This window comes from Benincasa hispida, chromosome 6, assembly GCF_027475165.1.
Source record: "Benincasa hispida cultivar pf3 chromosome 6, pf3_genome.v1.1, whole genome shotgun sequence".
Classification (NCBI taxonomy): Eukaryota; Viridiplantae; Streptophyta; class Magnoliopsida; order Cucurbitales; family Cucurbitaceae; genus Benincasa; species Benincasa hispida.
Window position 1 is genome coordinate 8,074,855 of NC_143483.1, and position 60,722 is coordinate 8,135,576.

The following is a 60,722-nucleotide window of genomic DNA, read 5'->3' on the forward strand; positions in this document are numbered from 1 at the left end:
AGAATAGGATCAAAATCATCGAATATTTAGTAAATAACTTGCATTAAGATCGAAACAATATTTACCATCGCATATATAAAACGCAATCCCTGAGTTCGACCTTGGACTCACTAGGACTCTAATTAGACTTATACTTTGGTTTAACTAGGTAAAGCGATGTGTTAATAAGACATCACATAGCACTTACTTCATCACATATTTAAAACGCATCAAAAGTCTAAGGTGGTTCTTGGACATGACGAGACAATGCTAGTTGAAGCCAAAGGTATTGTTGTCATGAATACTAAGCAAGGTAAATATAAAATATCCTATGTTTTATATATTCCAATGTTATCTCAAAACTTGCTTAATATTGCTCAATTGTTACATAATCAAATTCTCATGTTTTTCAAAAACCAAGTTTATGTCATGTATGACCCTTAAGGAGCAAAGTTTGAATAGTTAAAATGGTCGAAAATGCATTTGTTTTATGTGTTGACTCACAGTATCATCATACTTTTAATGCCAAAGTGGAAGAAAGCAAAAGATGACATCAATGCTTTGGACACGAAGACAACGAAACTTTGAAAATCTTGCATTCTTCTAATATGATTGATGATTTTTCAAATTTTACCTCTATTGATCAGATTTGCAACAGTTTTCAAGAAGGAAAGATACGCAGTCTGTCTTATCTAAAGACTTGATTTGGTTGCTAGTATTTCAATTTGGTACAAGACGGTAGAACAAGGTACATCAAAGTCAAGATTTTATTTAATGAAAGAAGCAAAGGAAGAAAGTGAAATCATGGAACAATTTTTCAGCACATAGGCAATTCATATTTCTCCATCAAAAGTTGGGTGTGACAAAGAAAAACCTCAAGAAGGATGGTTGAGATTTGAGGTTTTTCTATTTTAAATTTAAATTTTTAAGTTTTTTAAATTTATTGTTATATTTAATTTTCAGTTTGATGTTTATGTTAGATCTAAGATTTAAGTTTGTTATCTTTAAGCTTTTAATGTTTTGTGAGTTTCTCTTTTTAATATTGTTTTAAATTGTAAGTTAGTAGTATTAATTAGGTTCATATCGTTGTCCTATATAAGAGTGAGTTACATGTATTGAGTGTATCACAAATCTCAATTTTATATACCACATTTTGATTATCACATTTTGTGTATCACCAATTTTTTTCCTATAGAAGTTTGAATTTCACTCTCATTTTCATTTTTATTTTCTTTGTTTAACAAACATTGAGATATTGATTTGCTTCCGTAACATTTATTTTTTCTATCAATTTCATTTTCTCAAAGTAGCATCAAGCAACTTTAATTTTTCAACGGTGATATCAGAGCTAATTTTATTTTTTCAACCGATAGCAACAATTTGATTTACTCTCATACTCTCTTCTCAAACTATCTCTATATTTATACATGTTACATGGAAGAATTGAAGGAGCAGATGGTTGCAATCTAACATTTCTGAAGGAGCAGATGGTTGCAGTCATGTGACTTGGTTGTGTATTGTATTGTCAGTTTGCTCGTGTAATAATAATCATTTCTGAAATTTTTTTAGGGGATTTGGTTGTTTTGATAATTGTCTTTGAAATTTTAGAACCGTTCACACATAAGAGACCTTTCCAAGCTTGGAAAACCTTTTACATGTGAAAGATTGTTGATTGTAGGTTTGGACTAATTCAGATGATATACTGTTTATTATATTTATGTATTTTGTTCAATGTATTCGGTTTTATTAGTCTTTTCTCTTCCTTTCATAAGTCATTTTCGGTAGGTTTTATGTGTTAAAACTTTGTTTAGATCAATAAATTAAGGCCCAACATATTAGTTTACAAACTTTGGAAAATCTCTAACTTGTGAAAGGTTGTTGATTGTAGGTTTGAAGTAATTCGAATGATCAGTTAAGGTTTATGGTGGATTGTGGACTAATTAGGACCCACAAAAGTAGACAACCAGCTCTCTCAATCTTTAGACTTTAGAGCTCTATGTATATATTGATCAATGTAACTTATTGATAAGTTATTTAGTTAAACATTTTTTCACTTTCTTTGTTGTAAATTAATTAATTTTTGTGTTTGTTGAAAGTTGAGTTATATATACAAAAACAATTAAGATTTTATTTGTACGTATACAGGTGAAAGAAAAATATTGTTGATTTGCACTTGTAACCATTTTTATAATTTTTCAATAATAAAACCATGACAATAATTTATTGTTGGAGAACCAATGTTGAAGAAGGTGTCATTAAAAGTGTTTAATGTCGGTTGTACTTAATGTCTTTAATGTCAGTTGAAAACCGACATTAAAGACAACTGACACTGAAGACCTTTAGTAACATCTTCAATGTTGGTTGTCAATCGATATTGTACCCCTATAATGTCAGTTTTTAATTAACATTAAAACCCAAAATATAATGTAGTTTAGTTTTTTAAATTAAAATGATACTATTTAAATTTTAAAAACCTTTCTCACACTTACTAACTAAAAACTACTAATAAGCACTTTTTGTATTCTTAAATACAGTTATGATCATTGATAGAAGAAAAAAAGTAAAATGATAGAATATGAACCTTTTTTTTTTTTTTTTACATTTACTAAATTGTCTTTGTTGTTTAAAGTAATTGCATAACAATAAAAAAAAAAAATTCAAATATCTTATTTTTTAAAAAAACATACAAATTAAAAAAAGAAGTTCTTAACACACTAACAGCATTAATTAAAAATTATTTATGAGCATTTTTTAGGCTTAAATACATTTATAATCATGGATGAATAAATAAAAAATAAAATGGTACAATATGAACTATCTTTTATTCTATTTATTTTAAAGAAACTAATGATACTTTATAAAATTTAATATATAGGGCTTGACATAAAAGTTTTGTAACTCCTAATTTCCTACTACTATTAGAAAATATTTAATTTTCATATATTGGATCATATGTACATAGATTTTCTACAATTTTAAAGTCTTTCTCTTTGCAATTATTATTTTTTAGTTATTTTATAACTAATGTTTTTTTAAAAAAACAATAGCAAAGGAGACCCTCTTCACATGAAGAGACTCACCACTCAAAAAATAATGTGGCTTTCTCCATTACAAATGCATCAACAAGAAAAATCATATGCAACGCACGTGTAGAAAACTAGTTGTTATAAACAAGAAAATAGTACTACAAAATTTAGTTATAAATTCAATTGAATTAAAATCCAAAATGTCATTTTAAAAAAATGAGAGGGGAAAAAGAAAATTTGATACCACTACTAAAAAAGAGTTAAAAATAAAATAATAAAATAAAATAGGAAAAAATAGCCCCAGCTTTTTTTTTTGTCTAATTTCTATTTGGTCATAAGTTTCAAAATATTACATATTTAGTCCTTAAGTTTTGAATTTGGTTTTAATTTAGTCCCTAGATTTCAAAATGTTACAATTTTACTCTTTGAATTTTGTTTCAAGTTGGTCCCTAGATTTTTCATTAATATTTTATTTCTTGTCTTTAGTGCTAATGTATGTTAATAAATTTAAAATAATTAAATGAGTTATAATTAATTAAGTTTAATTATTTTTTATTTTTAAAATTTCACTTCATAATTATTTTAAATTAATTAGTAGACACCGACGTTGATGATTGAAAGTCAATATTTAATAAAAAAAAATCGAAGTTAAAAATGTAGAATCTTAAAACTCAGAAACCAAATTGAAACAAAACTCAAATCTTAAGGGTAAAATTGTAACATTTTGAAATTTAGAGATTAAATTGAAACAAAAAAACAAAAATTAAGAACTAAATGTGTAATATCTAGAAACTTAGCAATCAAATAAAAACTAAATCTAGAACTTAAGAATTAAAATGGTAATTTTCCCAATAAAAAAAACTGAATTAAGACATATACTTTAGAATTTCCACTTCAAATCTTATCAAACTAAAAAAATCATCAAAATGAACTTGTATTATGTCAAAGTTCAAATCTACCCTACATGTAATTAAAAAAAACTAAAAATAATCCAAATTCTCTTGACGTATAACTTATAAATATAAAAGAAGAAAACACAAAGAATAACAAATTTGGAGACTAAAGGGGGCGTTTGGGCCCCCTATTTAGAGTTGGGCGGGTAGGTTAGTTGGGGCTCCAACTATCTTACTTAAGCAGAGATAATGTGGGTCGATTATTTTTCTCTCCCTCGTTTTCCTTACTCTGATTATCGCTCGATTATTTGCTTTATTTCCTTCCATCTCTTCTCCTTAGGGTTTCGTCATTGTTCCCGATCAGAGTCGTTCCTGGTGGGTTTTGGAGATTCCTCTTCTTTGTTCCTACCGATCGAATGCCATTGTGGTTCTCTTTGGTCGAATTTGAAGAAATCCTTCACAGATCTAAACTATGGTATGTTTGGTAGTCTAGATCTGTGTTTTTCTCTAGATATATAACCCTTCCTCTTTCATCTTGCCATTCCGAATGCCACTCCCGTTCCTCTTTTATCTTGTCGCTTCTTTCGGTTATCTTTGCTCTATTTTCTCCAAACAAGGGTTTCCCCTTGCCTCTTCTTTCGGTTCTCCAATCTTCTGTGTTATCCCTTCTATCTATCTGAGTTTGAAATCGTATAACCATGTTGGAGCACAGATCTTACTTGGTAGGGGATGGAGATCCTCGTTTAGAGCATGGTAGGGGATAGAGGATGGTGTTCAAATCTTGATAGGATTACCAGATCCAATGGTAAGTTTTCTTTCTTTTCATCAGCCGATGATGAGCCACTGTATATTTTTTTCCTTCTTTCTTTTTTTTTTGACAAATGTAAGCTCATTTTTTACATATCTTTTGAGCTTACTCCGATTATTTTGCTCTATGTTTGATTTCAATGTTCTATTCTTGGTCTTTGATTATCGGTATCTGATGATCAATGTATCTATTCTGTTCAATGATTGTTTTTGTCTGATTATCAGTCTCTATGCTTGATTTCAGTGTTTTGTTATGTTCTGTCTTTGATTGTTGATTATTTTGCTACTATTTCAAAGACTTTTTTTTTTTTTTGCTTTGCTACTGTTCTTGGTATTTGATTATTGGTCTTTGATTACTTTCCCCCTATTTTGATGACTCTTTTTGCGTTGCTATTGTTCTTGGTCTTGATTATTGGTCTTTGATTATTTTGCTACTGTTCAATGACTCTTTTTGCATTGCTTCTATTCTTGGTCTTTGATTATTTTGCTACTATTTCAATTACTCTTTTTGCATTGCCTTTGTTTTTTTTATCTTTGATTATTTGCTACTATTTCAATGACTCTTTTTGCATTGCTCCTGTTCTTAGTCTTTGATTATTGGTCTTTGATTATTTTGCCCTTATTTCAATGACTCTTTTTGCATTGCTACTGTTCTTGGTCTTTGATTATTGGTTTTTTTATTATCGGTCTTTGATTATTTTGCTATTATTTCAATGACTCTTTTTGCATTGCTTCTATTCTTGATCTTCGATTATTGGTCTTTGATTATTTTGCTCCTATTTCAATGACTCTTTTTGCATTGCTTTTGTTCTTGGTCTTTGATTATTTTGCTACTATTTCAATGACTCGTTTTGCATTGACTCTAATGATCAATGCATCTAATTTAACATGGTACATCATATTAGCCAAAATACAAAACGACTTAAGAAACAATTTCGTTGCTTTGAGGTTGGTTCTTATTGTCTAAACATAATACTAGGATAGTTGATTGTTTGTTGGCATCCTTTTTTTTTTTTTTTCAATCTCATTGCAACTATATCATAATTCTTGTTTGGTTCTCAAGTTGTTCTTGTTTGGTTTACTCTAGTTTGATTGCAAGTAGTGGTTCTTAAAGTAGTGGTTCTTAAAGTAGTGGTTTGCAAGTACCCTATTGATGTGATTGACAGTAGTGAAATTGATGTGTACTTTAGTTCTCTTCTCTATAAATGAGACTTCTTTTCCTTATAATTATGAGGACAACCCCATCTTCACCACACCATTATTGGTAAGTTTCTTCCCCCTTCACTCTTTTGTGTTGCTTATCACATCTTCTGTTAAGTCATTTTCACTTTTTTCTTTATATTATTACTAAAACATCTGTTTATTGATTGTCATAGTGTTCAACTTATTATTGAACAAGCGAAACTTCATATTTCCTCCTTCTATTGTATGTAAGGTGGTACTCTTCTTTATCTCAATTTTCTTTTCTTTTGTGTCTTGTTTATTTCTATGGTTGGTAAATTTAAAATCTTCTTTCATGTGTTGTAGGTCGGGTGGAAACTAATCCGTATTTCTTATTTTCTCAAATTTCATCTTGTACATTTGAAGTGTTTGTTGATACGAAACTTTCATTCTTCATTTAAATTTTTCATCCTGTATATTTATAAACTTAAAATAATTTAGTTATATCTTAATTATGCTTTTGCAGTTGATTTTCTTTCAATTATATATTAATCTTTTCTTTTAGTTGTTTGTTGATTTTCTTCCTAAATACTTGTTAGACTTCATCACATTTTTCTTTTTATTGATTTATTTTTCATTTAAAACTCAAGATTTGATCATGAGCCTAAAACGAAACCTACTAAATCAAGACTATTTTATCAATGAGAATTTTATTTTTCGTATTCATATTCAAAAATGAAATTATTTGACGACATTGCGTGAAATTGAATATGGATATTGTTGTTGATTAAAAAAAAAGTTGAACATATTTGATAAAAATGCAAACAAAATTTTATAGCTTCTTTTAGTAGGGTTGAATATATTTGATATTTGATAAAAAAAAATGTAAACAAAATTTTATAGCTTCATTTAGTAGGGTTGAAATATTTGATAAAATGAAAATAAAATTTGTTATTGATAAACTAAAAGTAAAGTAACAGCTACGAATAAATGTCTTTAAAGATTAAGGTGAACAAACTTAAAAGTTCGTAGATAACGATTTAAACTTATTTGTTAAAGAATTAGAAAAGAGAGAAAAGGAAAAATATGCATTTTTACTTCAAACTTTCAATTCATCCAATTGCAATCTAAATTTAGATAAAAGTTTCAATCTTAACGTTAAACATTAAAAGGTATTGCAAGTTACTATTACTAAGCTTCATATGATTTTGCATGCATTTAAAATTTAATGATAAGTATATTCTTGTTTAGATTAAAAGTACATTAGTTTGAAACTATGATTAAATTTTGCGTAAATTTAAAAAATCACTCATGAATAAATATTTCAGGGGCCAATTTTCTTAATCTATGGTAAACCCTCAAGAAGTAGTAACCATACTAACGGTGTTCACAACTACCCAATGTCAATTACTACTAATACTAGAGTTGTTACTCAATGACCATAGGAGGATAGAATACCTGCCACATCACATTAGACATTATATTAGGAAATTAGCATACTTTCGGCTAATCCATGAGTTTGATTTAAGTTTTCGTGAAAGTATACGAATGGATAGAAAATGTTTTGCCATTTTATGTACTTCATTAAGGACAATTGGTGAATTAGTGGGAACAGAAGTTGTAGATGTTGAGGAGATGGTTGCCATGTTCTTGCATATCTTAGCCCATAATGTTAAGAATAGAGTAGTTCGTAGACAATTCGTTAGGTCTGGTGAAACATTTTATAGGCATTTCAACTCCGTTCTCAATGTCGTTTTATGACTACATGAAGTACTGTTGAAAAAACTTTTGCCAATCACAACCTCATGTACAAATCCGAGATAGAGATGGTTTGAGGTATAGTGAAATTAAACAAATGTTGATGCGTTGTCCGTGTCTAGTTTAGATAACTTATGTATATGAATATTTCATACATTGTGTTCGCACAAGATTGTCTAAGTGTGTTAGATGGTACGTACATAAAGGTCAACGTGAGTGCCACTGATCGACCAAGGTACAGAACGAGGAAGGGTGAAATCGCCACGAATGTTCTTGATGTATGCGACACGAATGATAATTTCGTGTTTGTCTTCTGGGTGGGAAGGTTCTACTGCTGATTCTTGTGTGCTTAGAGATGCAACATCACAATCTAATAGATTGAACGTTCTGAAGAGTAGCAACTTATACACACAACTTCTTGTCGTACATCGTAATACTCAACTATTATGATTTCATACAATTGGATATTGTATAAGGTATTATTATCTATATGATGTTGGATACCCAAATGTGGAGCGCTTCTTGGCACCATATAGAGGAGAACGATATCATCTTTCGGAATGGCGTAGGGGAAGGAATGCACAAACAACTGTAAGAGAATTTTTTAACATGAAACACTCTTCTACGAGGAATGTCATCGAGAGGGCATTCGGACTGTTGAAAGGGAGATGGGAAATACTCAGCGGAAAATCATACTACCCCGTGCAAGTCCAAACTCAGACGATCACGGCGTGTTGCCTTCTTCATAATCTTATTAATAAGGAGATGAATACTGTCGAAATGCCCAAGGATCTAGATGAGGTGGACTCACGTTCTGCTACCATTGGTAGTGACGAGATCAATTATATTGAAAGTTCAAACAAATGGACACAATGGAGAGATGAACTGACACATAATATGTTTTCTGACTGGGAGTTACGTAACAATCAGTAGCTTCATACTTAGTTTGTGACTTTTACAATGTATTTTTTAATTTCATGTATGCGATTTTGGAAATCAATTCCAAATGTCTTACTATAATTAGATTTACTACCTTATATATTGTAAATAACACATCACATGGCATTTTCTTTCTTTACTACTTAAATTGTACTACGGTGTACATGTAGCAGAATGACAAGTTCTTCTAGAGCTCCAAAGCACACTTGGATGAGGGAGGAAGAGTCGAAGCTGGTGGAATGTTTGGTGACTTTGGTTGAATATGGTGGATGGAGATTAGACAACAAGACCTTTCGCCCTGGGTATTTGGCACAGTTACAGTATATAATGGCTGATAAAATACTTGGCTATAGAATATAAGGGACCGACACCATAGATTATAGGGTAAGGAGCCTTAAAAGAACGTACCAAGCTATAGCAGAAATGCAAGGATCGGCATGCAGTGGGTTCAGTTGGAATGAAGAATTCCAATGTATTACTACAGAGAAAGAGAAGTTCGATGGTTGGGTGAAGGTAAAATTTCATAAACATTTTTCCATTCATCGTCACCCATTATATTGACCAACCATACTCTCCATGTAGAGCCATCCTACAGTAAAAGGACTCCTGAACAATTCATTCCCATATTTTGATGATTTAGCCTACGTCTTCAGCAAGGACCAGGCAACTGGAGAAGGGGCAGAGACACCTGGTGACATAGCCTCAAATGTTGTCAGGACGTATGCATGAAGGTGCTCTTATTGGCGATTCACAGAAACATGAACTGTCAAAGGATTAGTTTGATGGAATCCTGACTGGTTTTGGTTCCAAAGGAGGCAATTCATCAAGGGGTAGTAAGAGAAAGTGTTATGGATATCAGTCTGAGTTGGTTGAGGTTTTTAAAAATGCAATAGACTTTACAAATGACCAACTGAAGTCCATTGCTGAGTGGCCGAAAGAGCAGCGTGCAATAGAGGTTAAGCTACGTGCCAAGGTTGTGAATGAACTTAACGATATTCCAAAACTGTAAACCCAACAGAAGTTGAAGCTTATGAATATCATATTCCACAATGTGCATAATACATAAAGTTTTTTGTCTGTTCCAGCGGATATGAAATTGGAGTATTGCGAGCCTTTTCTTCTAAACAACGTCTAACCAACTATTTTCATCACCTGCTTTTCCATGTTTAATTTGGACATATCTAAATTATGGCTTGTACTTTATAATATTTTCTATGTCTCACTCCGTACTATTTCATGGACATGAATGTGATTTGGTTTTCTTTTTTGCTGTTTGTGAAATTTTTCTATCTCTACATACATTAATGTGTTGGGTAATGATTAATATCCTTTGAAGAGAATGGAATTGTATTTGTTGCATGCTCACAAAGTTTGATACGTCAAACAGGGTTAAAATTGGCGGAATGAGGACAATGCAACGTTCAACACATTTTATACAAATTGGTGTAACAAACAATTTTATTTAGCTTCGTGAAAATATGATATTTCATAGAATAAATTGTGATATATACTAAGATAACATGCATTTAATTTATATAATGTTATAACCGACTATTATAATAATATGCACCCCAAACACATATTATTATAACCCAGACTATAATAATCTGCACAAGACTATAATAACTTGCACACCAAATACAAACTAGTATACCACATACTACATAAACACTTACTATTATAATCCACACAGCACCGCAAACGTCCCATAAGTTATTTTTAATCTAGGTATTAAAACTAAAATAATATGAAGAAACAAATAAATCAAACTTATAATATTACAAAAATAATACAGAAATTAAAATCTCCGTTTACCAGAAAATTTATTCCTTCACTTGCATTTCACCAAACCTAGCTCTTTCATTACAGATTCTTACTTTATCTCATTCACGAGAAGATGAATTTTAGATCGAACTGATGCGCCTACAAAAGGCTCTTCGAGAGTGATGGAATTGGAAAAAAGAAGAATAGTTGACCCACCAATGAAGAAAAACTCAGAAATCTCTTCAACATTTCTGACTATTGGGTGAAATGAGAATCATTCACCAATTCTGGCCTAAACCCAATTGGAATCCCTTTGTTCTTGCTCATTGCGCCATTTAAGAAGAACCCACAAAATAAGATTCAATTTGGAGCAATCCCAGAAGAACAGATTTAGGGTCTGAATGTGGGTTTTTGCGTCAATGGGTTGTCGGTTGATCAATTGATGGGCAGTAGTTTAAGACTGCTGGAGGTGGTTTCTCGAGGGAGGAGATTCGATGGCGCTGTTTGGGTTGTGATTATTTCAGGTAATAGCGGCGACCTGAAGAAGAAGAAGAAGAAGAAGGTGTAGAGAAGACGATGCGGCTTCATTTTTCGCCTAGCATGAGAAGCATCACGGTCTCGACCAGTAATGGGTTTATTGACTTTATGAAGATTAAAGTTGCAGCTCGTCACATTTCTTATCGAACCCTTTTCCACACTATTCTCGTACTTGCTTTCTTGTTGCCTTTCGTCTTCATTCTTACTGCTGTCATTACGCTTGAAGGTGTCAATGACTGCTCCTCTCTGGGTACTGTCAATGAACTTATTACTGTTTCTGTTTCAAATTTTGTCTTTCTGGTTAACGTTTATGTGTTAGTGATATCTTTTTAATTTGATTGCGATGGATCTTATCTGCTTTTTGGGCGTGCAATTATGAAAGTTTTATGTCATGATATTGGTTGTTTTAGAGTGCATTGCAGAAGCTGATTGATTGATTTTTTTTTTTAATTTTATCATTAGACGACCATAGATGACGAATTCAATTTATATTCTGATAAAGTATTGTTATATATTTTGTATTTTTTGGGGACAAATTCTTATCTAGGCTGTAATTGAGGCAAAGTTTTCTTTGGGATCCTCCCACGCTACTTGATTTTCTAGTGTACATCAATCTGCATTACTGATTTCAATGAAGTTTCTCAGTGATGTAAATGACCTTTAAACTCTGATAATTATTAGCTAGCAAAATAAGGAAATTAGGTCTGTCTTGTTTGAGCCAGTGCAGTGCAAACACAGTGGACAAGGAGAAGACAGTTGAGAGCAAAGTGCAAAAAAATTAGCTTAAATACTATACGAACTTAAGTAACTCCTTTAATTAACCCTTAATCTCATTTGAGAACAAGGTGTTGTATTTATATAAGCTACATAATCTCTTATTCTAAAAATATGAGGGCTTTTTTAAAAAATATATATATAAAAAGAAGCCTAAATGATTAGATGAAAATATGAAGCTTTTAATTAAAACAGGAAATGACATTTTGGGAATAGAAATACGGCCATTTTGGACAAAATTTAAAAGTTTTTAAATGACATTTCATTACTCATTTCTATTAATTATATTAATTTGTGTCCTTAGTTCCCTTCTCTTTTGTTGCTAGATTGTTTGGGCAGGACATGGGGACCTCGCCTTCTTGGTAGGGCTGATGCTTCAAAGGTGATCACCTGATTCTTCTTATTTTGCTTTTCATGGCCTTTTGTTTTGCAGTATTTATTTTTTGGACTGTTTCGAATCCTGTTTTTGTTAGAAACAAAGCTTTATTGTTGTAATTGGTGATCATGTGCAGCAGAGGTTGGTGAGTGACTTTTACAAGATATTCAACCAAGTTAGCACTGAGGAAATACCAGATGGTCTAAAGCTGCCAGATTCCTTTAGTCAGTTAGTTTCAGAAATGAAAGACAACCATCATGATGCAAAAACATTCGCTTTCATCCTAAAGGCCATGGTATGTTAAGTTTATTAATTTATTTCACTCTTTGGTAAAGAGAACAAAGTCAATAGGGGCCCAAGGTTATTCATATTTTTATACCCTGCAAAATCTCATAAGGTGAAAATTGTAATGGAATGATTGGATTAAATTCAACCGAACCTGCCAAAATTTGGAGTTTTTGTTAACGATAATCTCATCTCCTAAAAGTTGATTATGGCCTATAGTCTATGGATAGGTATGCGTTTGAGTAATCTAGGAAAGATCGGTTTCCTCACTTCTTTATCTAATATATGTATAGGAAACGAAAAGTAGTTCTATTTTTTATATGGAACAGTACATTAACTTTCAACGAAGATGCCCTTCTTGAAAGGTGAACCCTCATTGTTCATTGTGTCTATATGAGCATGTATGCATGCTCAATATTTTCTTTGTGATCTTTTAGCTGGAGGATGCCAAACTTTGGGTTTTCTTGGGTTTTTATATTCCTTTTATAAGAAAATGTGAAGCATTCATTCATGGAAATCTGTCAATTTAGATTGGCCTTTTTATAACTCTCTCCCCTATTTCCTGGAAGGAGATGCCGTATTCACCACACCACACCTCACCCCCCCCCCCCCCCCCCCCCCCAAAAAAGAAAAAAAGGGAAAGAAAGAAATGAAAAGAGATTGTTGGAGAATCTCCAATAGTTATTTACTTAAAGAACGAGTTTCGTTTCATGAGAAACTAAGCTTTCATCGAGAAATGGGAAATAATATACAAGGGCATACAGAAAAACCAACCTTATAAAAACAAGTCCCAAAAATAACAGATAAACATGCTCCAATCTAAAAGAATAAGACCTAATTGATAATTACAAAATGCGGAGAGATCAAATCCCACACTGAGGCATCAAATCTCACAATATCCCACACCTATATGGATTTTGAACTTATTCTGAATTCCGATCAACCAAATGTTTCCCCATCCCCCCCCCCCCCCACTTTCTGCAAAGAGAATAAGAAAAATACTTTTTAAGTAAGAATGCATTATCAAGAGATGTTTGAGGATAGAGAGAATCAGGAAAGCTTAAAAAGCTGAGGAAATACACAAGCCTACCACATATGGACTATGGTGGAACTTCCTTTTTTCCAACCGTACCACACTCTAGAGTGAATTTTGTCAATTACTAGCTTTCAGAAACCGAATGTGTTTAGAACTGTCCAAGAGGAAGTTCAAAGTATTTTAATGGTTACTCACCCTAAAAGTACCCAAAAAGATGCTATCTTGTTTATCTTTTTGTATGGACATTTATTCCATCCATAGCTGGAGCATTTTGAAAGATTTATCTTCAACTCATCCATAATTCAAAGAGACTAATTTTGACAGTTGGATATGTATTGCCAATACATATCACTCAACTTTTTTTAGATGAGAAACAGTTAATAAGAATTTCATATCTACATCTATTTCTATATATATATATATATATACATATATATCTTCTTCTTTGATGGAAAACAGTGAATATGAAATTCTATATATATATATCTTCATCCAAAAAGAAAAGAAAAACTTCTATTCATACATGATCCTAAAGAGATTACTTTGATAGGATTTGGAACTTTGTATTAGAAAAGCAAATTGTATAGAAACGGGAGGAAGATTTGGCGTGTCCTCAGCCAATAGTTATGTTAAGGCTCCCCAGTGTCTGTCTTCTTTGTTTCTTATGAAAAAAAAAAAAAGAGAAGAAAGAAAGAAAAGAAAATGAAGAAGAAGAATAAAAAGAAAGAAACAAAGAAGGATAATGAAATTTCATGGAGGTTACAGAGTTAATAAACCAGAAAACTCTATTTTGTACGGATTTATTTCATTATTGAAATTTTTGCCCTTCATAAAAAATTGTGTACTTTGGTTAGTGGGATCTTCTTTTATTTTTTTAATTTATTTTCACAGATGGAGAGATTTGAAAAGGAGATAAGGGAGTCCAAGTATGCAGAGCTCATGAATAAACACTTCGCAGCTAGTTCCATTCCTAAAGGCATTCATTGTTTGTCTCTGCGTTTAACTGATGAATACTCATCAAATGTTCATGCTCGCAATCAACTGCCTCCTCCAGAGTTATTACCATTGCTCTCTGATAATACATACCAACACTTTGTTTTGTCAACTGATAACATTTTGGCAGCTTCAGTTGTTGTCAATTCTGCCGTCCAATCATCTCTCAATCCTGAAAAGATAGTTTTCCATGTCATCACCGACAAAAAAACTTATGCAGGGATGCACTCATGGTTTGCCTTAAATCCAATCTACCCAGCTACCGTCGAAGTTAAGGGTACTCACCACTTCGACTACTTAACGAGGGACAACATTCCAGTGCTTGAGGCTGTTGAAAACCAGGAAGGAATCAGAAATTACTACCATGGCAATCATATTGTAGGGACCAACCACAGCAATACAACTCCTCGAGTATTTGCCTCAAAATTGCTGGTTCGAAGTCCCAAATACATATCCTTACTCAATCATCTCCGCATGTACATACCTCAGGTAATTTGGATGCAGTAGGGGAGTAAAATTCTCTCTCTGGTAATCTATTCATCATGGAAACAAGTTATAAATACCATCTGCCCACCACCCACCAGTTTTGGTATCGAGCAGACAATTTTATATCTGAAATGAAATTATAAGTGAAAACTATCCATGACTCTGATTATCATGAACCCCAAAGATGTATTTGTAACATTACTCCATATCGAGAAAGGCTTTCCTTGAGTTTTCATTAAGGGGCGCATTAGCGTGGCTGTTTTCTTGCATGGTCAATTTTATAGGTTTCGTTTTATTAGATCAAGTCTACTTGGAAATATTGTTCTAATATCATGGCTAACCCCAAGCACTTTGAAGAAGTTCATGGATAATAAACATTATGTTGCATGAATATCTAGTAAGTCATTATTCCGTTCTTTTGACATTTTGGATTTAAGCATGAACTTGCACAATTTGGTTCTCTTTTTCTGCTCCTAAATTGTTCCTGTCATTATCACTGCACTTGAGAATTGAGATTGAGAATTATCATTCTTCATATGATGTACAGCTCTTCCCCAAACTGGACAAGGTGGTCTTTTTAGATGATGATGTTGTAATTCAACGTGATCTGTCGCCACTTTGGGATGTTGACCTCGAGGGAAAGGTTAATGGAGCTGTTGAAACTTGTAAAGGTGATGATGAGTGGGTTATGTCAAAGCGATTCAAGATCTACTTCAATTTTTCCCATCCCCTTGTAGCAGCACATTTAGATCCCAATGAATGTGCTTGGGCATACGGCATGAACATATTTAATCTTCGTGCCTGGAGAGAGTCAAATATAACAGAAACCTACCACTGGTGGCTGAGAGAGGTATGCTACAATTCCATTAGTTCTGGATTAATTTAATTTCTTGAGTTTGCTTATTGTAGGCATTGTCATTTACCATATGACATTCTATTCATTCTGTTTGGTGATTGCATAATTGTCCCTAGTCACTAAAGAGTAAAGATGCAATTATTTGATAATCTTGGACAATGGCTTCTTTTCTATGTGGCAGAATCTAAAGTCTACACTGACATTGTGGAGACTGGGTACACTACCACCTGCTTTAATTGCATTTAGAGGTCACATTCATCCAATTGACCCCTCATGGCACATGCTTGGCTTGGGCTATCAAAACAAAACAAACATTGAGAATGTGAAGAAAGCGGCAGTAATACACTACAATGGCCAATCTAAACCATGGCTGCAGATTGGCTTTGAGCATCTCCGGCCATTTTGGACCAAGTATGTCAACTATTCTAATGATTTCATCAGGAATTGCCACATTCTAGAGTCATAATTCACAAAGTCTAGGAGGTAAAAGGTAGAGAGATGATTCGATAACGAAGTGAACTATATAGGAGGTAAAAGGTAGAGAGATGATGCGATAATGAAGCGACCTATGTTACTCTGGAACTGTTAGGTTCTCAGCTTAAGAAATTCGGAGTTTTGCATACCTGACACAGTTTTAGGTCAAGTTATGGCACGGTATGCCCTGTGTCCTGACTGAGACCATTGTGTTTGCACAAGCATGGGATTCTCTCATTAATGTGTAATGTAGCAATTCACTTGGTCTTAGTTGCTGAGCAGTCTGGTATTATTAGTTCTTCATGCAGGGATACAGCCTCGGTTCTCAAGAGTATATTTTGGAATATAGCAGAACACATACAATACCGAACGTCTCGTCACATAGCTGTTATCTATCGAGGCACGAATGAGGCTAGGACAGGTCCATCAGTGAGTGCTTCTCCATATGGTTGGTCACCAAACAATAATCATCTGCCCTTCATCTTTTATATTTCATAGTACCACATTTTCTGCTTTGTATTTGATAATATATGATGACTTTGAGGACAAGGCCTGGCAGCTATTGGTTCATTGGATTGAAGAATTCTTTATCGATGGTTCTGTTTTATTTAGATTCGTTCTGTACTAGATATATTTTTAACAATGTGAAGAAAAATTTTTCCATTCAGTCACATCTACCATTATCATCATTTGGAAAAGTTGAAACCAAAGGATGGCATTGTTTTTTTTTTTTTTTTTGGTACCTAATGTAATCAAGTTCTCATTGTCAAAATTAATGTGGATTCTCTTAATTGGCTAGGTTAATATTTTTATTCTGTAAAGCTGTAAACAGAGTTATTCGAATCTCCATTAGTTTTTAGATGCTTCAGACACAACACTACAAGATAAGATTAAACGATGCACATAAGATGCTCATCATAGAACTTGCTAAGTTGGTGATGACAAGAAACCCACCAAACTTTTATGCCACTCAAAATGTTCACTTTTTCCCTCCTTTCCCTTTTCCCTTTTTAGTTCCTCATATTTCTATTTCAAGAGTTAATAATGTAGTTTATAGTCCTTGTTATCTATTGAAAGATAACTAAAATTTCGCTAATTAATTTCTCTGAATCTGTGAAGTGGGATCATGAGCATAATGCAAGAAAGGAAGTCTTCAATAAGAATTGACATTATATCATACCTAAAATGTGCATTGCAGCTAACATATAATGGGTATTAGTCAATAGTTTGAAGTCTCTAACTCTGGTCCCGTATATCCTAAATTTTAGGAGTTGTTTCAATTTAATCTCCGAACTGATAGTTATATATCCTCCATTACGTTCTATTTGGAAAAACCTTGTGCGAAACTTATAATTATATCAATTAAACCTTTAAACTTTCATAAATAAAACATTTTAGACACTTTGTCAAAGTTTATTTGAGAATCGTCTATGTATTTACTCTAGTATTGTCCATTTTGTAATACTGACATTTGAAGAAGTCTATACACGTTGAGAATTAATGCATAGATGATTTTCAAAGGCAATTGTGGTGATAGATCTAAATTCGTTGGCTTGTGAAAATTTAGGAGTTTGATTGACTCAAATTATAAGTTTCACAAGATATTGGTCGAACGAGATGTGAAAGAATGTGTAAATTGATATATTTATTAAAATCAGTTCAAATTGATACAATTATTAGTTTTAGATTTTAACTTATACAACTCTAAAATTTGGAGGTATAAATAGATATTTGCCACTATTAGATCATAAAGGAAAAGAAAATTCAAATAAACTTCTCTTCCACAAAACTGATTGAAGAGGAATAGGCCACATTGAGATTGATTTGGACCCTCTTGGCATTTTTCTTTTCTTTAACATTATCTTGTTGTAATTAAAATGATGGAATTGATGGATTAATTGCACTTAATCACATTAAATAAGCAATTGATTGATTCTACCAAGGCCTAACGGAGGAATCTAATAGGCTCCCAAATTATTAATGGCCAAAGCAAACTAAGCTAAGCATCCAACAACGTTAAAAAAACACATAGTTTTATTCATCATTTTATGGAACCCTTCTTGTTAATCAATCCATTAGCTGTATGCCACGTCTATTCTTGAATCATTTGGTACCCTCCACTTTTTTTCATCTCTGAAATTCTCTTTTTCTGTTACCCACATGGATGATTTGGGTTTGTATTTTTGAGCTTCTGATGTGAGTTTGTGGGGGAAAATTAGTTAATTTAGAAGTAAAGTCAAAATCTTGCAATGTTTTTAGGTAATGCGTAATGTGTATTTTTTTGTAAGAAAGTTGAATTTGTGGGCTTTTCTACTTCCTCGGAGCTGCTTAAAATATGCGTAAATATTACGATTGGGTAGTCGATTTTAATTTTTGGGAATATCAAGAAATCAACTTTTAAGAAATGGAGTCATTGACCCCAGATTTAGAAGACTTTGAAAACTCCGGAGGAGCCTCGTCTCTGAGTTCTTCTTTGATCTCTTCAACTGGTTTTTGTATTATTATTCATAGAGCTTTGGTTTTTTCTTCACTTTCAATCTCTGATTCAAGGTTTGTGGAAAAAAAGACAAGTACCCAGATCAATTTTTCAGCCGAGTTCATAGCGGTTAAGGTTAATCAATTTCTACCGGGTGTTTCTTCTATTGGGTTTCCTATTGATTTTTCTTTTAGGCTTGAGGATCGATTTCATTTTGCGATTCTGAAACTACCCATCTCTTAAAATCAGAAAGTGTTTTAGCCGAGCCTTTAGTTTACAGTGTTCGTAATTTTTTTTTTTCCCTTGCTTCTTTATGTGTTTTAGAATTAGAAAGGAATTCTTTGAGTGAATTTGTTTGTTGGAATATATTTCTAGTCTTTTGGAAGACGCAACTGATTGATTGCTTTTGTCGCTATTTTTCTTTTTCTTCCAGATATAAGATTGAAATCTGAAGTTTGTTTTGTTTTTTCATATGCAGCTGCCTTCATACTTCTGATTGTTGCATCTTCTTTTATGATTTACGACTTACGATGAAATTTATTTTTGTTTTCTGGGTTTCTCTCTTTTTTGCAGAATCTCCCTTGTGAGAATCTGAGCAAAAACTTCTGTGCCAACTAACCGCATTCGAATTCTCGGGTGGGATTTTTTTAATTTCTTTTATTGGGAAATCCAATTTTTTTGTGATTGATTGAAGACGTAAGTCAATATGGCCGGAGTGGGAGATCAATTGGAGATCAAGTTTCGATTGAATGATGGATCTGATATTGGCCCCAAAACTTTCCCTGCTGCCACAAGCATAGCAACCTTGAAAGAAAGCATTCTTGCACAATGGCCAAGAGGTGTGTGAAATTTGAACTTCTTTCTCTTAGTTTTGGCTTTTGGGGGTGGTTGATTTTGCTTGAAATCCTATCCTATGCTGATCTTGTAGCTTTGTTTGTAATTGAACTATTTAAGTTTAAACATTTTCAGCATATTGGCATCTGTTTCGTCATTTACACAACACAAGTAAAGCTCTGATCTGATGTAGAACTCTGCATTTTCTTCATTCTTGCTGTTGCCATTTCAGAAGAGACACTACACCCTGATCGGGGGGAAAACGTTTAACGGCCCGTTACTGGTGCATAAAGTTCCATGATATTCGTTTTATGTTGGATCTTCTATAAGCATCTTGAACTTATTGATTGGATTTTATGCCTCTTTGAAAGAGAATCTATTAGAGACTGTAGGATTCTTTTTCTGGTTTCATCTGATCATATTATTAACAGAAGAATGCTCTTTGATTTCCATTTATTTTGGATCTTCTGGTTTCTTTCTTTTGTCATTTTGTCTCAAGTTGCAATATGTTTCTGAAATCATTCATTCTCAAATTATGTGCAGTGGAAAACTCTTGGATTTCAACTAGATTTGGTTGCCTTTCTTGGCCTTTTACACTTGCCAATGCCTTCATTCGTTTGATTGCTTTTGTACCCCTTGTACCCATCATATTCCTTTGTCTATGCCCTCAGACCCTGACCAACATGGTGTCTTGTTCGCTATAGCTTGAATCTGTGTTTGACATTATATAGACTCCTTATTGTTTTTTCATGAGGCAGTAAATCTTCTAGTGTCATTATACAGAAGCATTTATGATACGATTTAGTGTCATCTGCATTGTCCTCCCAACACTGTCACCAGATCCTAGATTAATGAGAATTTTGATATTAGACAATGGCAATGAGGATGATATTTCTCCTGCAGTAACACTGGCTAGCTAGATTTTAAAATGTTTCTTTTTTGGTACCATCCTATTGTATATGTAGGACAAGTAATCACAATTATTATTGTTTCTTCTGAGGTACGAGTAATCACAATTATTTGTTTGAGCAGAAAAGGAGAATGGTCCAAGAACAGTTAAGGATGTCAAGTTAATAAGTGCAGGAAAAATCTTAGAGAATAACAGAACACTTAATGATTGCAGAAGCCCATTATATGACATTCCTGGCAGTGTGACAACCATGCATGTTGTTATCCAACCACCAAGTTTGGAGAAAGGTATAATCTGTTCTATAGAAGTTTAAGTTATCAATGACTTAAGATAGAATGGATATTGCTTTTTGACATCTCACCTGGATTTGTCTGGAATTATCTTTTGCTGTATTTTGAAGTTTCCTTTGATTCCATTTCAATTGCTTGACAAAGATTTTTAAATTTTTGCTAGACTATTCCTTTAGCTGGAGGAATATGCTATTTGGGGATAACCAATTACTGTTCATTAGAGTTGTCTTCTAGACATAAAACTATTGAGAACTTTTGAAGTTCAGCTGGATGGATTTTATCTGTCAAACTTACACTGTCAAAGGTTTATAATAGATGTATCTAGATGTCTTTTGAATTGAGAATTGGTATGTGTATATGCATATGCATGTGCAATTGTTCTTATGTTTTGCTCAAAGGCTGTGGAAAATAAGATAGGAAGAAGCATAGCATCAGGACAATTGTTTTACTTATAAAGTAGTTTAGAATACCTACGTTGAAGGACATGTTTAGGAGTGATTCTGAAATGGTTGAAATCACTTTGAAATATACTTCTTATTATTCAAAACCAATTTTGATGATATAAAAATTACATTTAAAAGTGTGAAATTAAATATTAAATTAATTTTGAATAATTAAAGACATTTTACAGAGTGATTAGGAATATGACAAAAGTGATTTTAACAGTTTTATAATCACTCTCAAACATGTCCGAAAGAAGCTCTCAACAGATGGCAACTGTTGTGGCTGTTACTTCATATTGAAGCCAAGCCTATTGAAACATTGAGGTTCAAATAGGACTACTGATGGAAGTTTTCTTCTTTGCCTGAGCAGAAAAGAAAGCTGGAGACCAAGCAACACAAAACAAGTGTGTTTGTGTTATACTATAAACGGAACTCGTGGAAGTTCTCGACGCCATTTTTGAGTGCATAAAGATAGCAAATTTTCCTTTTAAAAGTTCTGATGCCAATAACAGCTTGGAATCAGTTGAAGAAGCTTATTCTGGAGCTTGTGTTATTGTTTTCATAGTAAAAGAAAAAGAAAAAGAAACAGACAGAGGTAGCGAAGATGGCGAAGACGATGGGATATTTATCGACACAAGCTAGTCGTAGATGAGATCCATGGCAGTTGAATGTCTGGTGATCTATTATGAAAGGATGTTGCCTTTTCAACATCCATTGTTAGCTTCATTTGTTGTTTAGATTGATTTTGTGCAACTCTTCTGCTATCTCATATGTTTGTGGTTAAAGCTTTATATACTTGAAAGTTGCAGTTAGCCTTTTACCTTTTTTTAATTCTTCAAACTGTATTACCATTTGGGCTCAGGCCCAACTTCATGATACTTTTCCCCCTCTTCCCAAACAAGAATGATAGTATTTCTTTGATTTTCTATTTAGTATGCTTGAATGAAAACTAAAAGGAAACCCAATAAAATCTAAGCAAAAAATATTGAAGTTAATAGTATTTTAAAACTTAAATAAAAAATAGAATAAAAACTATGACATGAGGTTACAAAAAATTCGTTTTCACCACACTTAACTTGGTGAGCCCTGCCTCAAAAAATTGGTGAGCCAATTAAACATTGTAACTATAATTTTATCTTATGGAACCTTACACTTAAATGCATACTAAAGTAATATAAAAATCTTACAAAAAAAATCTTATTTGTTATGGATAGTTTTTGTCTTGAATTTTACAATTTTATTAAGTTGTATGTTTTCAAATTTGTACAAATCTTATTATTGAATTGTATTTAAATATGAAATATCTTGCTTGACACCTCTTCCAATGTTTAGAATATTTCCAATGCGGTAAGCTTCCAAATTTCAAATCGATTCGACCATAAATTCTCCATTTATGTAAAGTAGTTGACAGTAGCAACAATTTTCAATTTGCTTAATTTTGACTCTAATTCTTTTATAGGAAGATTTTTCCAAATCAATTCTTGGTGTTACAAATAGCTCCTCTATATCATCAGCACAAAAATCTGAAGCAACCAATCTCACTATTCTTTCTTGTTAAAAAAGAAATGTTATATTCTTGAGGTTTTATGCTTTGTACCAGTCATTTGTTAAACCAAATATATATCTAATGTGATTCCATGGGCATGGATTTGAGGAAATACAAGGTCTTTATATTTCACACCAAAAAGAAGAAAAGAAAAAGTAACCACACAATCATGAAAAAAGTAAGAAAATATGAATTCAATGAATTATAAATCCTTCACAACCAAAGAAAGTCACAACTTACAAGTAAAAGATCCAGAGTTGGCAGATAACTGTCAATTCAAAAACACATGAAGTCATGAGCCTACCCTTATTTTATGTGCAACTCACAAATCAATATTGTCAATTCAGTAGAACCATTTGGTTATTAAGGAGCAGAAGATTACCCTGAAAAACAATAGCAAAAACAAATACTTCCTATCTGTGTACAGAATTCTTCCTACCAATAAAAAGAGCAATCTATTTTTATGGCTACTGCAGTCTCAGCTCGCCGTCTTTTCAACCCGAGCCTTATTTCCCACCACTCTATGCCAATCAGTTAAATTCTTAAGTCAAGCTCAATTTCTCATTCATAACTGACATTGTCAAGACTCAATGGAAGGCTTTCCATCTTGCAGGGAGATCACTGTTTCGAATGCACCAACCAAGGCCTTAACCTTGCTCTTTCGAGTTTCGACGAGTTTACTTGCAGTTTCTTCAATAACATTGTTAAACAAGCCCTGCGCATCTTTTTTCCCCTGCACATCTTGGTGCCTCAAAACAACAGTTTCTTGAGTTGTGGTATTGGTTTCACTGTTAACTTCTTTTCCTCTCTTGAAGTTCTTCCTAAGACCATCCCCAGCCTTTTGATTCTCCCCCAACAGCCTTCCACGCCTAAATTTAAGCCTTCTCGGACTATTACTCTCGGAACAGATGTCAATAATTTTTCCCCTCCTGAAACTCAGTTTTGTAGATTGAGGATCCTTAAGTTTAGATTGCAACATCCCATGATTTTGGGATCTGCAATTTTTACTACCTTTACTTGAAGCATTGCCTGCTTCTATGCTGCCAATTTTGTCACCTTCATGGTAAAAGTCATTCTCTGCTTCACTTCCCGTGTATTCCGTGTATTCAGATACATCTTGATCTTCTGCATCGGCCAAAGTAGCTGGGGACATTGGCGGTGATAGCGATTTAGGTGGCAATGACGACGCTTCCATGTTATAATCAGTTTTATCTTGATCAGGTTGCTGGGGTATTTCCTCATTTTCGATCTTAATGACATACAAGGTTTTCTCTTGGACCTCTTCACTCTGGAAGGTTTCCTCTTCTACCACTTCACTCTGGTAGGTTTCCTCTTGGACCTCTTCACCCTGGAAGTTTTTCTCTTGGATCTCTTCATTTCGCACTTGTCCACGTTCAGATATTTTGATCACTTTATGAGTTTTAAGTGGGACGCCTTTCAAGTTAACATGCTTTCTTGTGGTTAAGTTTGCAGCTCCATTAACATGCTTTCTTGTGGTTAAGTTTGCAGCTCCATTAACATGCTTTCTTGTGGTTAAGTTTGCAGCTCCATGGATAGAGTTCGAGGAAAATGAACCTGTTGAGGCTGCCACCACTTTCTTTGCAGCTTCTTTAGAAGTCCCCGAACATTTGCCCATTTTGGAATAATTTTTCCATCTCGAATTGTCCAGAGATGCAGATCTCAATGGCTTTACTTTAATAGACTTCGGTTTCAAAATTTTATCAGACTTTTCAGGTAACACTCTCTCCTTGGCTTTTGCAAAAACTTGAACCACAGAATTCTCTGGACTTCTAGCAGCTGCAGACGTTTCAGGCTTCAAGTTCTTTAGGGAATTTTTTGTACGTGATCTTGACGTAGACAAAGTTCTCGGCTCAACCAACAATTTCTTTTTGCTTTCATTGAGGACTTCTCGCTGCTTTGGACTAGGCAACAATTTCTTCTTCCTCTCATTTGGGACTTGTCTCTGCACTGGAGTCAGGAGGGCAGGAGATTCTACTGGCAATTTAGTCATTGAGAATGTAGTTGAATCAGCTTCATGTAATCTGGAAGTGGATGAAAATTCAGCCTTGGCCCACGTTGTTGAAGTTATGTTCTTTCTCTCAGGAAATACCACACGATCTACTAAACTTCCACCATCAAGTGATTTTCTTGCCACATTTTTGGTCATTGGTTGTCTTGACTTGGTTTCAGTTGAAATTGTTTTCTTTCTCTCAGGAAGTACCACACTATCTAGAGATCTTCCACCATCGAGTGATTTTCTTGTCACATTTTTGGGCAGTGGTTGTCTCGACTTGGTTTCAGATAATCTGGAAGTTGATGAAAATTCAGCATTGGCCCAAGTCAAAGTTGTTTTCTTTCTCTCAGGAAGTAAAATAGCATCGACAGAACTTCCACCGTCGAGCGATTTTCTTGCCAGATTTTTGGACACTGGTTGTCTTGACTTGGTTTCAAAAGCATGATTTCTTCCATATTTGCAAAAATCATGACAGGAACCAGTAGATGCTCTTAGATAATTAGGCATAAGTTTTTCTCCACTATTTGGATAACTTGTCCATCCCATAGAGCTTCTTCTCGAATAAGCACCTACAGTAGAGTTTCTTCTTGAATAAGTACCTGCAGTAGAGTTTCTTCTTGAATAAGTGCCTGCAGTACTGATCATTTCAAGGGACACTGGCACATCACCCTTCTCAGCCATCAGAATTTGACACAGCACCTGAAACAGAAAAAAACAATAGCACACTAATAACTTAACAGGCCTAGGTAGAAAGAGAAAAAAAAATCTTGACATAAATCAAATCAATAGCAGGCAGAATAGTAGAAACCAAACAAGGTCTGATCACAAGGATAGTTTTCAATGGTCCAAAACAATTTTCTCAAGAATCTCAGTCTGAAGAAAGCAATATCGAAACCAGTAAGTGTCAGCAATTAGAGGTATCATATGAAATTAACAAATAAATATATCGGTTAGGAAGAAAGGAAAAAAAAAAAAAAAGGCTACACAAACCCCTAGCAACTACCAACTACCATTATCCAAAAGAATGCACTTTTGCTCAAAGATTGAAATTGAGAGCTCAACATAATTCCAAGAGACATATATTGTACAAGAGCTCATAGAAGAAGCACTCTCTCATTAGGGTATTTATTCTCGTGCGTTTCTTCCAAGACAAAAGCTAGAAAACAAAATGGAGACGTTATATTAATCAGCATTCATATCACGCTTTAAGACATTAATAACATAAATGGAAAGACAGCAAAACACGACAAATCTAAAACTAAATGCAACAATTTACATCCAAGGGGAAAAAAAAAAAAAAAAAAGGAATTCATTGTTAGCGTGTTACATCTCATGAGCATAGATGATAACAAACATTCTGAAAAAGAATCAGTTTATTCACCACAACGTTCATGAACAAAGAGCATGAAACGCTATTTCACTTTTGTAAGACATACAACATAGGAAGCAAAATAATTGGAAGACAAAAATACAAATGTCAGCATGAAATCACAAGAAAGAAGACAAAGGTTGTCCATGTAATTCTGCCAATAGAATGAAAAAGTAATGCTGGAAACAGACAAGCTCGCACACGGGCCAAAAGTCTCACTAATGCTTAGACAAACTCAAAAATTTGAGAAGAAACAAGAAAGAAGCTGACAAAATCAACCCATAATAATTGGAGACATTGACAATACCTTCCAATTCCAATACATCAATCTTAAATTGAAAACAGAGCACAACCCACATCAGGTCCAGTGATATTCCATTTAAATGGTTAATCATCACAGCAATCAACGTTATAAAACAGGAAGAAAACAAGAGATAGCCATTAAACAAACACCTGAAAGGCATATTTCCACACAAACCAGCATATATAAAGAAAAACATCGATCATTCATAAACCAAACAGAAAAAAAAGTACGAAAATCACAACCCCATTTCAGAGATTAAGCGGAGATGATTCCTTATTTTCTTACCCAAAAAAAAAAAAAAAAAAACCGCGTCAGAGAGGCGCAAATTAGAATCGAGTGATCTGGGTTTTCGTTGTTGGGCAAGAAAATCGTCAACCCTTGTCTTGAAATCACCAGGAAGCAAAGAAAAACGAAACCCAAAAGGAAGAAACGAATGAATGATTGAATACGGCCCTGAAAATTGAAGCGACGAGGGAAGGAAAGGAAAAAAAAAAAAGGGTCCACTGATTTAGAGTCGAGCGTCTCTTGGGAATTCGATTATTTGTTTAATGAGCAACAAAAAAGTCGGTTTGGATTCGCTTGAGAGATCGTGCAAGCAACTGTGTACTATTTCTTCCCCGTTCGGAAAGCCTTTTCTTATTCGTCTCCGCGTTGGCCGTTGGTTACACACAGAATGTAACTTCAAAAAAAGGGGTCCCTCCTTTTCCTACCAAAAGGAAGCGGTTGCGGTGGGGAGAAAAAAAGGAACTTGTTCTGATTTTGGGGGAACCCAAGAAACTGAATAATTTAATATTGGTTTGGTTGGAATTATTTGGATAAAAAAACCAAAACTTTCGTGGAAATTAATAATATTACATAGAAAAGATAAATGGGTTTTGTTCAGAATTTAATTTCCAATTTTTCATAGATGGTATTTGCTTTGTTTTGCAATGAAATCCATTTGACATTAATTTTGCTTTCTCTATCTTGTATGAGATATTATTTTTCCCGCTAATTTTTTTTTCATTTTCTTAAATCTATTTCTCTTTCCAATATCTTATTGGTATTAAATTTTTCGACGCTAATATACGAGTTGAATTGACATTTTTATAAATAAAAAAAAATTATAAAATATTATTGATGTGAATGTAATCTAGGAAAATTTTCAAAAATAGAAAAAATAAGAAAAATACGGTAATAGACACGGATAGATCTATCAATATTTTTTTTTTACTATTTCTGTAAATTGTTTCACATTTTTTCTATCTGTGAAAATTTATCTATAATCTAAATTATTAACCTTTTAGCTAGTTTAAAAAAGTGTAAATTATTGATTACTAATTTAAAATCTTTTTAACCCATTTTTTATTTTTTAAGAATTCTTTAGAAATATTAATTGACATTGATTGTTTATTGTCGTTTGTGTAAAATTAATATCTCCACATTTTCGGTGGCATAGTATTTTAAGTCTTGTTTATATATAGAAAAATGTAATTTGAATGATCTATTTATCTAATATAAGAAAATCAATTTTTCAATATAAACATAACCCAACTGACATAAAACATATACTCAACAAAAGGTTAATAGTTTAAAGTCGCCAACCCACCACATATAGTTGGATTGGTGTTTTTAAGATCGATTTTATCTATAAATAACTATGTCCGTATTGCTTTCATTTTTATATTGATTTAGATAATATCCATTTGATTTTTCTTTGGTACAACAAATGGAATGAGGTTTTGAACTTCGACTCTTGGGACAAAGTACATGTCAATTATCTTGAGTTTTCTTATTTTGACTCTTTTTTTTTAGTATAACAAAAGGAAGTTTGGAAATTTAATCCCGGACCTTTGAAAAAGTAGTATGTCATTAACTATTGAATCATATTCCATTTGAGTTTTGCAAAATCTTAAAGAAGTAATATTTTATAACATCTAAGAAGCTATAAATACATTAGTATCATTCAAGTTTTTTCACCCATCAAAATCAATGTTTTAAGAATATAGTTAAGATCCCTAACTTCCAAAATTAATACTAATTTATGAATTTTGTAACTCATCTTCTAAAAGGGGAAAAACAAGATGTTACTTTCTAGTATACAACAATAAAGTGGGTGTTAAAAAAAAAAGTCAACTTCTAGATTTGCATATAGATCTACTCCTCTTTTTCAACCACAAGAAAATAATGATATTGAAGGAACAACTTTGGTGTCCCATAGCTTTTTATTTTGAAAAGATGCATATGGCCTAGATGGTTGCCATGCCACCATTCACAAATAAAAGCAAATTAAAGGGCTCACATTTAACATATTACACATTTGGATGATGAATTAATTGGTCAAGTGGAATTTTCCAAATTCCAATGTTGCCTACCCTTCCCATTTAAGATGGAGAAATAAAATACATTCTTTTTTAGGTAAAACATAAAAACTTCCATTCTCGTGTCTAATAAATTTTTAACATACTTGAATTTTTTTTAATTATCTGGTATATTAGATACAAAATCAAAATTTTACATCTAATAAGATTTTGAACTTTCAATTCAATAGATTAAAGATATATTTGGGGCAAGAACTATCCTAAGACTATAATAATCATCAATACTATTTTGTATTTCCTAATTAGCTATAACAGTCACATTTCAAAACTTTCATTTGTTACAATATTTACTATTTGCTACAGTTTTTATTATTTTACATACATCATTTTTTTTATTCTTTGCTACGGTCTTTACTATTTTTTTCTTAAACTAAAATAGTTTACACTTCAAACATATACTATTATAACTTAAACTAAAATAATCCACACTCTAAATACAAACTATTATAATCCAATTTTAACAACTTAGGACTATAAGAAGCAACTTTTTGTCGCAAATGCTCTATTTGATACAAAACTGAAATTAAGGATTTAGTGTAGGGACTAAACTCAAAACAAAAAGCATTTAAATTTAAATTTGATAATTTGGAAAGGTAGTTTCTTTTCAATTGAATTGTTTTTAGAGCTTATCTGAATGTTCTTTTGATGATGGCCATATTTTAAAGAAGTATTGAAAGCAATGATAAAAGTTATGGGCAAAAGTGGCACAGAAGAAAGAAGAAGACAAAAGTGTACCATTGGGATGCACCTAGGATTCCTATACTTCCACCATGTCTTTGAATTTAGTGTCTAATTTTAATAACTAATATAGTTATATGACTCTTCCCGAATAACAGAAAATGAGTCAATTTATTTATAAATATAGTAAAATGTCACTGTCTATCGCGATAAACATCCATTACTAAGTGATAAAAATCTATTGCAGTCTAACGATCAGTGATATAAACCTATCGCGATCTATCATTGATAGATAGTGACTGATTAATGATCCGATGGGAGAAGTTTCTCTTTTGTCATTTTTTATCAATGTTGACCCAGTCGAAGCTCGTCTATTTTGTTGTACTTGTAAATATTTTTAGCAGTTTTACCATTTAATATAATTATCCTAATTATATTATTTTATAATACAACAAATTGTGAAAAAAAAAATTATAAATTGAACTTCTAACTTTAAAGGATAAAAATGCATCCGATTAACTCTATCCATAAGCTATGGATGTGTTATTGACTTCTTACAATAAGACTTTTAAATTAGAGTAAAATATATACATCAAATCTACTCTTGATTACACTTGTGGTCAAATATTAAAAAGTTTTGATTATTATTTTTAATTGAAATAGTGAGAAGTTATTTGATCTCCCAACTTTGTAAAAGGAATGGATGGTGATGAAACAATTCTGACTCATTCAAAATCATTCAATTTAGAAATTTTACTTTTATATTTAGGTCAAAAATGCCAGTGGTTAATTACATAACCTAACTTGATTGTGACAAAAACTTTACAAATTTTTTGTATGGTTGGTAGGTTGACCATCTGTTTTCTCTACTTGCTTGCTTGGATGTTTTCCCTATTTAGACTTTGGCCCCAAGGAAAGCTTCTAAATTACTAAAAAAATCTTTGTTTGGTTCTTCATTTCATAAAACAAATTATTAGAATGTAGGTTCAATAATTTTCTTAATAAAATATGTTATAACAAATTTGAGGGGTAAGATGACAATTCAATCCTTAATTTTAGGGGAAAAAAATGAAAATAGATAAAATTTAGATCAGACGATCTGGATAGAACCTATTTTACTAATAATAATAGATTTTATTATATTTATAATTCTGTAAAAAGCTTGTTATATACTTAATTATTACCTTAAATTAAAGGTACTATCCATTGCAATTGTGCCATCTATTTAGTCTATTGAGCTTTTAATTTTATAACTAACGGATACTTAAATTATGAAAATGTCTAATAAGTCCCTCAACTTTCTTTCTATTTTGCTTCTAATAGATTCCTAACGTATCAAAATTTAAAAAGTAACGAATCTATTAGATATAAATTTGAATTTTATGTTTAATAGACCTTAAACTTTCAACTTTTTAGGTCCGAATAGATATGTGATTCTAAAAATACTGAATAGATAAAAAATTTATTCTACATAAAATTAAAAATTTAAGAATCTATCAAAAACTTTTGAAAGTCATATTAGCCTCAGCAAGGCATTCATATTTTCTTATATTTTTCTTCTTCCACAAGCAAACTGGTTTTGCAGAATAGATAAAAGAATGCAAAGTAGTATGCAACCATGAATTGTGCACTATAACTTTTCTTGTGCATCTACTTCCAGCATTTCTTATATGTGGATATCAGATTACCTTCTATATTCAAGTGTCAAAGATAGAACATTGGTTGGTGAATCTACATTACTGAATTATACGAGTGTGCTAAATTTTATCTGGTATCTTTGAGAGATTGTCTTTCCTAGGTTACCTTTTTCTGCCCGAAACGGTCTTCTTCACGGCTCCAACCGATACTAAAAACTGGTCAAGGGATGATAGAGTCTTCATATCATCAGGTGGAAAGTAACTAGCAGCCTTCCCCATGAGTGATGTGAAGAGAAGAGAGAGTGAAGGTCGGTTGACATAGCGCTCGCCGAGAAGGTCGTCAAGAAACCCGAATGCAGTTAAGAAATCAGAACTACTTGCATTTACTGGAGCTGCAAAGTGAGCAGGGATGATTCTCTTGAACTTCCAATCTCGGACAATTCGATCGATCCAGTCCCTTACCTGAAAGCAGAAAGCAGAATTAGTGTAAGAGAGTAAAATGCATAGGTTTAAAAAAAATTTATAATCCTTTTGCATACATATTTTTCAAGGAGAAAATTTGAAAGATGTTGGTTAATTACCTTTTCAGGAACTTTGCTGAAGACAAGAGTCTTTACTATGGGTGAAACAATAAGTTTTTGTGACATTTGAGCAAAACTAGCATTAGGTTCCAAGAGATTTGAAGGCCCAAGGAACAGTATCTGAAGAACCATTCTTTCCCACCCTACATCACCAGTCCCCATTCATCAGTTTTTTTTTTTTAACAAACATAACTAAAATTCTGCTTAATTTAAGCATAATGCACTAAATTAAGCACTAAATATCGAGGTATCAAAGGTAGAGGACCGAACCTTTTTGACGGTTGATCTTGTTGTCAACAACTGGCTCTTCAGGGACTTCCTTTCCCTTACTTAGTAGTTTCACTGCCAAACCATTCTTTGCTGATGCCAACAAGGATTCTTTGCTAATGCATTCGGGTGGCTGTCTCGGGACAAAGATCACAGCATCTGTTACCAGCAGTGTTCTTGATCGCTTATGATAAAAAGCAACCTCCACATATGGTCCAATCCCTACAACAAACAAACAAGTTAGTTTTCAGTAGCAACTAAGAGATTCAACTTAATACCATATGAGCAGTTCTTATTACCAACTTCTGGTGAGCTTAAAACTTTCTGCTCAATCTCATCAGCCCATGGAGCAGATAAATCCTCGTCTTTCAATGTTTTAGCTCCAAAAATTCCCAAAAATTCCAATGGCAAGTTCAATGGCCAACTCCATTGCCTTGGTGCCACCCATATCTGTGCGCGTGGGAACTTTCTCGAAAACGGTCCAACAAAAATTTTGTGCTCATATGCAAACGTTGGTAAAATAATGTATTCTACAGGAGCCTCCAACTCTTTCAGAAGCTGTCAAGATGAGAAAACTTTAGAACTTACATACAGTCTTGTAGTTGTAATCAGTAATCTACAAACTTAAGCTGAAAGATTAGAATCAATTCAATGTCCACCCCTCTATATGTGTACCATTAAATAAAACTGAGAGGAAATAGCATCATATTTTGCCATGAATCTCAACAACATACGGTACATATGAACATAAGTAAATGCAAATCCTAGGATCAATAACTATGTTAAATTGCCGATTGACCCAAAAGCTTAAGCTAACAAATGAAGGTATATTTAATCGAATAGAAGTAGAAATAGGACCTGAATACACTCCTTGGTTGGAGCAATGGGTGCATGGACCCATAAGCCTCCAGATTTGAGTTTGATGACTGTCATCCTAATGTTTGTTGAGACACTACTGAAACCCAACGCCTGTTCTTGCTCAAAAAGCCATATAGAACCTTTCACAGCCTAAAAAAAACAAACGAAATATTTTAAAAATTCACTCCTACAAAGGTGGAAATTCTAAATAACATATACCCACATACCCATATCTTCTATTATACACTGTTATCAATAGATGTAATCAGAACATACAAATTTGCAGAAAATTCTATCAAATCAAACAGACTCCAAAAAAAAGGAATGAAAGAAAAAGGAAATGGTTAACAGAAGCTCAAAATTTAAAAATTCAATCCTACAAAAGCTGAAAATTATAAATAACATATGCCCACATACCCATATCTTCGGTTATACAGTGTTATCAATAGATTCAATCAGAACACACAAATTTGCATCAAATTCTATAAAATCAAACAGACCCAAAATAAGAAATGAAAGAAAGGGGAAATGGTTAAGAGTTTACCTCAGTTCTTATAGTGCGGCGATTAAGAAAGGGGCCAAGGGGAAAAGGGAATCCAGTGAAATTGAAGTAGAATCTTTCACTGACATTCCCATCGCTGCTACTAGATGGAGTGGCTGAAGCAACAATTAAACCGAGAGGATCAAGTTTCGTCCTCGATTTGGGCTGAAAACCGAAACCCTTAAGCGAGCGGCCGAGAAAACTGGAAGCAGGGTCCTTGCGAAAGAATGGTTTTTGCCCTAAAATGGCGGATTTGGGGGAAGGAACAGCAATAGCTGCTGTCATTTCTCTTTAACACTTTTGTTCGTTCTTTCGTTTCCTTTCACTCATTCACTGAAGCGAAGTTGTTTTGTTTGATTGTTCCTTGAAGAAGATTTCACAGATTGAGTGGCAACTCCAGGTTGAACTTTTGACACGTGGAGGACCGTTATTCGATTTTCCACGTGGTATTTTTGAGTTTAATTTATATTTATTGTGGATGGTATAAATTATGTAAACGAATATATTGTGGAACTTACCAGAAGAATCCGCCTCGCTGAGTTTTAGCTCTTAAAAGAAGACCATTGAGCCGGCCCTATCCAAATTAGCCCATTTAGGGCCCAAACCGATAAATGGCTCACTGAGGGGTTGTTCGGCTCACCAAATTTAAAGATTGATATAATTGAGTTGGTTATTTTTACCAACTCATCCCAACTCTCCCTCCTTTCAATGTCTTTAATAGTTCGAACTCCACTTATCGACCACTACTACCACACTCCGACGACCACCTTCGTGCACCAACTCCGAGCTCTGACAACCACCTTCGATAACTATTCTGACAACCAACTCTGACGACCAACTTTGCATAAGTAACTCCGGTGACATAATCCGATGACCATCTTCCCTTGGCCAATTCCAACAACCAACTTCAAGCCCTGACAAACCACCTCCAACGACAATTCTGACAACCAATTCCAACTACCACCTTTGCACAAACAACTCCAACGAGCATCTTCGTGCAGCCAACTTCGGGCTCCTCCTTGCTTTTTACTTCCAGAACTATCATTAGAATAGAAATTCATTTAAACGCTAGATAAAGATGAAGACGTAGAACGAATGTAGTAGTGATTTGACACAGTGTAACGGTATTCAAATTTCAAATGGGATGTTTGTTTTTTTTTTTTTTTTTTTTCGTAATTTATCCTTGATCTTATGATAGTTAGGTAAGTTGATGTTGATTTGGAATTTGTGTTGTTCAAAATTTATGAGAAAGAGAACGATTATGACAATTTTAGAATCTTTTCCATTTGCAATAATGCTTGCATGTTAGCTTTTCCCCAATCCATATAGTTCCATCTTATTTTCACATTTGTGTTGTTTTCTTCATATGTTTTTAACAAAATCATATATTTACTTTACAAAACTTATACAGCGACAAACAATGTTAATTAATGTGTATAATATAATTTGAGTAAATTGGGGAAAATTTTCTTTATACAAGTTCATTTCTAATTTTTCCCACTTTCGGATGCTTCAATTCATCCATCAAATCTCTAAATTTCTTTAAATTTCTTTTCTAGACCTACTTGGATAACTATTTTTTAAATATATATATATATACTTATTTTCTTACAAGTTTTAACCATTTATTTATATTTCTTTAAAACACAACTCAGAACTGAAGAGCTAAAAGGTAATATTTTGAAATCTAAGCACCAGTATATAAATCAAACTCCAAAATCAAGGTTAAAAGTACTAGCTTAACATTTTGAAACTTAAATACCAAATAGAAACTAGACTAAAAACTCGAAGATGAAAAATGTATTTTCTTTCATCTTTTAAAAGATCACCTAAATTATGGGAACAAACATGAATAAAGACCTTTTAAACCCTTTTATCGATATAAAAGAATTGCCTTAAGGCTCTGATACTATTTGATTTTTAGTTTTTTGTTTTTAAAAAGTAAACTCATACACCCTATAGCTATTTCTACCATAGATGTCCACAAGACAAGGACGGGGAAGGCTTCTCCATCTCCATCCCCCCCTCCTATTTCAATCCTCATCCCCGCTAAATTTTTTATTAGGAATTTGCAAGGATCGGGTTTTTTGAGAATTTTTTTCCTTTTTTAAAAAAAAAATTATTCATTTTGTAAATTTCTAATTTTATTATCAACTTTCATAAAATTTTATATATTAAGTGGATCATTTGCAATACATTTTTATTCGTTGGATGAGAAATTTCTGCTAATCACAAATTGTCACGTCATTGCAACGAAAGCCCAAGTCCTTTATGGAAATTATAAATTGGATCATATTGAGTAATTAAAGTCGCTCGGGCCCAATACAATTCAAGCCTATTGTGAAAATTGAGCCAAAGAAAATATTGGATCCAACCTCAAGCCCAACTTTTGGGCCCAAAAATAACTAGGCCCAAGCCCTATGTAAGGCGAATGGGAAGTCTCTATAAATAGATACCTTACCTCTTTATTATAAAGAGTTGAGAAGAACTGAAGGCCAAAGCCCTATGCAGTTATGAAGTTCCAAAGAATGAAGATCTGAAGAATACAATTCCTCTTAAGTTTTAAAGATGATATGAAGAATATAACTTCTCTCAAGATCTAAAGATTTTAAAAATACAAATCCGTTGAAACTTTAAAAATCAAAAGACCAAAACTCTAAAGAGTGTAACTCTCCTAAATATCTAATAACTTAAACTCTTAAATCAACTTTTACTCTTCTGAAATGGTCTAACGACTAAAACTCAAAATACTTCCAGAAAGATCAATAGCCTTCCTAAAGCTTTTGAAGTCATAAACTCCAAAGGTTGATCCAAGTATATCAATAAATCAGAGACTGATCCAAACCGATTAACAAGCCAGAGGTCGATCCAAATCAATCAACAAATCAGAAGCCAATCCAAATTGATCATCAAGCCCAAAGATCGATCATCTAAGCAGATCATCAAGCCTAAAGGTCGATCATCAAAGAAGATCAATAAGCTTAAGAATTAAATTCCAAAGACCACTACAAGCTGATCAACAACTCCAAAGGTCGATCATCCAAGAAAATCAACAAGCTTAAGGATTAAAGCCCAAAGGTTGCTCCAAACTAATCAACAAGTTCAAAGGTCGATACTCCAAGAAGATCAGCCTAAAGGGTGATCATCCTAGAAGTTTAACAAGCTTAGGGATTAAAGTTTACTTTGCAAGAGAAATAATCAAATAATCAAATATTAGATATTGTACTCACTATACTGGAATGAATATAAACACACACACTACAAGAAATCACAGTTTTCCTGACTCTTGAAATCGTCGAAAAATGGTAGAAAACGCATTGGGAGATCCTCTCCCGACGACGTATTGATCGTTGGGAGTTTAGCCGGGAGAAATCTTTCGGGAGTAGAACTCCCGACGTTGAAAAAAGACCGTCAAGAGTTGTAGGAACTCCCGAAAATTAATATACGTCGTCGGGAGTTAGAACTCCCAACAACCCTTTGTTTTCTCGGGAGTGCTTTTCTTTCCACTCACCAAACACCTCCATTTCATTTCTCTCTCTTTCTCTTCTAATTTTATTTTTTTTTTGTCACAGACAGGTGGAGCTTCTCTCTGTGATTCCAAAGCCACTGGGTCTGGAGGAACCGAAACCAGAGGAGAAAGAGAAGCTTAAACCTGAAGAGAAGAAAGAAAAGGTACAACCACAAATCAAACACACCAACATACCTTATTTATTGGTTAAAGTTTTAGATAGGTAATATTGAAACCAAACAAATCTATAGTAAGAACAATATAATGGCAATCACAATTACAAGAAATCATATAAATTGGAGAGAAGAAAACTCAAGAAAATGTAGAAATAGACGGCGACGAACAGATGGCCGCAAACAAACGGCCGCAAATGAATTAGCGTCCCTTACGAACGGACCACCTCTCTCTCTCTCTCGGACAAACTAGCGAAGGACGACACTAGTATAACGACAGCGACCACCAACAATACCAACGGACCAGCTCTCTCTCTCTCTCGGCGGTGAACGACAACCACTTCTCTCTTTCAATCGCCTAGGGTTTCAGAATGGGGAAGAAGAAGGCAGACGATCTGCCTTCTATGCGATCTAGTTTTTGTATCAAATCTCCCGACGACCCTCGATAGCTGTTGGGACATTCGTCGGGAGTTCTTAGAACTCCCAATAAATAAATAACTCATTGGGAGTTATTATAACTCCCGACGGGTAATGTCCCACCGTCGGGAGATAGTTCCAATCTCCCTACGAATAGTATATATCATCGGGAGTTCTTTCTAACTCCCGACGTGTCCCTTACGTCGTTGGAAGAGACTCTATCTCCCGATGACGGATTTATACATCGGGAGAGCCTCTTTTTCTTATAGTGACAGTTCAATTATTATAACTCACACTTAATTATAGTAAAACTATTTAAAAATCATCATTATCTAATGTATTTACTATTTTGAACTCTGTCCTCATTTGTAACCCTACACTAAGATTAGGGGTGCATATGGTCCGGGTTGGTTTTTGTTAAAGACTCCTGAAATTCCGGGTTGATTTTAACTTCAACCCTTCGATTCCATTTTGAAGGGTCAAGCAACCTAACCTAATCCAACCAAATATTTACGGGTTGAAAATAGATGAAGCGTGGGTTGTGGAAGACAATGAATGCTGAAGAGGGGAGACGAAGAAGGGAAACGACGAGGCAGGATTGAATGGATGAGTATGAATCTGAGATGAAATCATTTTGAGATTGAGAAGATGGAAAAAGAGTGAACTGAGAATAGACAAGTGTAAGGTGAGAATGTGAGCAAACTGAGAATCTGAGATCATGAGGGACTGGGGGAGACAAAGTTGAGATTGTGAGGAGATGGAGATGAGGGAGGCAGAGATCTGAGGAATGACGTTGAGGATCTGAGATTGGGACGTGAAGAGGGAGGCGGTAGAAGACCTAAAACTAAAAGAAACAAATTTATATTAGGTTATATATATATATATATACACACACACACACATATATATACGTATATGTGTGTGTATACATATATGTGTCTGTATAGACAGACAGACATACATACATACATATATACATACAAGGTCGAGTTGGGTTGACACGAACCCTAATTCAATGAATCGAGACCCAACGCGAAATTTAAATTCTCAAATTTTTTAATCCACTCAATAAAAAAAATCAAACCCAATCGAACCCTTACAGTTTGGGTTGGTTAGTCCAGGTTGGTTGGGTTACCAGGCTTTTTGAACACTCCTAACTAAGATAGTTTACACTTTAAACACATACTAAAGTAATAAGAATTCTAATTTCTAAACATATAGTATTAAAAATCAAAAACTATAATAACTACAAATTATAATAATCAATTGAATGTCCCAAATAATCCCATCTTGATTAAAGGAAAAATAGGTATATTGAATGGGATAATTAATTAAACACTTAATAGTAAGCAAAATTGAAAATGATATAATGATAATTGATAAGGACATATCACCAAAAGAACCATATTGATTTGGTTGGGTACGGAAGACGGGATGATTTGATCTCATGGCCACATAACATAACATTACAATAATAACCTACAGAGAGAGAAAAATGAGAGGCTAAAGAAATAAGGTTTGTCTTTTTCGTTCACCACAATTAGAAGTAAAATTGGTTCAAAACTTGTTTATAATATCAACATTTTTTTTCTTTTTTTTCCACAAAGTTTTGGGGACCCATTTGCAGGCTGGTGATGTGAATCTTCACGTGTAGAAAGAACAAAAATTCCGTGCCAGAGAAATATTGTTATGTGCGGTTGCAATTGTAAGAGATGCTCTACATAATTTTGAACCCATGCTTTTCTTTTTCTTTTTCTTTTTCTTTTTTTTTTCTTTTTTTTTTTTTTTTTTTCTTTTTCAATGTTTCAACCCACGTTTGGTTTTGGTTTTATGATTGTTATTATCATATTTTATTTTAAACACTTTTAAAAATTTTGTAATAATTTATTTTATTTTATATTTTTTCAATTATAATATAGTTATTACATATGAGATTGATAAGAATTTGTTTGATAAACAATCTGAGAATATAAATTTAAAAACAAGGGATTCAATAGAAACAAAATTGCATTTTATGTTTTCAGATATGTATCAAAAATTAAACTCAACATTAGTAATTTTACTTTTAGTTAAATAATAAGAAAATATATTTAGATGGACAATATATTATATAAAACGTGAAGAAAATGAGATAAGAATATGATATATTAATAAAGAATGCTAAAAAGTATTTTGTAAATATGATATGTTAATAATGAATGGAGTAATAAAAAATAATCACAACAAATTAACTAATTTCTTATAAATATTCAGTGATGATTATATGTTCATAATAATTGATCAAATTAAAATTAATCTCCATAAATTACTTGATTATTAAAAAAACAAAAAAGTAATGAATTATTATTATTAAAAATAAAGTTTAATACTAACTAAATTTAACTACTCCTAGTTTACTAATTAAATATATTTAAAATATTATTAGTTAATAAATTAATAATTTATGTAAAAAATAATTCTATTCATCTAATAATTTTTTATCATAAAAATAAGTCTTTTTTAATATATCATTATTGATTTATTAAAATAAATATTTATATCATTTTTGTTAAATTAATATTTATTTATTTATTTATTAGTTAATTAACTATATTCAAAGTGAAATTATATGTAAAATGAAAAACAGATAAAGAGGAGAAAAGAGAAAATTCATAATTTTGAAAAGGAATAGAAAACTCTTACATGTAGGAAATGAGAAGGCTAGCTACCCAGGGAAAGAGATGAAAACTGCTAAACAAACCTGGGAATTGGAAATGTATGTCAATTCTCATGCAAAAAACCTGTCAACCAAACGACCCTTAAGAGTTTTTTTTTTTTTTTTTGTACGGATGACCTTCTCCCATGCATTTTTATGTTTTATAACCCGCCCGCTACGATCTTACGAATTATAACATTTTGCTTAAGTCAGAGGACAGTCTTTCCAATGAACTCGGACTCGACATCTCGAGTCCTAGTTCATTGGAAAGACTAAAAATGTCATCTGACGTAAGCAAAATATTATAACTTATAAGATTGTGGAGAGCGGATCAAAATATAAAAGTGTTAGAAATAAGATCATTCTTAAAAAATAAATAAATTTAAAAAAAAAAAAAAAAAAAAAAAAAAAAAAAAAAAAAACTCTTATTTGATCTCGAAAAAAGTTATCCGAAGATAACTTTCAGAATAAATTTGGAAGTTCCAAAATGAAAATGAAACATTTCGGAGCATAAATGCATAAATTCAATTTTTTTTTTCCCGAAGGTATTTTAAAAGTATTTTGTATAATTAACTGTTTTTTTTCTCTTTTCTGAACCCTTTTTTCCTTTTGGAGAATGTTTTCTGAACTATTGTTATTTGTCTCTTTCACAATAATTAGAGGTGTGACATTATCCTCATCCCTTTTTTTATTATTATTATTATTATTATTATTTCTTTGTTAGCCCGTCTCAATTTCGATGATTGAACAAAAAAATAAATAAATAAAATAATAATATTTTGTCAAATATATTTTAAGACTTAGTTCAATTTTTATCCATATACTTCAAATGTCTAAATTGTAGTCCACATACGTTAAATAGATATTAAATTTAATATGTATGGTTAATTTATTGTTGATTTTTTTAAAAAATATATATTATTTATGACCCTTTTGACTATAAAATTTGGAAACACATTCATATTTATGGTTGAAAATAAAGGAATAAAATTTTGACATTTAAAACTACAAATACAATCCTTTAGAAGTTCAGTTTATAAACTTAATTGTTGTGTCTAATAAATCTATGATACTTTAAAACATATGTTATAGATTCTTAAATCTTTAATGTATCGAATAAGTTATTGGATTTTTAAATTTGTGTCAAATAAACTCATGATATATCTTAACATTTTTAAAGAAAAATTTATTAAACTTGAAATTGAATTTTGTGTCTAAATGACATTAAACTTTCAATCATATGTCCATAATACATATTTTTAAGAACAACTATAATGGATTTTTATGTCAAAATTGAAAATTTGAAATAGTTTAAGCCTCGTCTAGTAACCTATAGATATTAATTCAAGCTTCAAATTTATTTCTTTGTTATCTACTTTTTACTAATGGTTTAAAGGACTCGCCAAATTTTAAAAACTAAAAAAAGTAGCTCTTAAAAACTTTTTTTTGTTTTTGAAATTTGGCTAAGAATTCAACCACACTTAAGTAAGATGCAAATCATTAAGAAATATAGAAAAGTAAGTTTAATTTTAAATAACTAAAAAAAAAAACGAAATGGTTACCAAATGGACTTAAGATCAAGTAAAAAAATTTATAGTTCAAATCCTATTTTAGTCTCTAAACTTTGAGTCTTGTTTTATTTTAGTCCTTAAGCTTTAAAAACGTTCATTATAGTCCCTACTATTAAAAATATGTTAAACTCTTCAACATAAATGTGAGGGAACTTATATTTTTGGATGATTATGCTTTAGATATATTGAACAAGATGAAGATGAAATAAAATGCCAACAATCAACACGCCTACTAAAGGATCAAAATTTTAAACTAGAATGTCATTTAAATTCTCCCGCTTTGCCACCTTATTGAAAATTGAAACTCTAGATTTTCAGCATATCTAACTTATTTGGTAGCCTGATCATCCAAAAATAAAAATTACCTCATCGTTTTGTTAAAGTGTCAACAAAATTTTATTATATTAAGGAACAAAATAAGCACTTTTTAAAAGATTAGAGGCTAAAAATAAATAATTTTAAAAATTTAGAAATCAAAATAAAACAATATTCAAAGTTTAATTAAAACAGACATCTTAAAAAGTAACGAAAATAGAACATGATTCAAAATAAGATTTAGACGAAAATTTATAGTTGAGAAATTTATTTAAACAAAATTAAAAATTGAGTACCATAGCAAACACTTTTTAAAAATTTATAAATCTGTTTGATACGATCTAGGGATTAAAATTTTCAAATAATTTAAAAAGAAAAATCGACCAATAAACAGCCTCTGCTCAAAATCCAAAAGTATCTGCTAAAGTAATGTTTTTATTTTGATGTGCACGTGTCGATACAACATTGTAAAATCTCTATATTCAATTAGGTAGGAAAGATCAGAAGATTTCGATTCTCTTAAATATTGAATCACATGAAAGTTAACCATGATTTAGATATATGATTAATTAATTACATCCATCCTACAAATTCTTTTCATCCATGAATCAAATGCTTTGAAAGTTATCAATATTCTTATAGGATGTTTACAAGATTTAATGAAATTGAAAAAAATCACCGATGCTATTTGGGGTGGGTTCAAATAAATGAAAATTTTATGGATTGGGTTGGTTCAAGGGTTTACTTAATATAACTCAAACCAACCCGAATTTATTATTACCTTTAAAATATGTTTTTTTATTACTTATAACACAATTATTTATACATATATTGATGTTAATTTTATTTAATTTCAATATTTTTTAATAATTTATTCTTCAACAACTCTTAAAAATAGTTTCTTTACATTTTAGAAAGAAAATTTGTACTATTTAAATTGAAATTGAATTGTTAATCTTAATTCAATACATGAAAATAATTAAATAAGTTTTTTTAAATATTTACGTTATGCTTCTTTTCAGAACAAAATTTTAAACAAATGACTCGATTAACCCGAATCAACCAAACCCAAATATTGCATGGTTAGGTTGGGTTGGGTTCATTTTTTAATAAGGGTTATTTGGGTTGAAGAAATTTATAACCCGAACAATTAGGTTAGGTCTAAAAAGTCTTTCAACCCAACCCAACCCATGAATACCCCTACCTTGAACTTTGAGAGTTGTATCAATTTAAACCCTAAATTATTAATTGTATCAATTTAATTTCTGAACTTTAGATGTCGTATCAATTTAAACCTCAAAGTAATAGTTATATAAATCAAAACCCCGAATTTCATAAGTATATCAATTTAAATTCAAAACTTTTACAAGTGTATCAATTTACACTTTTCTGTATATTTAGTTCAAAAAATATAATGCAAAACATTCAATTTTTTTTCAATTAAACTTATAAATTGTTATAAGTGAATCGATTTAAAACTTTTATTAAGATTATATTGAAAATCATCAATGCATAAATTCTTATACATGTGTAGATTTTTATAAATATGGATTTAACAAAATTGACGATTATAATTTGAATAGACAAATTTCAAATAAATTTGATATCATTTTAAAAACTTAATTGAAAGTTACAAATCCTAAACATTGATTCAAATAAAACATAATAAAGAGTATAAATCGATATATTTATGAAAATATAAAATTTAAATAAATAAAATTATTAGTTTAAAATTTAAATTGCTTGTATAAATTAATATTTACCGAAGAATTATTCCCTAGAACTAAAAGGTCACAAAGAAAAAGACATTTTAATAATCTCAAATAGTAATCAATACACTGTCCTCAAATGGTAGGCCCTCACTTTCCAACTTTATTGTAGTTAGGTGGGCCATAAAGACGAGATCTTCTTATTTTCTTTTTAATTTGACCATCTTTTTCATTTTCATTCCCAAATGACAATTCTATCCTCTTAAATAATAATTCAAATTATTGTTTTTTAAAGTTTATTTTTTTTTTCCCCTAGCAATAAAATAGTTATATGTACCGTTGCGCTCTGTCATGTAGATACCTTAAATCTTTACCTACATTTCCATTGCATAGCTTTAAGGAAAAAGGAAAAAAGAAAGGGAGAAAAAGGGCACAATTTTTATAACATGTTTAGTGATATGTCATTTTTGGAAAATCAAGAAATTGCTAATTGATTTTTGGAAAAAGTTCGTTTTTTTACCATTAACTTGATATATTGTATCAATTTTCACCCTAGATTTATTCAATTCAAGTCTCGAACTTGACAGATTGTATTAGTTTTAACTCCAAGCTTTCGATTTCATCTATTTTAAACCTCAATCTCGAATAATTGTATCAATCTACACATTTAGTTAAGTCTTGTTATAGTTAAAATAGATAAGCCAAAATTTAGGAACAGTTGTAAATATAGCAATCAAATCTAAACTATGAGCAGATATAACACAATGCAAAGGAATTTGCAGATATAACAAAATCTAAACTTAGCTCTCGCAGTCTATGAGTGATAGACTATGCTACCGATAAAAGCATATCACAATAGAGTATATCAACGATAGAATCTATCATTAATAGATTTTTCTTTATTTACACTTCTTTTAAAATGTTGTTAAACACTTATGTCACGTTTACCAAATCGTAATGAAAATTGGTGTAATTGTAATGCAATTCCATTAATGAACCTGAATTAAAAATGTAATTGTATTTATTTATATTTACTTATAATTATGAATTTTGTCATATTTACTATTACCGTTTACCTCTAAATGTCAAACAGTAACAGTAAAAGTGTCAAAATTTATAATTCTTCCTTGAAATGGTAACAATAATAGTAAACATAACCGTAACCGTAACTGTACTACATAATTTTCATATGCAATTGGATTTAGCATGCTTTGTTCGTCAATCAATTTGCGTTTTTTATTCATATTTGGAAGTGAGTTCTATGTGTTATTATAGATGCAAAAACACAAGTAAATCTTATCAAAGTTAATCAAATAGGACCCACTTTTTACATTATCATTGATTTATTGTACTTTCCTTGAAATAAGCATGAACTTAATTACCTACTTTCTATCCTTTTAATGTTAAAAGTGGTGGTTGATGATGTAATGAACTTTCCAAAAACTACACTTCAAACTTGAAATTTGGTTAATTTAAATATAAAATAAAATGAAATAAATACTTGTTTTTGTCACTAAGGCAAAGTATTAATGCTAGGGGAAAAAAAGAATTGAATTTGTGTATATATATATAAAGAGAATATGGTTAAAGGATGAGTGGAGATTGGTTTGAAGTTATCAATTCATGGGCAAGTCCTTTGGTGGTGCATGTTCTTTTGGGACCCATAAAGAACGGCAGCTTTTTCAAGTTTTTCTTATAAAACACCAAAATTTCTTTTCTTTTTTTTTTTTCCATGCTTGGGATTAGATTCTCTTATAATGATTTCCCATTTTTTTTTTAAAAAAAAAAAAAAAAAAAAAAAATCACATAGCAATACATTCCAGAAAGTTGGAGATATAGTCTAAACTCTAAAGCCCCTCCCAAAGGGCAAGGGCCAAATAAATATAGAGAATGAAAGGCCACTTAAAGAAGCACTTCTTAGATTTTAGATTGAATCAATTATTTTTATTTTTTATTTTTTTATAGCTTTTCTAAGAATTATTATTTGACAAATGAGAAAATGATAAAAATATGATAATTTTATGAAGGGATTTTTACCTAACAAACCATCTTTGGTCATATATTTTAAAAATGTCTTTAATTTTGAATTTTTTCAATAAAGGCTTTTAGTGTTATTTTTTAACAAAATTGCTATTTTCCATTTTTTTTCTTTATATTTTCTCTTTTCATCTTATTTAATTGCGTAATTATGTTTTTTTATTAACGAACCATCTTTATTTCTCTCTTTTCAAAGTTTCTTTAATGACGGAAAAAGAAATACATTTATTATAGAGGGAAAATAAATTTAATATGATTTTTTTTTATTTGGAGAGAGAAAATGCATTTAATATAATTTTTTTCATTGTCAATTGGAAAGAGAAAATGCATTATTTATTTTCCATTTCACGGTTTCTAGCATCTCTTCATTTTTCATGGTTGGTTTTTAATATTATATGATATATAGCCTTATTTATTTTGAATATTATTTGTTTTAGTGTAATATATTTAATTGTTTATTTGGTTTATGTACCTATTATTTATGTATGCACTTAGGTATCACTTGTGAGGGTAATATATTCCCCTGATGTTCTGATATGTATGTCAATATACCTTGAAACATTGTCAATATACCTTGGAACATGTTAATTTACCTTAGAGTATATACAAAATTAAGAGTAGATATTACAATATACAAGATTAAGAGTAGATATTATAATATACAATCTAATTGGCCTACAACCCTTAAGAGTATATATTATTTAATCGAATTTCTTTATCAGTTATTCCACAGTATATAAATCACATATTGACTTAATGTTCAACATAAATCATAGTATATATCAAATAAACAAAGATATATACCACAGTATATAATTCACATATATCAAATAAAGAAATGCATATTGACTTTGGGGTTTATAACATTTATATTTAAGGTTTAAAAGAAGAAGAAAAGTTCTCCTCGAACTTGGTGCAGCGGATCTTCATATGAGGGTTTATAACACATAATCCTCCATCTTTATCTCTTCTTCTTCTTTAGCCATGGCCACTACAGATCTGTCTTCCCATGTTGTCGACTAGATCTACTTGCCCCGTCGTCGTCGATTCAACCCACGCCATCCGTGCCATTAATTCGTCCTAATTTGTTCGTGTCGTCTCGTGCTGTGCCGTTAATTTGCCCAATGCCGGTTGTCGGATCTGCTCACCCCACGCCGTTGTCTCCCACATGCAACTCACGCCACTAGAAGAAGAAAAAAGAGGGAGGGGGAAGAAGAAAAGAGAGGAAGGAGGAAGAAATGAACATGAACCATATGGGAGAGAATATATTAAATGTATTATTAGAGAGAGAGAATATATGCATTGTGTAGGGTCGAGGCCTGAATCGTAAATAACCACTGACATTAGTAGAAAAATAAAGTTCAATAGGCATTTCTTATAGGAAAAATGAAACATTCAAGACATTAATGTAATATAGCCCTTATTTTTAGGCCTTTTACGTAGAAACTCCTTTTATGAAATAGCCTTTTGGAAGACAACAATGCATATATCACAAAATATTTTGCGATCGACTTTTATAGGGCCTGTCTGATGACATTTTTGTTTCCTGTTTCTTGTTTTAGTTTCTCAGTTTTCAAAAAACAAACTTGTTTCATCACTATTTTCATTTTGTGTTTTTAGATTATAAATAAAATTTTAAAACACGAGTCAAATTTGAGAAACAACAAAAGTAATCTTTCCTGATCTATTTCTCTTTTTATTTTTATGGAAATGATGACAAAGTATTAAATGTGGTTGTTTGCCCTTATTAATGTGTTTGTTTACTTATATTTGCCCCAGTTTGCGACGTTTTCTTACAGAATGTTGTAAAAACCTTTCACCGACACTACAAGAAAAATGAGTTCCCCCGACGCCTAAATCGAACGTCAGAAGAAAAGGTGTCTCCCGACGAACAAAACAGGCGTCGGGAGTTTCCGGGGAACTCCCAACAAATAAAATAGGCATCGGGAGGGAACTCTCAATGCCATACATTAACCGTCGGGCGGTGTCGGGAGATGGGTCCCTTCTTCCTCATTTTTTCCATTCTTCTCATTTTCAACTCTAACCCACCACCGCCGAAGCCCTTTTCCCCCGCCGCCGCGTTTTTTCCCTTTCCCTTTGCCGATCTCTCCCATTTTCCTCCTCCTTCTTCCCCGCCGATCTCCTCCCCCCGCTCCGCTCCCTTGCGTGCCGACCCCTCTCCCTTCCATTCGCATTTTGATCATTCAAGAAGCCCGTCGCCGCTCTTTCAGCCGTCGCCTCCCCTCCTTCAACCGCCCGCTGCCGCTCGCTGGTAATCTTCCCATTTCATTTTCTCTTATTTTGTATATTAATTTAAATCATTATTTTTCAATTTATGCAATTTTTTGTGGATTAAGTTGTTATTATGGATTGTGGATTAATTTATGGATTGAGTTGTTATTGTGGATTGTGGATGTTTCAATTTATGCAATTTTTTGTGGATTGTGGATTAATGTGCTATCCTGGATTGTGGATTAATGGTAGTCAAACAACTGGATTTTGATGTGCTTTTTGTCGTTCTGTGTGTTTTTTTATGTGTTATCCTGCATTTATGAAATTTGTGTGTTTTTTTATGTTTTGGAGGTTCTATATTTGTCGTGGGGGTGGGTAGAGTTTCATTACACTCATCTTGTCGTTGAATTTGGAGTTCTTGTATGTTTATGAATGTTTATGAAGTTCTAATGTGTTGTGGGGGGTGGGTTGAGATTGTTTTAAACCATTTTGGAGACAAAATTTGAGTTTTATGTGTGTTGGTCCTTGTTTACTCAATTTGTGTGTTTTTGATATTCGGGAGGTTCTATGTTTGTCGTGGGGGTGGGTAGAGTTTCATTGCACTCATCTTGTCGTTGAACTTGGAGTTCTTGTGTGTTTATGAATGTTTATGAAATTCTAATGTGTTGTGAGGGTGGGTTGAGATTGGTTTAAACCATTTTGGGACAAAATTTGAATTTTATGTGTGTTGGCCCTTGTTTACTCAATTTGTGTGTTTTTTTTATATTTGGGAGGTGTTGTTTGTCGTGGGGGGTGGGCAGAGTTTCATTACACTCGTCTTGTCGTTGAACTTGGAGTTCTTGTGTGTTTATGAATGTTTATGAAGTTCTAATGTGTTGTGGGAGGTGGGTTGAGATTGGTTTAAACCATCTTGAGGACAAAGTTTGAGTTTTATGTGTGTTGGTCTTTATTTACTCAATTTGTGTATTTTTTTTTTATGTTTTGGAGGTTTCATGTTTGTCGTGGGGGGTGGGTAGAGTTTCATTACACTCGTCTTGTCGTTGAACTTGGAGTTCTTGTGTGTTTATGAATGTTTACAAAATTCTAATGTGTTGTGGATGTTTTGTTTATGAAGTTTGAATGTGTTGTGGATGTTTACCGATTATGACACTTGAATATTTTTGTTTTATTGTAGAATGCTATTCGGAGATGAGCTAGGACGATTGTTGAAGATGCTATGTTCCAGACGTGTTCTAGATGATGTTTTCATTTCATTTCTTCTATGTATTTGTGATATGAATTTTTATGAAGTTCTAGTATCGACTTTGTTTTATTTTAGAATATTGTAATTTTTTATTTATTTGTTATAGTATGGACTTCATTTTCGTTGTTTTATTTATTATGTGAATCTTTATTTGGTTAATTATGTTTTACAGGTTATTAAGATAAAATTTGAAAAAATTACAAACTATAAATTAAAAATATTTGATAGACAATTTTCAACTAATGAAGAAACTCCCCACGCATATATTACTGTGTCGGGAGTTCCGGAACTCCAGACATATGAAACAACCGTCGGGAGTTTGGGAACTCCCGAAGTATAGAAAACGGCATCGGGAGTTAGTCGTCGACAGTTACTGGAACTCCCGACGTCCTATACATGCATCGGGAGTTCCCCGACTAACTCCCGATGTCGTTTTTTCATGTGTCAGGAGTTCCTCTCCCGACGGGTTTTTTCCGACCAAACTCCTGACGTCTCATTATTCGTCGAGAAAGCCTCTCCCGACGCATTTTCCACTCTTTCCCGACAAATTGTGACGTTGGGAGAAGTTAGATTTCTTATGCGACTAGGCTAGTGATAAATTCTTGCTATGAGTTATTTTAGTCACTAAAATACTTTTGCAATGGAAAAATATTGTTAGTGACAAATTATTTTGTTTCTAAAAGATCAAAATTTCTTGTTGTATACTCTTATTTCTCGTTTTCTTTTTCTTAAAAAACAAGAAAGATGAAAAAGAAAACAAAAAACATGAACGTTATCAAACAAGCTCATAATAGTTGACAGATGGGTGCAAAATAAATCAATTTGTCTATTGCTAAGGATTGACAATGAAATATGTCAAGAAGAAGAGAATTATGAATATCAATTTTTATCTCGTTGATATTTAATGTACATTTATGGAAGTTTAATGAAACAAAGTTTACTCAAATTTACAGTACATTTTAGACCCCCTTTATTTGGAGAGCATGTTTAGGAATTTAATGATGATTGTGTTTATGGAAGGCAGCATGATAATATAAAGTGGAAGATTTCATAATGATTTTGATAATCACCCATACCACAACAATTTTTGTCATCCAAAGAAAATCCCAAAAAGGAGTGGAAATCTTTTTTTGCTTTGGTTAACAATTTAAGTTATTTAAAAGTAATTAGTCAATGGTTAACTAAGGTCCTTGGGCCCAAGTTCTTATACGAAAGAGAAATATTTCAACCAAATGATTGAATCATCTTTTCAATTAATATTTTACTTAAAAGAATATTAACTAACAAAAAATTTGAAACTTTTGGAGACTGATTTTGTGGAAATAAGTTTTAGAAAGTTTGATTTATGTAATTCATATTTCAGTTATTAGGGCAATAGTCATTACCATTATCGATACTTTGGTGTAATTACATGCATTAAAATCACATACGTTGATTAAGATTAATATAGAGGGGGTTAAGAACTAATCAAAGGCTATTATTTTACTTTTCTAAGAAACAATGTTTACTTATTGAATGGAATTTCTTTGTTAAAATAACCTTTAGATTTTATATAGATGTTTTTTTAAAAAAAAAAAAAAAAATACTAGGCTTATTTGTAAAATAAGATCAATGTAATGACATCAAAATAGGACTTTTTTTTTTTTTAATTAATTGTTGTAAGTATTCAATAAGTTAGAAGGAATCATAGTATACAAAATATTGGATTTTGACAAAATATTAAAATCACAATAGTCCTACATCGAAAATGTTCAAGAAAGTGATGAGTTCTCATTATTATAAAAGGAGTCTATGTCTTTAGTGTAAAAAAAGTTAGTTGTAATTAAGATTGGAGAGAGATAATTATTTTACATTATTCGCTTAGTAGTTTCTGATAAACGGTTAATTTTCTTCAATTTTGAATTTTTTTATGTAAATCCTAGTGTATCAGATTTTGTTATTTTCTTTTAATTTCTCTTATTTTTCTCATAACTGTGGGAGGTTTTTTTTTTTTTTTTTTTTTTTTCAATAGAAATTGGAAGAAATTCTAAAAATTGAAAACAAAGGGAATTAACGGTAAAGGATGAAAAATGAGAAATAGGGTATATGCCTCTAATTTGAGAGATAGGGCATATTGCGTCACTGTGGACTCGGCTTGTGAAACGACAACAAGATCAACTGGAATCTGGACAGTAGAGACCGACTCCATCACCTCTCCACCCAAATTTCTAATTATAAATATATATCCATATGATATTATTTAAAATATTTTTAAATATAAAAAAAAATTGTAACTTTTATTACACACTATTAATAGATGTATATTAGGATCTAATAACTTAAGATTATAATAATCTAACCATATAAATAATTTATGTTTAGAATACAAATTATTATAACACGATTATTACCTTACCAAACTTAGGCTTAGTTCCTCACAGTCACAATCTTTATTTGTGTCATGGCCCCACACAGTACCGCCTCCCCCGACTCCATCTTCCCTTGCTTTGCGTGATCATTCCTAAACCGCTACTTCACATACAAAATTTGATTCCATTTCATCTCCTTCTCCACTACTCTCATGACCCTTCTTCTTCTTCTTCTTCTTCTTCTTCCTCCTAATCCTCTCCCATGGTGGTTTCCCCTGCTTCTTTCTCCCCATGTCTTCTCTCCTCTCACCTTCTTCCATGTCAGTACTCTAATTCCTTCCCTAATTTCCATTTCCCTCTTCCTCTTTTTCCTCTCTCACTAATCAATTTCTTCTTTCTTTCCATTTTTTCAGGTGGAGCGAGCTTTGCCTGAGACCAACAACGCCGACTCCACTCAATGGCACTGACGAAACCACCCCCGTCGAATGCTACGCCTGCACCCAAGTCGGCGTTCCGGCCTTCCATTCCACCAGCTGCGACCACGCGCACCAGCAACCCGAATGGGAAGCCTCCGCCGGTTCTTCCCTCGTTCCGATTCAACCCACAAAACCCTACCGGTCGGCGCCGCAACATCCTTCCGGTTGCTTCGGCACCGTTCTCGACCCTAGAACCAAACCGGTTCAAAGATGGAACCGGGTTCTGTTATTGGCCCGGGGAATGGCTCTGGCCGTTGATCCTCTTTACTTCTATGCTCTGTCTATCGGAAGAGGTGGCTCCCCTTGCCTGTACATGGATGGTGGGTTGGCCACCGTCGTCACCGTCCTTCGCACGTGCCTGGATTTCGTCCACTTGTGGCACGTGTGGCTTCAATTCCGTCTTGCCTACGTGTCTAAGGAGAGTATGGTGATTGGTTGTGGGAAACTCGTGTGGGATGCACGTGCTATTGCCTCTCATTACGTTCGTTCCTTCAGAGGCTTCTGGTTTGATGCCTTTGTTATCCTCCCTGTTCCTCAGGTTTGCTTGCTTTTTTTTTTTTTTTTCCTTTTTTTCTGCCTTATCATTCATTTATTTCTTTAAATATATCATTTAGTTGGAATTTAGCTCAGATATGAAAATTATTGTAAATTAATTATTAAAAAAATTCATAATTTTTCAAACAAGATTACATTAGTTTTTTTTTTTTAAAAAAATATGACCCATATTGTAACAATTGTATAAGATCGATGTTTTTTTTAGTAGTTGGACTCACCAACTCTTTGGACCAAACAAAGTAGAGTTCACAATTTTCTACTTTTTAAACACCTCATTATTTACCATCTTAATTTCTCGATTGGAGAAAAAAATATTAAAGTAACTTGTTTGTTTGTTTAAAAAAAACATTACTCATTTTATAAATATATATAAATCAAATCACCATTTGAATAGACTAAGGATCTCTTTGGATTGTCTTAAGAATAGTTCAAAAAACTCATTTCTATTTACATACTTTTGATAAAAACGAATTAAAATACACTTGAAAAGCTATTTTGAGTGATTGACAAACTCTTTAATAAATTCTAAAATAACTTATTTTTTAATTTAAATATTTAAAAATATAATTCAAATACACCATAAAGCTAGCATACTAATATGCTTTAGTAAATATATATATATATATATATATAAATCAAATCATCATTTGAATATACTAAAACTAGCATGCTAATATGCCTTAGTGACCCAGAGATTGTGGTTGAATCTCTATTTCATTGTATTTTTAAAAAAATAAATTAATGATTTGAATATTACCAACGATTTAAAATAATGGCTAGCTAACTTGAAATAGTTTGATAATAATAGAATTTGTAAGTCAAATTGATTAAAATAAATTGGTAAAATTCTCGCGTGGCTAAATCACTGACCATATTTTAATTTATTTTCTTCTTTGGGGTTTCTTTTTTGACCTAATACTGTGCTTCCTTTTCTTTTACAATATATAATAATAATAATAATAATAATAATTAAATAATTAAAAAAAACTTTTTTCTATAAAAAAATATGCCACAAATTTTTTTTATTAGACAACTATATGGGTTGACAAAAATGGGTGAAGCCCATACAGCATCTGAGAATTACTTTTTTTAAAAAAAAAAAAATAATAAAATTAATATTACTTCTAAAGTTGGTTTGTGTGCAAATACACTCTCTTTCTTAATATTTAGGCTGGTGAAATAATAGAGCGGTCATGGGTTCTTATCTTTTGTTCTAATTTTTCGTAACATAGTAAGCAAAATCCTATTATGACTACCTTTAGTTCTGTATTTGTCTTTTTGTTTATTTTTCTTCTTCTTTTCTTTTTCATACTCTATTATTAAAGTGATTATTTTGTTGTGTTTGTGGAACCGAATGCTCATGACAACAATCTAATGTTGAGTGTTCATCTTCTCTCAATAATTGTGTAATCATTAAGACCAATTTGATAATAATACTGACCCCATTTGGTAATCATTTGGTTTTTTGTTTTTTGTTTTCTTTTTTTTTCTTTTTTTTTTTTTTTAAATTAAGCTTATAGACACTACTTTCACCTCTAAATTTCTTCATTTGTTACCTACTTTTTACCAATGATTTAAAAAATCAAGCCAAATTTTGAAACAAAAAAAAAAATAGCTTTCAAAAATTTGTTTTTTATTTTTGAAATTTGGCTAAGAATTCAACGACGGTACGTAAGAAAGATGAAAATCATTGTACGAAATGGGGACGAAATATGGTTAATTTTCAAAAACTAAAAATCAAATGATAACCAAACAAGGCCTTAGGTTTTGTTTTTGATCGTTTGAAAATTAAGTTTATAAAAACCAATTCAACTCATGAGTTTCTATGTTTTGTTATCCACTTTCTACTAGTATTTTAAAAAACCAAGTCAATTGTTATCCACCTATTGATTTCTTTGTGTTTTTTTTATCTATTTTTCAAAAGCGTTTTTAAAGATCAAGCCAAATTTTGAAAACCAAAGTAAGTAATTTTAAAAGCATGTTCTTGTTTTTGGGATTTGGCTAGAAATTCAAGTGTTTAGTTAGAAAAGATGAAAACTATGATAGAAAAGTTGTAAGAAAACGAGTATGATTTTCAAAATTTCAAAATCCAAAACTAAATGGTTTATCAACTAGGATCTTAGTTTTCAAAAAATTGTTAGACTAGGAATTCTATTCTTTCTTCTAGAAGATGAAAACTATAATTAGGAAACAAACGTAAATTTCAAAAACAAAAAGCTAAAAGTGTAATTGTTATCAAATGGACCTGAAAAATCAAACCAACCTCAAACTTTAATTGCTATTGCTTCGCTGAAGAATATATTTTTCTTTTCTTATTACTGAAAAGGCTTTATTTCTGCCTAAATTCGATAAAAGTATCTACCTTTAGCGAATTGAATGTTAAAAAGTAAAATGTTGAGATATCTGCATCTTCCTTTTGTTTAGGTCTCTGCCATTCCATCTGAGTTTACTCTCTGTGCTCATCTTTTCTTATTGCAGATTGTTTATTGGTTGGTTTTACCAAAACTGATCAGAGAAGAGAAAATCAAACTCATAATGACAGTAATCTTATTGATGTTCTTGTTCCAATTCCTCCCAAAAGTTTACCACTCCATTATTTTAATGAGAAGAATGCAGAAGGTCACTGGATATATCTTTGGCACCATTTGGTGGGGTTTTGGCCTCAATCTCATTGCCTATTTCATTGCTTCTCATGTAAGCCTGCCTTGTATTTTTCATCATTGCCAGGTCTTCAAACTTTGTTTTTGATCCTGAATCTATTTCCCTGCTAACAGGTTGCTGGGGGTTGCTGGTATGTTCTTGCAATACAGCGAGTCGCTTCTTGCATCCAGCAACATTGTGAGAGAAACAAGTGCAACCTATCTCTGTCTTGCTCCGAGGAGGTGTGTTATCGGTTTCTCTCATCAGCAACAACGATCGGAAGTTCTTGTGGTCATAATTCGACTGCTACATTTAGGAAGCCACTTTGCTTAGATGTTAAAGGTCCATTCGCCTATGGCATCTACAAGTGGGCTCTTCCAGTCATTTCCAGCAATTCAGTTGCTGTCAAAATCCTTTATCCCATCTTTTGGGGATTAATGACTCTCAGGTAATTAAGCAAAGAAGCAAAACACTTTTCATACTTTCCAAACTCTGTTTCTTCAGCTCCTGTGGAGAAGATGCAAGAGATTTCTGTACTCTGTTTCTTGATGCATGATGCTTTAAATGTTGCAGCACCTTTGGCAATGATCTCGAGCCTACGAGTAATTGGTTGGAAGTATGCTTCAGTATTGGCACGGTCCTCAGTGGACTGCTGCTTTTCACTCTTTTGATTGGTAATATCCAGGTGAGTTTTTTCTGGTTCAATATGTAAAATGTAGCCAAACATTTTCTATTGTTGACAACAACTCCTCATTTCTTCGGGAAAAAAAAAGGTACTTCTGCACGCCGTCATGGCGAGGAGGCGGAAAATGCAGCTGAGATGTCGAGATTTGGAGTGGTGGATGAGGAGACGACAATTGCCATCTCGTTTGAGACAACGAGTACGACACTATGAACACCAGAGATGGGCAGCCATGGGCGGAGAAGATGAGATGGAACTAATTGACGATTTGCCCGAAGGTCTTCGAAGAGACATTAAACGTCATCTTTGTGTTGATCTAATCAGAAAGGTAACTTGGATAGCTTAGGCTCACTTTGATAACAATTTTGTTTATAGTGTTCTGTTTTGAAATTTATGCTAGTTTTCTTCCAATTTTTCAATTTTGTTGAATAAACACTTGAATTTCTAGTCAAATCTTAAAAACATAAAAAAGCATTTGAAAACTACTTTTTTTAGTGTTCAAAAATTAGGTTGGTTTTGAAATCATTAATAAAAAGTAGATAACAAAACATAGAAATTTATGGGTGAGAATAGTGTTTATAAGCTTAAGTTTCAAAAACTAAACCAAAAACCAAATGGTTATAAAAAAGAGCTAAGAGCCTTAGCTGTTCTCTCTAGGATCTCAAGATTATGAAAAACTTGTGGTTGAGGTTCTTTGTTTCGATGTTTAACTATCATCAATGCATAGGTGCCTCTCTTCCAAAACCTGGAGGAGCTTATTCTCGACAACATATGTGATCGAGTCAAGCCACTTGTATTCTCCAAAGATGAAAAGGTACGTGTATGAACCAAGATGTGTGGTGGGTCATCAACCACTAAAAAATGTATTTTTAAGCACTTAAAAGTCATTTCAAAGATAGATGAATGTTAATGTTTCTTTAAAACACAGATTATCAGAGAAGGTGATCCTGTTCCAAGGATGTTGTTCATAGTGTGTGGACGAGTAAAACGTAGCCAAAGCCTGAGCAAGGGCATGACAGCAACAAGTTTTATTGAACCAGGAGGATTTCTCGGTGATGAGCTGCTATCGTGGTGTCTTCGTCGTCCATTTCTGGAGAGACTTCCAGCTTCATCAGCTACATTTGTTTGCATTGAACCAACAGAAGCATTTGCCCTGAAAGCAGACCATCTGAAGTACATAACCGATCACTTCCGCTACAAATTTGCGAACGAGAGACTGAAGAGAACAGCAAGATTTTACTCTTCCAACTGGAGAACATGGGCTGCTGTGAACATTCAATTTGCTTGGCGTCGATACCGAAAGAGGATGAGACGTCCTGCGATAGCTGTAGTGGAAGATGGAAGCAGTGAACGTCGGCTTTTGCAGTATGCTGCAATGTTCATGTCATTCAGGCCACATGATCATCTTGAATAGTGAATAACTGCTATAGCCTCCAATTCTTGAATTCTTTCTTAAAAAAATCCATTGATTCATATAATTTTCCATATGATTCGATACCCATCTCCCAAGAAAGACCTGGAATTGGAAATTAACGTGGAAACTGTGTTTTCCCATTTGGTTGGAAAATATTTTAGTGTCAAGAGTGAGATGAAGTGTCTATTTTCTCTCTTTGATGCCAGATCATGTTTCTCAAGAAAGATATGGAATAGAAAATGAATGTAATCTCAAGAATAAGATGTATTTGTTTGAGTGTTTTTTAATTGGAAATGAGTGATGAAATTATGTATTTTTTGTTCTTTGATCTCTTTTCCTTTTTTCTTCTTTTGCAAGATCTCGTACATCTCTTGAATTTGCAAAGTAGTTAATGTTTATTTTTTTAATGCAAAAGAAGTATGTTTAAACACTTAAAAAGACATTATAAATAGGTTTGAGAAATGAATGTAAAAGATAGCGAAAATAATTAAAGTTTAGAATGACTTGCTAAGTAGTTCATGTTGAAGATTCTACATAGGAAAAATCAAGGGACCTCAATCTTGTGTTACTAACTGATTTTGTAATTAAACCTTATGTTATTTAATATTCTTGAGTATCAAGAATGAGATACATAGCTTCCAATCTCACGTCTCTCTTAACCATGGTTAAACTATGGTTCTGAATCATTTAAGGTATGAGGAGGTAAGTTTTATTCCTATAAACAAGTTCGTGTACAAAAGAATTAAAGTTGCGATTACAAAGGAGAAATCTAAGATTACCATACTTCGATGTAGATCACAGAAGAAATCCACAAAATACCAAATCACATTACCATATGTGATTGGACTACTACTTTTTTATTATTATTATTATTATTATTATTATTTTGAGGAAAGTGATGTTGTATTTTCAATAAGAATGACTAATGCAACTAAATTACATGAAATTGGATAGATGTTAAGACTTCATAAATTGCACTTGATTAAAATGACAAATAGCTTTTTCAAATTTACACATGAGTCCCTCTGTGGAAAATGTTAGAAATTATCCCAAAAGAAAGGAAAAAGGGGTGAAACTGCAATTACTCAAACTTGTTGAGTTTGTAGCTCCATGAGATTGGTATCATAACTTTACCAAACCTTTTTAAGGCCCAAAAGGCCAAGTAGATCCTCCCAAAGGCTAACATTTCCCACATCCATTTGAATTAAATTTGGACTACAAGCTGCCACAGTCCAAAAACCAGCTTTAATTTCATCCTTCAATTGGTCCTTATCCCACCCACAATAGCCATCAAAGAATCTAAAATCTTCAGGCCCAACAATATTCCTCTTCACCATTTCAGCTGCACATCCAACACTCTCTTTAGTCCCATAATACATCCCTTTCATTACTTCCTCAAAAACCCCACTCTTTCCAACCCCATCTTCCCCATTCCTCTTTGGGCTCACTAGAAACAGCCCCTCTTCTAAAGGCCCACCAAAGTACAATGCCTGCTCCGAGAATGTCCCGGCCACGTCCAACGCCGTCGACCTTGTTTCCTTAATCGACATCAATGAAGGCCTGTTTAGTATAATCCCTGAGGGGCCTAATGGCTCATTTGATAACAAAAGGATAACTGTTCGTTCGAATATGTGCACTCCATCTAGCTTCTCTGTGGCTATTAGAAGACATCCCTTTTCAGGCCCATGAATGACATGGGCCCATTTCTCACCTATACAGATGGACCGTGGGTGATCCACCACCGTGTCAAGATCCACAAAGGTAGATGAAATCTGAGGCATTGATAGTTTCTGAGTGGCAATCAATTTTGCTCTAAATGATCTCCAATCATCATCCTCTTGTCCTGAAGATGGTGACTTAAATTGACAACCTAAAAAAGAAACAACACATATGAATGATTATTAAAGCGAGATTCGGTCTAAGAATAGTAAACCCAAAAGAAACAGCAATCGAGAAAGCTAGGGGTATAAGAAGTGGAAGGACTTACATGATATTTTGAGAGATGATGAAGTTGGGGATTTTCTTGTATGAATTGGGAAAGAATTGGGTTTGGAGGTTACAAAACAAGCTTCCATAATTTTGTTGGGATTTCTTCTATTTTATTTCTTGCAAGATGAAGGGAAATGGAAGGAGCTTTATAATAAAGAAAGGAAGGAAAATTTGAACCACAAAAAAAGAAAAAGGCTTCCACTTTTTTGAGACCCATCTAATCCAAAACTTTGGATTGTCCTTTTTGAGGGTCCCACAAAGGCATGGGCAATTGGATAGGACATGACACGTGGCTAGATGTGAGAATGCCAAGTCACTACTTGTACGGATTGTGGATTGGAAAAACCTTTTGGTGACGTGGCTTTTTAATAGCCAATGAGTGTTCTTGGTGTATGTAGCTTTAAAGTAAAGCATTGTCTGCCAAATGCTGACTCACGCTCACCACTTTGTGTGTTGTGAGTGGTTGTAATCTTTTGTTCTTTTCTTTTCTTTCTTTCTTTTTTTTGTTTTGAATTTTGAGATTTGTAAATACAATTTATTTTAGATTTGACAGATGTTTGATATATATACAAAATTTGGTAAATTTTCAATAATTTGCTATTAGGTTCATAAATCTTTTGGAATTTTTAATTGACCCTTAACGTATTGGGAGTGAATTCTTAATTATTTTTAGAGCTAGAACACAACTTTTTCAACCTATATTTCTTAATTATTTTTAGAAAAATGCTTTGAAATCAAAATAAAAAATTGGAAACATTTTCTAAATATACAATTTTAAATTGTTGACTAGTGTGTAAACAAGTTTTTGGGGTTTAGGGTTTAGGGTTCAGGTAACAATGGACATTTGCTCCCAATTTTTAAATACGATGTGGAGATTATTTATGATGATAAGACAAGATGGAACAATCAGGGTCATTGGACTTGAATCTTTAACTGTGTCTCGCATCAGGAATTAGAGTTGTTGGTGATCATTGTGTGGAAGATTTGGGAGGCTAGAAATAATCTACTATTATGTAAGATTCCTACCAATAGTGACATTATTTGTGCATCTATTGAAAGTTATATCAATAAAAAAATACTCTTTTGATGTGGCTTCCGTTGGTAAAGTTATAAGGGGGAATCAATTAACTCCTCCTCCTCTTTGCCTTGTTGGTTAGTAATCTCCATTGAGAAGCCAATGGAAGTTGAACATTGATGCAGCTTGGAGGCCTGATCGATGTTTTAGGGGTCTTGTTGGGTGCTTCGTGACCATTTAGGTCGGGTTTGTCTTGTTAGCTTCAAGTTTATCAATAGATGCAATGAAGTCATGGTCCTTGAAGCCAAGGCTATATGTGAAGGCCTCTCCAGCATGATCTCTCTTAATCTTTGACTTGTTATTAAAGTGTGATTGCTTGGAGGTTATTAATCTCTTGTCCGATAATTCTAAGGATTTATTGAAATATCCCTTTTCATCTAGGAAGCAAATA

At 32.5% G+C, this 60,722-nt stretch overlaps 7 protein-coding genes across 17 annotated transcripts; 4 read left to right on the plus strand and 3 right to left on the minus strand.

Moving 5' to 3' along the window:
- Positions 1 to 7,414: 7,414 nt before the first annotated feature.
- LOC150035393 (uncharacterized) lies at positions 7,415 to 8,923 on the plus strand. Its single transcript, XM_090314301.1, has 3 exons — positions 7,415 to 7,572; positions 8,101 to 8,553; positions 8,734 to 8,923. Exons 1-3 carry the CDS (start codon positions 7,415 to 7,417, stop codon positions 8,921 to 8,923), a joined length of 801 nt encoding a protein of 266 aa, XP_090170427.1.
- A 1,352-nt stretch (positions 8,924 to 10,275) lies between these two features.
- Positions 10,276 to 16,811, plus strand: LOC120079981 (putative galacturonosyltransferase 14). Of its 2 annotated transcripts, none has more exons than XM_039034489.2 (6): positions 10,276 to 11,114; positions 11,965 to 12,020; positions 12,151 to 12,309; positions 14,227 to 14,817; positions 15,362 to 15,664; positions 15,852 to 16,811. In XM_039034489.2, exons 1-6 carry the CDS (start codon positions 10,904 to 10,906, stop codon positions 16,134 to 16,136), a joined length of 1,605 nt encoding a protein of 534 aa, XP_038890417.1. In that variant the 5' UTR covers positions 10,276 to 10,903; the 3' UTR covers positions 16,137 to 16,811. The 2 variants fall into 2 exon arrangements, with proteins under 2 accessions (XP_038890417.1, XP_038890418.1); XM_039034490.2 differs by having other exon boundaries at positions 12,154 to 12,309.
- A 1,275-nt stretch (positions 16,812 to 18,086) lies between these two features.
- Positions 18,087 to 22,025, plus strand: MUB1 (membrane-anchored ubiquitin-fold protein 1 precursor). Of its 6 annotated transcripts, none has more exons than XM_039033859.2 (4): positions 18,087 to 18,254; positions 19,194 to 19,459; positions 20,487 to 20,651; positions 21,468 to 22,025. In XM_039033859.2, exons 2-4 carry the CDS (start codon positions 19,327 to 19,329, stop codon positions 21,521 to 21,523), a joined length of 354 nt encoding a protein of 117 aa, XP_038889787.1. In that variant the 5' UTR covers positions 18,087 to 18,254; positions 19,194 to 19,326; the 3' UTR covers positions 21,524 to 22,025. The 6 variants fall into 6 exon arrangements, with proteins under 6 accessions (XP_038889787.1, XP_038889784.1, XP_038889785.1 ...); XM_039033856.2 differs by having other exon boundaries at positions 18,097 to 18,755; XM_039033857.2 differs by having other exon boundaries at positions 18,251 to 18,403.
- Positions 22,026 to 22,813: 788 nt separating this feature from the next.
- LOC120079612 (uncharacterized) lies at positions 22,814 to 27,086 on the minus strand. Of its 5 annotated transcripts, none has more exons than XM_039033853.2 (2): positions 26,616 to 27,086; positions 22,814 to 25,356 (listed from the first exon to the last, which is right to left on the minus strand). In XM_039033853.2, the coding sequence occupies exon 2, from the start codon at positions 25,336 to 25,338 to the stop codon at positions 23,224 to 23,226; it is 2,115 nt and encodes a 704-aa protein (XP_038889781.1). In that variant the 5' UTR covers positions 25,339 to 25,356; positions 26,616 to 27,086; the 3' UTR covers positions 22,814 to 23,223. The 5 variants fall into 5 exon arrangements, with proteins under 5 accessions (XP_038889781.1, XP_090170706.1, XP_038889779.1 ...); XM_090314580.1 differs by lacking the exon at positions 26,616 to 27,086 and adding an exon at positions 26,334 to 26,576; XM_039033851.2 differs by lacking the exon at positions 26,616 to 27,086 and adding an exon at positions 25,668 to 25,952.
- A 3,893-nt stretch (positions 27,087 to 30,979) lies between these two features.
- LOC120079388 (lysine-tRNA ligase) lies at positions 30,980 to 33,604 on the minus strand. The gene is made up of 6 exons (XM_039033551.2): positions 33,256 to 33,604; positions 32,712 to 32,861; positions 32,153 to 32,411; positions 31,857 to 32,075; positions 31,587 to 31,729; positions 30,980 to 31,467 (listed from the first exon to the last, which is right to left on the minus strand). Exons 1-6 carry the CDS (start codon positions 33,535 to 33,537, stop codon positions 31,168 to 31,170), a joined length of 1,353 nt encoding a protein of 450 aa, XP_038889479.1. The 5' UTR covers positions 33,538 to 33,604; the 3' UTR covers positions 30,980 to 31,167.
- Positions 33,605 to 51,575: 17,971 nt separating this feature from the next.
- On the plus strand, positions 51,576 to 57,580 carry DND1 (Cyclic nucleotide-regulated ion channel family protein). Its single transcript, XM_039034135.2, has 8 exons — positions 51,576 to 51,820; positions 51,914 to 52,514; positions 55,010 to 55,225; positions 55,306 to 55,619; positions 55,745 to 55,856; positions 55,945 to 56,181; positions 56,581 to 56,667; positions 56,782 to 57,580. The coding sequence occupies exons 1-8, from the start codon at positions 51,792 to 51,794 to the stop codon at positions 57,265 to 57,267; spliced, it is 2,082 nt and encodes a 693-aa protein (XP_038890063.2). The 5' UTR covers positions 51,576 to 51,791; the 3' UTR covers positions 57,268 to 57,580.
- A 644-nt stretch (positions 57,581 to 58,224) lies between these two features.
- On the minus strand, positions 58,225 to 59,411 carry LOC120079762 (PPR containing protein (DUF179)). The gene is made up of 2 exons (XM_039034136.2): positions 59,255 to 59,411; positions 58,225 to 59,137 (listed from the first exon to the last, which is right to left on the minus strand). The coding sequence occupies exons 1-2, from the start codon at positions 59,340 to 59,342 to the stop codon at positions 58,398 to 58,400; spliced, it is 828 nt and encodes a 275-aa protein (XP_038890064.1). The 5' UTR covers positions 59,343 to 59,411; the 3' UTR covers positions 58,225 to 58,397.
- Between the last annotated feature and the right edge of the window lie 1,311 nt (positions 59,412 to 60,722).

Coding starts and splice junctions, on each gene's coding strand:
- LOC150035393 (XM_090314301.1), top strand. CDS start 7,415: ATGGATAGAAAATGTTTTGCCATTTTATGTACTTCATTAAGGACAATT. Junction 7,573..8,100: donor GTTCGTAGACAATTCGTTAG/GTCTGGTGAAAC, acceptor ATATTGTATAAG/GTATTATTATCTATATGATG. Junction 8,554..8,733: donor TGGGAGTTACGTAACAATCA/GTAGCTTCATAC, acceptor GTGTACATGTAG/CAGAATGACAAGTTCTTCTA.
- LOC120079981 (XM_039034489.2), top strand. CDS start 10,904: ATGCGGCTTCATTTTTCGCCTAGCATGAGAAGCATCACGGTCTCGACC. Junction 12,021..12,150: donor GTAGGGCTGATGCTTCAAAG/GTGATCACCTGA, acceptor GATCATGTGCAG/CAGAGGTTGGTGAGTGACTT. Junction 15,665..15,851: donor ACCACTGGTGGCTGAGAGAG/GTATGCTACAAT, acceptor TCTATGTGGCAG/AATCTAAAGTCTACACTGAC.
- MUB1 (XM_039033859.2), top strand. CDS start 19,327: ATGGCCGGAGTGGGAGATCAATTGGAGATCAAGTTTCGATTGAATGAT. Junction 19,460..20,486: donor TCTTGCACAATGGCCAAGAG/GTGTGTGAAATT, acceptor TTGTTTGAGCAG/AAAAGGAGAATGGTCCAAGA. Junction 20,652..21,467: donor ACCACCAAGTTTGGAGAAAG/GTATAATCTGTT, acceptor TTGCCTGAGCAG/AAAAGAAAGCTGGAGACCAA.
- LOC120079612 (XM_039033851.2), bottom strand. CDS start 25,736: ATGTCTCTTGGAATTATGTTGAGCTCTCAATTTCAATCTTTGAGCAAA. Junction 25,357..25,667: donor GTGCATTCTTTTGGATAATG/GTAGTTGGTAGT, acceptor TTTCTGTTTCAG/GTGCTGTGTCAAATTCTGAT.
- LOC120079388 (XM_039033551.2), bottom strand. CDS start 33,537: ATGACAGCAGCTATTGCTGTTCCTTCCCCCAAATCCGCCATTTTAGGG. Junction 31,730..31,856: donor CAAGATCAACCGTCAAAAAG/GTTCGGTCCTCT, acceptor CTGGTGATGTAG/GGTGGGAAAGAATGGTTCTT. Junction 31,468..31,586: donor TCAGCAAAGTTCCTGAAAAG/GTAATTAACCAA, acceptor TTCTGCTTTCAG/GTAAGGGACTGGATCGATCG.
- DND1 (XM_039034135.2), top strand. CDS start 51,792: ATGTCTTCTCTCCTCTCACCTTCTTCCAT. Junction 55,620..55,744: donor TGGGGATTAATGACTCTCAG/GTAATTAAGCAA, acceptor TAAATGTTGCAG/CACCTTTGGCAATGATCTCG. Junction 55,857..55,944: donor TTTTGATTGGTAATATCCAG/GTGAGTTTTTTC, acceptor GGAAAAAAAAAG/GTACTTCTGCACGCCGTCAT.
- LOC120079762 (XM_039034136.2), bottom strand. CDS start 59,342: ATGGAAGCTTGTTTTGTAACCTCCAAACCCAATTCTTTCCCAATTCAT. Junction 59,138..59,254: donor ATCATCTCTCAAAATATCAT/GTAAGTCCTTCC, acceptor TTTCTTTTTTAG/GTTGTCAATTTAAGTCACCA.